Source organism: Budorcas taxicolor, chromosome 1, assembly GCF_023091745.1.
Source record: "Budorcas taxicolor isolate Tak-1 chromosome 1, Takin1.1, whole genome shotgun sequence".
NCBI lineage: Eukaryota > Metazoa > Chordata > Mammalia > Artiodactyla > Bovidae > Budorcas > Budorcas taxicolor.
The window spans coordinates 152,535,526-152,607,614 of NC_068910.1; the positions used below are offsets into that span (position 1 = coordinate 152,535,526).

Consider the following 72,089-nt stretch of genomic DNA (forward strand, 5'->3'; position numbering starts at 1 on the left):
TCTGGTAGGGTCAGCCTTCTGGTATTATTTTTCCTTTCAAATTTCTCTTGAATAGTTTTTTAGTTTATTCTTTTATGAGCGGTTCAGAATTATATTGTCAAGTTCCCCCAAATTCTTTTGACTTTGATGGGATTTGGATTAAATCTATAGATTAATTTATTGAGACTTCTAATAAATCTTTTCATTCAAGAATATAGTCTCTCTTTAATAAACTATTTTATGTCTGTTGGTTAAATTTTATCATACATGCTATATGCTTATCTTTTTTGTCACTGGGAAAGGGATATTTTTCTATATGTTTTATCACTAGATATTGTTGGTGTAAATAAGAACCATGGCTTTTTTACATTATTTGGTAATGGCCACCTACCAAACTTGATTATTGTTTCTTGTATGTGAGCCCACTGTTGGTGTTTCAAAGAGGAAAACAGGTAGCCTGGGAGCCAGGCAGGGTGGCAGCTAACTGGCTGACCACCTTGGAGGTCTCTTAGGTTGTGAACCTCAGTCTTATATACTTCACAAATACCCCCACAGACGGATAAACATCACACTAGCAGGGGCACAATGAATAAAACAGAATGGAAACTTATTAATAGTCTATGAAGCTTCATCCCTTTGTATGAATGGAAATGACCTTATATCTCAATCCAATCCAAGAATCCAAGGCACTCACATTCTTTATTTTGGGGTAGCTGGGAAATAAAATGAACAATGAAAAATTTTCAGGGGAAGCAGGCTGATCAGTGGTCTTGGAGTTCATTTCAGTTGAGTCATATTGGAACTGAATTTTCTCACATCCTAAACAGATAGCAAACATTTCTTCAAGGTACAGAATGTTCTGCCTGAGCAGTTTTCTTTTTCCTGGCTAGTATTAAACACAGGCTTCCAGGTTTGCCTTCTGGAACCAGCATTTTTCTGCTCACCACTGACTTCTATTAGTGTCTTCTTTGTTTAGATACATTCTTACTACCAAAACTTTTACATAACTGTTTTTAGAAGAACAACTCTCTTTATAGGAATATAGATTTTCTGTCTCCTCCCATTATATGTTGATTTAACTAGATGAACTTTCAGAAAGTGACCTGAAGTTTTTGATTTCCAAGTTTATGGTGTGTGTGGGAAAATTACCTATGATCACATTTACCCATGGTACCCACATCTACAGGGAAAAAACAAAACAAAACAGAATTGGTGGCCATGTTGGTTTCTACATTTCTTTTTCCACAATTTAAGGTTATCAAATACACAAAAGTAAAGTTAAATATTATAATTTCATCTGGTTATCAAAGGGGACATTGCCAAAGTTTGGAAAGGATAGGACAGATAAAGCTTAATTAAATATGCATTCCTGTGACTTTCTTCACTTGGTTCTTTTTGGTGGCCAACACTGGCACCACAGCTGTGAGAATCCCAGTGACAGCTGAAGGAGGCTCTTGGGAACAAAAGCCCTGATAATTTTGAGAATATTGTTGGATAATGTGCTGAGGATTGTGTTTCTGTCCATGGCTCAGGAGGGTATGTTTCTTTTCTCCTGAACCAGAGCAGGAGAATGTAAGTCCTTTAATAAAAAATGAGCAGATAAAACTACTCACCAACTTAATAGACATCACTTTATTACAGTTTTGTTGTTGTTCAGTTGCTAAGCTGTGTCCTACTCTACAACCCCATGGACTGCAGCATGCCAGGCTTCCCTGTCCTTCACAATCTCCTGGATTATTACAGTTTGGCTTAATATAAAATTGGGAGAGGAGTATGTCAAGGCTGTATATTGTCACCTTGCTTATTTAACTTATATGCAGAGTACATCATGTGAAATGCTGGGCTGGATGAATCACAAGCTGGAATCAAGACAGCCGGGAGAAATATCAACAACCTCAGATATGCAGATGATACCACTCTAATAGCAGAAAGTGTAGAGAAACTGAAGAGCCTCTTGATGAGTGTGAAAGAGCAGAGTGAAAACGCTGACTTGAAACTCAACATTCAAAAAACTAAGATCGTGGCATTCAGTCCCGTCACTTCATGACAAATAGGAGGAGAAAAAGTAGAAACAGTGGCAGATTTTCTTTTCTTGGGCTCCAAAATCACTGTGGACAGTGACTGCAGCCGTGAAATTAAAAGATGGTTGCTCCTTGGAAGAAAAGCTATGACAAATCTAAACAGAGACATCACTTTGCCAACAAAGATGCTTTGCCAGTCGAAGCTGTGGTTTTCCAGTAGTCATATATGGATGTGAGAGTTAGACCGTATAGAAAGCTGAGTGCCGAAGAATCGGTGCTTTCTAATTGTGGTGCTGGAAAAGACTCTTGAGAGTTGCTTGAACTGCACAGAGATCAAACCAGCCAATCCTAAAGGAAATCAACCCTGACTATTCATTGATGCTGAAGCTGAAGCTCCTATACTTGGGCCACTCAATGCAAACAGCCGACTCGGTGGAAAAGGCCCTGATGGCTGGGAAAGATTGATGGCAAAAGGAGATGGGGAGGCAGAGGGTGAGATGATTAGATAACATCATTGACTCAATGGACATGAATTTGAGCAAACTCCAGGAGATGGTGGAAGACAGAGGAGCCTGGCGTGCTGCAGTCCATAGGACTGCAAAGAATCAGACACGACTTAGTGACCGAACAAAAGCAACAATTTGCTGAGGTCAGTCCATTGGTTGTTATCTGAGACATGGGGCAGGAAAACAGTTTTAACTAGGCTTGCTTAAGGTGAGAGCAAAGAAAATATCTGCCACATTCAACATAAATATGAACTTGGAGAAGAACCAGACAGAAATTTACATTGTACAAGTAGTTTTGTCAGTAACAAGGGCTGATTAGTTTGAGTAGGTGCATTATCCTTGGTGCTGGCTGTTTGAACATTTGTTTCTCTTATGTTTTACGTATTTGTTGTGCATAGGTCATACTCCAGACTTCTCACATGCTGCTGAAGTGGGCTGAAAAGAGGAAGGGCAGTCAGACGAAGAGGCTCTGCGTGGTTCAGCACAGGCATTTTCAGTTAGCTTGCTCTTGTTCAAATCCACATTCCCTGTTTACTAGTTTTGTGTTTCTGATGAACTAAACTTTCCAAGACAGTTTTCCTGTTTGTACAGATGAACTAAAAGCAGTACCAACCTCAGAATGAATAAATGTGAAAATGCATATTAATCCTTAGCAGAGTACTGCTATGCTCACAAGAAGCATTCACAAATATTAAGTGTTAAAAGTAGACAGTAAGTTTTTGGAGGAGGAAATGGCAACCCACTCCAGTATTCTTGCTTGGGAAATCCCATGGACAGAGGAGCCTGGCGGGCTATAGTCTGTGGGGTTGCAAAGAGTCAGACATGACTGAGAAACTAAACAACTGAGATTCTTCAGGTAATTTCATTGTTAATAACCCGATATTAGAATGTTTTCCATATTACTCACTTTTTATCCCAGTTGAGACAGAATCTCATCCAATCCCAACATCTCTCCTTAAGGGAAAATGTCACCGGCCATGGGGGTGGATAGGACTTGAGGTGAGAGCTGTTGTTAAATGGAACTCTCTTCTGTGTTCATTCTCGTTGTATTGAAGAGGCAAGATGAATGGTGGCAGGATTCCTTTTCAGGATCATGTTTGCTGCCACACTAGTTAATACCAGAGCACCTTAAGCTGAAGGATGATACTGTAACTTGATTGAATGAATTCATTCTTAATTATTGAAAGTTGTTTTATTTAATACCCTCCTACAGTATGGGGGACCACCTTAAATCTCTCAGATGATGTATTTTTGTAGTGCTACATGATTTATTTCAGTTCAGTTCAGTTGCTCGGTCATGTCAGATTCTTTGCGACCCCATGGACTGTAGCACACCAGGCTTCCCTGTCCATCACCAACTCCCAGAGCTTACTCAAACTCATGTCCATTGAGTCAGTGATGCCATCCAACCATCTCATCCCTGTCATCCCCTTCTCCCACCTTCAATATTTCCTAGCATCAGGGTCTTTTCCTATGAGTCAGTTTTTCCCATCAGGTGGCCAAAGTATTAGAGTTTCAGCTTCAGCATCAGTCCTTCCAATGAATATTCAGGACTGATTTCCTTTAGGATGGACTGGTTGGATCTCCTTGCATCCCTGTAAAAAGAACCGGTTGTTCACTTGAACTCTGGAAAAAAATAGTAAATTTGGATATTTTTGAGAAGGAAAGGAAAGGTGATCGAAGAATAGGAAACACTTGAGAATATTTATTTGCCAAATAAAACAGTAACTGAAAATGAAAATATTGGTGCTGGAATAAAGGATGACTAATGGAGATGTTAGAGGAGAGTGAAGACAAAATTGTGAAAGGAAAAGGCCCTTGATCAAGCATGCCTTTTCAGGCATGAAAAATCTAGCAACTAGATTACTGTAATCTGTATAAGCAGAATAAGCCTCAGAGGTGAATTTGTCTTCTGAGAGAATGAAGTGTTGAGTGTTAACTGCTTAGTAGAGGGAAATAGACTCGGAGCAGTTGCCATGGCACATGCTATGGAAGATGAGCACAAGACAAGATAAACAGCTGAGCCCCACAGACCAGGCTGAGGACCAAGCATCCAAAAGGCCAGTTAGGAGACTGTTGGGTTGCACCGCTCAGTCCTGCAAGCCTTGTAGTTGCCCAGTCTGGAGATTAAAAAAAGAGCCTAGAGACATGACAGAGATGTCAGCAGTTTATTGGATGGGGGAGTCTTACTCTGAAGGGCCTGGAGTGACACCCCTGTTTATACCTAAGAGGATTGGGTAGTCATGTGAGTGAAGCAGGGGCTGGTCAAGCAGGGGATGAAGAGAGAACAAGAGGACAGCCATCCTGAAGGGCCTGAACCTGCAGAGAATGACACTGGCAAAGCTCCTGGGCAAAGAGAAGGAACAGAGAGAGAAGGTGGGGGAATTTATCCAGAGTTTGGACTGGTAATAAAGTGTGGCAGAGGGTCTAGAGAAGAGGGGTTCTGGAGGGAAATCAGAGCTCAGTTGATGACTGATACATCGGGTACAGGAGCGAAATAAGCCACAGAATGTTAGAAATATACTGATGGCTAAAGAGACTAGGGAACAGAAGGTTAAGTGTAGGTGGAAGTCAGATGGATATTTTACTGCATCTCTCTAGAATATACATTTATTTGCGTGAAACTTGAGAGATAATGGCTTCTTGAACAAAATGAAGATAATTTTTACATTCAAAGAAAACTTGGCAAACCTTCAGAAAAAAAAAGAAGCTCTGGGTCTGTCTCCTTTTGATAAAAACTAAAATATGCACAGAGGTCATTCAATTTTCTTGGCCAAAGGTCTTCCTTTAATATGGACTTCAAGGTCAGGAAGCCAGGAAATTAAAGAAAATATTTTTTTGGTACTATATCTAACCCTCTGGAGACACATGGAAAGGATATCTACTCTACATATGGAGAATTGAATACACAAAAATGAACTCTGTGCTTTTGACTTTTTGAAAATCTAAACAGTTGAATAGAAGTATGTTTTGGTTTACAGAGACAGTTTATGTATAGATAAGTTACTTCCCAAAATTATTTTTAAAAATAATATTACCATAATTAAAAGAACATTTTTAATCCTTATAACTCTGATAGAGAGGCACATTATTTCCCCATATCTCCTGTAACAAATACCACACACACATTTGCAGTTTAAAACAAAATGGATAGCTTACAGCTTTGGTGGTCAGAAGTCTGAACAGGGTTTCACCAGGCTAAAAATCAAGGCATCGCCAGAGCTTAATTTCTTCTGGACACTCCAGGGCAGAACCCCACTTCCCTGCCTTTTCCTACTTCCAAAGACTGCTGGCATTCCTTGTCTGGAGGCCTGTCCCTCCAGTTTTAAAGCCGGCAACTTTTAACACAGCAACTTCAAATCTCAGTCTCTCTGACCTATTTCCATTGTCGTAATTCTCTGACTCTGACTCTTCTGCCTCTCTCTTTTAAGGAAACTTGTGATTACCCTGGGCCCACCAGGAAAATCTAGGGACATCTTTCCATTTCATAATCCTTTACTTAATCTCATTTGCAAAGTCCCCATTGCATGTACTATAGCATACTCACAGGTTACAGGTTTAAGAAATAGACATCTTGGGAGCCATTGCTTTGCCTACCACAGTAGGAATTATTACCCCATTTCATAGATGAGAAAACTGAGACTCAGCATTTAAGTGATTTTTCTGAAGTCATGTAGCTAGTGATGAGCATGAATTAGAGCTCAAGTTGGCCTGAATTCAAAGATCCCACTGTTTCTGTGAGCCCATGGCCAATTCTCTAACCCTAAAATAATTTCTTTGAGTTTTATCTTTTTTTATATACCTGATGTGAAGAGCTGACTCACTGGAAAAGACTCTGATGCTGGGAAAGATGGAAGGCAAAAGGAGAGGGGGCAGCAGAGGATAAGATGGATAGATAGCATCACTGACTCAATGGACACGAATCTGAGCACACTCTGGGAGACAGCAAAGGAGAGGGAAGCCTGGTGTGGGGTAGTCCATGAGGTTGCAAAGAGTCAGACACAGCTTAGCAACTGAAAAACAACGAATACAAGTGCTGTGTGAATATGTGCATGTGTGTTAGAGTCCTTGGCCACTATAACAAATCACCAAAAGCTTGATGGCTCAAAACAACAAAAATGTATTCCCTCACAATTCTAGAGGCCAGAAGTTCAAAATCAGTATCACTGGAATGAAATCCAAGTGTTGGCAGGGTTGTACTCCTCTGGAGACTCAGGGAGAATCTGGTTTTTTTTTGTGTGCGTGCCTCTTCTTGTTTCTAGTGGCTGCTGGCAGCTCTTGATTTGTCGCGCCGCTCTAATCTCTGCTTCTGTCTCACATCAGCCTAACCATGCAGAGACTAACACCGGCAAAGCTCCTGGGCAACGAGAAGGTACAGAGGGGAAAGTTGAGGGAATTTATTAGGTGATGGGACTGGTAAGAGTTCTTCACTATTTCTCAGAGTGTCCCTGTAGGATAAGATGTAAACCCTGCACCGAGGTAGCTGGTTTGATAGCATTCCCTTTATTAAGGAGATCTGTTTTCCTTTTCTCACCTCCTCACTCCCCTACTGGTATTTTCTGAACCTCCAAATAAATTGCTGGCTCTTTGTCTCTGAGTCTGCTTCTGGCTGAACCCCAAGTAAGACAAGTATCATGCCCAGGGCAGAGATAGGGTATGAATTCAGGCATTCAGTTTCCAGAGTCCATGCTATTACCAATCCCTCTGCTGACACTAGGAGGAAGGCTAGGCAGAGAGCAAGGAAAACGGCACAGAGGCTTGAGAAAATTTGGTGGGTTTGAAGAAATAGCTCAATATGGCTAGAACAGGATGGCCAGGGGAATGGGATGTGGGTAGGGGAAGATGAGGCTGGAAATGCAACCTGGGATGAATTCATGAACCACTTGGAGGTCAAGTTATGGTATTTGACCTTTATCACAAAGGTGGCGGGAAGTCATCACACGGTTCTACTCAGGCTGGGATATAACCAGATACCCTCTTGTAAAAGTTCCTTCTGGTGTAAAGAAGGTAAGGTGGGGGCCGTGGAGAGACTGGTGGTAGGAAGCCTGATTCTGAGGCTACAACTACCAGGAGAGTGTCAATGTGGACAGAAAAGAAGGGGCTGACCTGACAAATGCTTAGCACGTAGGGTCAGCACAACATGGTAACCGTGTGGTGAGGTCATGTGCCAAAAAGACCAAGAGGTACAGTGTGAATGGCAGGGAGGACTGGGGCACACTGAGCAGGAGTGTTTTGGAGGTTTAGAAAGAGGGCCATTTCCACTGGACATACTGAATTGTAAATGCTTGAAGACTCCCCAGGTGGAGATATCCAGAGCCAAATAAAGACAGAGCTTTGACAGTTAGGAAAGAGCCCACAACTAAGTATGCAAATTTTGAAATATTAATTCATGTTTGAAGATTGTAAAGTCATCTGCATGGGTGGAATTCCTTGGGAAAAGGGGGAAAAAAGGCCGTGTCAAGTATATGAAATGTTTTCACACTCATTATCTCCTTCGATCTTCATAATAACCATCTGAGGTGAAGAGCAAAGGTATTTTTTTTTTCATTAACACCTTGTAAGGAAGCAAATCAAGACACAGAGAGAGGCTAGGTGGCTTGTCTCTTAGCTGGAAAGGGGAAGAACTGAGGCAAGGAACAGGTCCTTTGGCTCCACGTCCAGCGCTTCACTTATCACACCACACTGTCCCTCCCAAATGTATCTGTATGTCTCCATCAAGTGATACAGGACCTCTCCACAAATGGCTTTTTAAAGAGGGCATCGTATCGTCTTCCTGTTATAAATATCTCAGTTACAATGTGGAAATCTGACATGTCAAATCATGATGTATAATGTTCTTTTCTGTATTTTGTACTGCTTTACTGATAATTGGACAAATATTTAACATAGTGATTGGACACAGGCATAGATGACATCAGGTCCCATTTGTCAAAGCAGCGCTTGCTTTGCAGGTGAATTCTTAGGCTCAACTACTGCATGGTCATTTTTCTTGGTCCGTTCATTCCTGTGCCACCTGTCATGATGGTTGTCTCCTTTTTCATTAATTTTGACCATGTGCTAAGCATCCAACCTCTGTAAAGTTAAGTTTTAGGCAGTCATAATTCACATTTATTCACTGGACATCTTCAATGCCCACAGCAAATCTTCCTGAGGTTTCTCTTCCAGCTTTTATGCTCTGGGGAGAGTGCTCCCCAAATAGTACAGTAAGTCATGCCAGGAAAGGATCCTGCCACAGAACAGCCTTTGAATACAGAGAGCACAACCATTCCTTTTTTCTTCTGGCCATGCTGCGCAGTATGTAGGATCTTAGGTTCCTGACCAGGGATTGAGCCCACACCCCCTGCAGTACAAGCATGGAGTCTTAACCACTGGACCACCGGGGAAGTCCCAGAGAACACACCCATCCTTGGCTAGATTTGAAAAAACACACTTCCCTCTCTTATTTGTGAGGGAGATGACGCTGTTTGGAAATGTTGCAAATGTGGAAGATTGTGGCATATTTTATTACATGACTTGTACTATATTTTACCTGTCTGGGGGAAAACCCTGACAATGTGACACACGGATAAATGAGTCAAGCCCTTGTAAAATCCCTGGGGCTGCTGCAGCCAGAACTTAGCTGAACAGACTGAAGGAGCAGCTCATGGAGAGAGAGCATAAGGGGGCTTGTTGTGTTCTGCTGTGGTTGGCAATTTGCTTTCCCAGCTTTTAAAACATGATAAGGGATGGGGGAAGAATGATCCCAGACAATAGCAGGACACCCTGTGTTTTTTTTTTTTTTCAGTTTTTTGCTATTTTAACTAATTTTCGGTCAGTTTCGCTGATGTCTGAGTATATTAGTGATTTTATTTTAGGCAGAGAAACCATCACCTTTTCTTTGAATATCAGAGTTTGCTATTCTGGTTTAATTGTGATAGAATCAGTTGATGACTTATTTGTAAGAAGATACAGTTTCTGGAACTTCTGTCCTCTACCTTCTTGATTTTCTCCCTTTAAAATGCCTAAAACAGGTGACTTCTCTGGTGGTTCAGTGGTTAAGACTCTACGCTTCTACTGCAGGGGGCATGGGTTTGATCCCTGGGCAGGAACTAAGATCCCACATGCCCAGTGGCCAATATATAAATAGTCTAGATTAGAGTCACTACATGATAATGACTTATTAGGAAGCAGATGAGCCCTAACTGGTAATACGTGAATAAGCTATTTCTTTCAGAAGGGTGAAATGTGTATCTGTACATAGACATCTTAAGCACTATGGTTCTTGCCTGACACACCAGACCTCCTGAATATACAATCTGAAAATAATTTAATTAATTTATTTACTTTTTGGCCCTGATGCATAAGGAATCTTAGTTCCTGGACCAGGGATCAAACCTATACCCCCTGCAGTGGAAACATGGAGTTTCAATTGCTGGATCATCAGGGATATCCATAAATTATTTCTTATGAGGGCAGAAAGTATTCTACTTATAAACATCGTTTTTTTTTTTTGTGGAGTTGGGGGGAGGGATAAGAATGTTTCCAGTGTGATGCTATTAGCCACATATTATGTCATTTTCTTCTCATTCTTTCCAGTTTGCTGGAAATTGGAGACAGAAAGTAAGGAATAAACAATATTTTCATTTTCTGAGTTGATGTTTCATGTTTTTGTCTTTAGTCTAAAGTTAAAGTAAGCGCCTGGTAATCTTTTGTGCAAAAATATCAATATACTTGGGTAAGTGTGTGGTTAATTAGAGCCAAGTTCTCCATTCTTTTCTAGGAAGAGACAGGAACTGGGATTCAGCTCCTTGAATATGGTCTCGTTACTAGTGCCTCTAGTTTAAGTGTATACATTCAAAGTCACCTCCTCCTCTGTATCTTTCCCTGAACCCCTCGTTTTCTTTATGGGTTGTTCTCTGGAGCCCTTAAACTCATGCTTGTTTGCTCAGCCACTTATGCCCGTATTTCAGTGACATTTTCCAGAATTTCACACACTACCTAGATGAGGTTCAATATGAGGACTGAATTCCTTTTCTTACCACTTAGGGAGAGTGAACAGGAATCTTCTACGGAGATTTATCCTCCAAAGAAGATGAGGAGCATGTGATATAACATCTCAAATCAATCTCTGACTCCCCATCCACATTCCTCTGTTGACAGGAAAGCTTTCAATCTCCCAGGAACTGCCCTTAGTTATGAGGTTTCACTTGGGAGGGGTGAGGAAAAATTATAGTCCTGGGAGAACTGTAAGAGAGATGAAGCTTGTCTTAATCTTCATTACTTAACTTGCATCCATATTTTGATCCTTTGCCTCAAAATTTCCAGTGCCCGGTCATAAAAATGATAATAGTCTGTATCTTTTATTAGTAATCATCATAAAACAATTGCTGTCATTTTATGAATGTTTATTATGTGCTAGACATTTTGATAAGCATTTTATATATATCTCATTTAATCTTATGATTTGATTACGCTACTATCTTATGTTACTATTGCTATTTTCCAGATGAAGAAACTGATGCACGAGTAAGATAAATACATTTCCCCAAATATCATAGAACCAGGAATCAGACTCAGGTCTGAATGTTCTCAAAGCCTGAGTGCTAATCATTTATTTAGACCTTCTCCCTCTTGGGTATTATTCCATTCTGTAAATTTAAAACTAATTATCTCTTATCGGAACTTACCTTTTATGTTCTTCCATAGCCCTGCTCTTAGGTTTCTGGGGTGATGGATGATTCTAGGGTACTTTGGTGTGATGAGGAATTTTTGAGAAAGACAGCATTGTTCAGGGCCATCTGCAATTTTATTGCCAGGTCACAAGAATCTGCAGTTAAACATACTGATTTCTAGTAGTGGCTCTTCAGGGTTTTTTTTTTTTTTTGATGGGAAGATTTTCAAGTCACAATACAGAGAAATCTGCTTAATTTGCCTACTTTTTATTATTCAATAATAATTCAATTAATTGTTTATTCATTTAAGTGACATTTATTGTGCCCTCCTATATGCCAGGAATTATATTAGACTAGAGGCTGAGAATATAAACTCAAAATAAAATGAAGAAGAGTAAAATAAATCCATGTCTTTAAGAATCTTTTAGGGGTAATAGAAAAATAAACTATGACTATCATGTGGTATGATAATTACTTTTATAGAGGGGTGCAGTGGGATGTTATTGAAGCATTGAAGATAAGCACCTACCCTGGGCTTGAATCACCTGGTACAGACGAAGTTTGAGATAAATCTTGAAGAGTGATTATTAGTTAGCCAGATGGATAGAAAGAAGAGAGATCAGAGAGGGGAGTCTCAGACAGAGGAGACAGTAAATGCAAAAGCCCAGAGGTGTGAAAGAATTTGGAAACTTAGGGATGAACACTGATTAGATGGCTGAAGCATAAGAGGTGTGGGGATGACAGTGGGAAACAGGCTTAAAAGGTCATTTCACTCCATGATCCCAGTCATTTACAGCCGCAAGCTGTCTGTAACATCCCTATGTCTTGGGATGTAAATTTTCCTAAGTAAAGGCAGAACATCACGCTGGTCTATATGCTATTGTTGAATGAAAACCCCTTCCTTTTAGTAGGCCTTGATGCATGTTAGTGCCAGGGCTGGTCTGGGTTTAATTTCTTACTTTCCACAAAATGGAAGTGGAAATGGAAGGAATGCTCATGTGAAGGTAGGTTGTAGTTTGCCTGGTGGCTGCTCTTCAGGGATCACAAACTACACTGATATCAGAGGTAAAGTAAATTGCCGGCTCTGCCTGATCTTTCAGAGGTCCCCTTTGTTCCAATCTCCATGGGTTTTTTTTTTTTTTTTTTTTAAATTGAGTTTGGTGGTAAATGCTGGCAGTTTCTGAGGCTACTCAACTATTAAAATACTTCATTTTTAAAAGCGGAGAGAGTTGCTGATTTCCACTGTTGGATGATTTGGACATGGGACTTCTCACAAATACCACGTAGAATCTTCTAAATAGTTTTGGATGTTTGCCAGGATAACTTGAGTGTTGTTAGTATTCAAAGTGTTATTTATTCAGTCACATATCATGACATTTTCAAAGAAATTGAGAATTGGAAGGCTTTTTTTTGTTGGTGTTAACCCAAAACCCAGGTGGCTTCCCAGGTAGTGCTAATGGTAAAGAACTCACCTGGCAAGAGATGTGCGAGATGTGGTTTTAACCCCTGGATTGGGAAGATTCCTTGGAGAAGGGCATGGCAACACACTCCAGTATTCCTACCTGGGAAATCCCATGGACAAAGGAGCCTGGTGGGCTACAGTCCATCGGGTTGCAAAGAGTCGGACCTGACTGAAGTGACTGCGCATGCACAGAACACAAAACCGGTTTGCTCTGAGCGGCCTTGACTGGCTGAGCTGGACCTGGCTCCTGAGATTTCCATCAACAGTTGCCCAAGCTGTATTTAGGGTGCTCTCTTTTTCTAGGAGGTTGAAATTTCCCAGCTGATTATGACTTTCTAGAAATGGACCTAACTGTAGCAATTGCACCAAATTCTGTGTCTGTCACAACTGTTGGAAAGGAAAGAGTATATTTTACATGTAAGTCTGAGCCCCTAATCTGAACGTGGATTTCTTCTCAGCATTGTTAGATGTTGGCCACAGCAGCTGAGTGCTTTTGGTTGGAGACAGACACTGTTAATTGCTTTGTAATGATGCCTCTGTCATGCGCAAGGATGGCAGCAGGACAGTCTATTTGTTTGCTCACCATGGGAAGGAGCTAAGTGTCAGGGCTTGCAGCTGCCTCACAAATGGCTGGGTTTTTAGCACAGCAAATAAAACAGCTGAGCTTTGATGATACTGTAATGGAGGAGGTAGATGAATTGGGGCAGACCTAAGCTGAGGGTATTATGTGAATGTCTAGATGTTGAATTCACCATAGTATTGCAGATGGTGAGTGAAGCTTCCCGTTGATGTCTCTGTGACCAGCTCTCTCACTGCATGGTCTGAAAAGGAACTGTTTGCTTAAATGTTATGATGTGTGAGAAACCCAAGGGGTAGGGAGAACCTGTCTCTGTGTCTGTTCATATGCTCCTTGAATGAATGTATTCCAAAACAAGTGATAAATGGGGCAACAGAATCTGTGCTAGTCTAAATGGGTTTTCATCAGCCCCGAAGCATAAGGCCCTTAAGAGAAACACAGAGAAATTCTTTAGTAACTGATGAATAGTGATAGTTGCTTACATTAGATTTTCTAATTCCAAATATCCTTTCTCCATATCCTTTCTTTTAAACTAGTTTCTTTTACCTGTTAATTTTTTCCTCTTAGGATGATATCAGTTGCCCCTAAGAGAACCTCTCAGAAGCCAAAATATTCTCGTATCTCTCATTGAGTGAAAATTAGAATTAAAAACAATTTATGAGAAAACTGGAAGATTCATAGAAAACTTGTGAAGTAAAATTTGAGCATGGTTCTCCTTTTTTGATTATAACAAGGGATTTTGTGAACATGTAATTGCATGGGGTCATCTTTGCTGTGTACAGAGATTTAACAAGAGAAGAAATAGGGCTAAGAGAATGGGGGAAGTGGGCAGAGAGAAAGAGAGGGAGCCAAATAGTGAGAGACAGAGGTAGTGTGAGGGAGGGATTTTTATGAAGAGACACTGTAACTTCTACCTACAAAAATTTCTGGTACTACTAATTGTGCTAATAGCTGGTGGGATTGTGCAAAGGACCTTGAAACTTCCTCTACAGTCTGATCTCATACTATGTTGGAAACATGTCATATTACAACTTGCAAGAGTTTGGGGATTAAATTTGTTTTAGAGCTTGGCTAAAGAATAGGTCTGGAAGCCCTAATTAAATGATTGTATTGTTTGAGAGAACAACTTCTTTTCCTACCTAAATGAAACACTTGCTCATCAGAAATGCAGAGATTGACATTTCCTTTCAATTCCTTGGCATTGCACTGGAGAATGACACCCTAGCCAAGATGAACCCATGGTGCAATTGTAGCAATATTTTGTTAGGAAAACATCTATTCTCCTAAGTAATCTGGTTACTTAGATAACTTAGTTTGGTTGTCACACAGTTGAATAAGGACATAATGTAAAATTTCAGATAGTGCTAATTTTCAGAAGGCCTAATCATACTTGAGAGGCACTGTAAGAATAATATTCACATGGACATTAAAGGGTTTAACTAGCTTATCAAGTTAAGTCATTTGTGATTGCTTAGGTTCTAATAATTATATTATTAACCTTTTAAAATTGATGTCATTTATGCTACTTTTATAAATTTTTATTTATGTCACAATTCTGGCTGAATTATTTTCCATGATCTTATATTCTAAGCAAATGGAAGTTGCTCTTTCCTACCCTCCCTCCATTTTTAAATAAAATAATACTAGTAGAATAAGTTAGTTATAGCAGTGTTGATCTGGTTTCGGGTGGATTTAGTGAGTAGATACAGGGAGGCAGATTTCAAAAAGTTATCAGAAGAATATTTAGCATTATCTTATTATCTGGTAACCTATCTCATTTCTGATAGGATTCAAGTAGTAACTGTCCCTATTGCCAGAGGATCCCTGCTAAGGATTAGAATCCCTGCTAAGGATTATGCATTATTGTGAGTTTTGGGCATAAAGACATTTTAAGTGAGTCTAACACCAGTCAATCCTAAAGGAAATCAACCCTGAATATTCATTGGAAGGACTGGTGCTGAAGCTGAAGCTCCAATACTTTGGTCATCTGATGCGAAGAGCCGACTCATTGGAAAAGACTCTGTTGCTGGGAAAGATTGAGGGCAAGAGGAGAAGGGGATGATAGAGGGTGAGATGGTTGAATCGTATCACTGACTCAATGGACATGAGTTTGAGCAAACTCAGGGAGATAGTGAAGGACAGGGAAGCCTGGTGGGCTGCAGTTCATGGGGTTGCAAAGAGTTGGATACAACTTAGCGACTGAACAACAACAACAACTTCAAGAGACCATATACTACTAAAGGTTATATTGTTAAATCACTTCTTCATTTTACTATTAATAGCAATAATTGCCATTTGGTAGGCATCTATTATATATTATATACAGTGCTAAGCATTTAATTTATACCTTCCTTGGTTAAGCTTCATACCAACTCTCTGTAGATATTAATATAATCCACACTGATGTGGATTAAAGAACTGTTTTCTGGTTTGTTTGTTTGTGTTTTTTTTTGTATCTATTATCTTGACTCTTCCAGTAGATTATAAATTAATTCTTAAGAGAGAAGTCAATGGTTACTTTGTAGTATTCCTTATAGTTGCTGCAAATGTGAAAGGATAGAACAGGTTCAGCTTAAAAATTGTCTGCTCAGTCCTGCTTCCCTTCCAAACCTTGTGAGTGTTCCCAAAGCCACAGGAATGATTGCCACAATGCAGAAGCCACAAGCTTGGTATTTTCTCACTTCTCATCCTAGTATCTGTTGGGGAAGTTACTTAAAACATCTCTGTGCTTCAACATTCTCATCTGTAGGATGGGATAATAATAGTGCTCCCTTAATTGGATTGTTATAAAGATTAAGTTATTTAACACATGCAAAGCGTTTAAAATATTATTAGCCTCAGTTCTTTCTCATTTAATAATGAGTATTTAGTTTTGTATATATTTAAGTTACTCCAAGAGGTTGTTTCTTTATTGGAATTCAAGAAAGCACTAGTTAACTTCTTCTGGGTGTCATTATTTTGAGATTTCTACAGTCTTATCTGATACATCAGTTGGGAATTTTTAATAAAAAACCCAGAGGGAAAGAAAAATTAACTCACCCAATAATTTTACTTCCATGTGTTTCACTCACTTGAAGGGAGCCCAAGGTACATTAAAGATTACAAAATTTTAGCCCTGTAGTCACAAAGATTTCTCTCTTATCTTCAGAATTAAGTTTTTAAGATGAACTCAGAATTGAGTTTTCCATCAAATTTTCCAAGTATTTATAATATCATGTGTATGTGTTTGAGAGTTAAAAAGGGAAAGTTCTTTATAATCTCTTTGCTCAGTCGCTCAGTTGTGTCTGACTCTTTGTGATCCCATGGATCACATGTAGCCCACCAGGCTTCTCTGACCATGGGATTTCCCAGGCAAGAATACTGGAGTGGGTTGCCATTCCTTCTCCAGGGGATCTTCCGAACCCAGGGTTTGAACCCAGGTCTTCTGCGTTGCAAGTAGATTCTTTACTGCTGAGTCATCAGGGAAGCCAAAATAACTTTAAAAATAGTGAATCATAGGTTTTTGGACTACCTTCGGCTTATCAACTTAGGATGCAAGAGGTAGTGAAATCTTTCCAATGTAATGGATTTTTTTTAAAGTTTTAGTTACACATTTGAAGTCCTGATTATACCCTATGGATTTGTTTTTGAAAATCAAACTAAGAATTACAATATCACAGAATCCTTTCTATTTCATCAGGTTCGTTTCACTATTCATTCCACACATATGATTTGTAAAATTCTGCAATATCTAGAAAACCTTGATTATAAAAGGTACTTATATATAAAAAAGTACTTAAATATAGATGAGAAAGATAGATGTTTGCTCTTCTTCTGATATTGATGCTAAATAAAAGATGGAATGTTTTTGTCGAAAACCAGTTCCTCATTTTCCTTCCCCCTCCCCACTCTAAACACAGTGTGAATGCAGTGTGAACAAAAGCTTCCTTAAATCTGTTATTCAGTCCAAGTGTGTGTTAGGGGAAAAACTGTGTATAAAACCTAACAACAAAACAAGAGAGTTGTAAATAGAAAAGTAAAGCATGTAGATGAGACAAATATTCTCTGCTATAATTTTAAAATCCCAGTGGGGTATACGTGTCAGAAAGAGGGACTACATACTCATTAATTTAAACACAAATTCTCAAAAGCAATATTCTAACATGTCAATTTGCCATGATAGATTTATCCATTGAAACCAGTCCACCAGTCTTCACCAGCATGTAAGATCTTCATTCTCACAGTTCCATTGAAATGGAGTAAAGATTTTCACACAAGTATCTTAGTAACATAGTCTTTCCTGGATTGTATGCAACATTGTCAGTTCACAGGTAATGAAACTCCTGGTAAATGTTAGCTTCTCACACAGTAGCAGGGTCTTACATGGAAAAGGGCTCTGTTCATTTTCTATTAAATCACAGGAAGAGATTATAGAATTGGTTAATGAAAACAGCTTATTTTTTGGAAATCAGTTAAAAAATCTAAAGTTATGAGTATAAAGTAATAAAAGGAAAAAATAGCTGCTGGGATTCCCCTCTTCTTTACAGTGATATGGTAGAAATACAAGGAAAACGCACAACATCCTTTAGTTAGGAAATCTGGTCCCTTCGCTTGCTACAGGGCTCAGTTTAGAGTAAGGAAAGAAAAAATATTTTTGGCTGCAGCTTTAGTAAACAATGAATGACAAAAAATATTGCAGAAATATCAAGAGATCTGACAACTCTGAGCACAGATCTTGTCACATTGATATTGCCTATATTCCTCCATGAAGCTTGGCAAATAAATAACTGAGCCCGATTTTGGTGGAAGGAGAGAAGGAAGTACTAGTTCCAGCATTGAACCAAGGTTAAGAAAAAACCCAACCAACAAAAACAGTTATTTCTTTTCCTGAATAATAAAGACATCATGTTTGCATATAGAACAGCTTTTGCATTATTGCTCTACGTATACGAATATATTAAAGAACTCATAACAGACTACACATTACAAACTTAAGGTTCTTTGGTGAAGAATGAAAGAAAACAGTATTTGAGCTTTAAAGAAAATGATTTCATCCACTTTGATTTTATCTGTTGATCCGCTGGATCCTTTCACAGAGCAGGGAAAGATACTGTGTGAGTTTCACCATGGCAACAATTGCCACGCCCCCAGCCATCATGCAGGTTGGCCAAAAGAGTGAATGGAACAGCACGTTGGAACTGTAGAGTTTGGTTAGGATGACACTCTTCTGGTTTCCTTCCGGGTCAGAGTAGCAGGAGAAGTGTTGGTACTTCCTGAAGTTTTCCATGACAACATTCACCAGGGACAGGGATTCTTCAAAATTTTTTCCACACTTGGGTATATAGGAGCACTGTGGAAAATGAGATAAACTGTCACCAGACAATACTGTGTGTGTGTGTGTGTGTGTGTGTGTGTGTGTGTATCTGGTACGAGGAGGAGTGTAGAGGCCAACTTAATGATCTGTGAAATAAGTGTGATTTTTTAAAGAATATATATTCAAACTAGTGCCTCCAGAAACTCTAAGAACTCACACACTGATTAAAACAATGCTTTTAGGTATTTGACCAAGATGTACTTTGATAGCTCATTCATATAGTTTAAATATTGATTAAAATCAAATAACTCAAGTGGATTCATTTTGCCACAGCTAAGCATGGTGTTATTCTCCATTGAATATACTTTTCCACAGAATAGGGTGTCAACCTTTCGTCATATCTGTCCACAACTGTCCATGTAATATCAAAAGCTGCCAGTTCTCTCAGGGAAAGTAGTTTTCTCCTGTCTTTTTTGGCTTGGCTTGATTATTTGCAGTCAAATCACCTTGGCCAAGAAGACAACTATACCCCTGATGAGTTGTTAAAAATGAATCTTTTAAAGTGTAGGGATATTGAATAGTTGAAGAGCTGTGATAAATGGTTCATGCCTAGTTAGCAATGACAAAGTAAATTTTTCCATAAAGCAAGGAAAAATAAAGCAGAATTAATTCAGTTTACTCTTAAACTAGTACTCATCTGAGAATTTAAAATATCTTTTCTTTGATCTTTTCACCTATTATCATTCTTGCTGTGTCTTCTATATGCCTCTCTTTTTTTCCTACGTACTTATATCCTTTGATTTCTTTCTTTGTACCTCTCTTTTCCTTTTCTGCCCTGTCCCCTCCCAATGATATTTTCCCCCTCTTTTCCCTCTTCCTGTTCTTTCTCTTTCTCCTCTCTCTCCCTCTTCTCTGGGTACAGATGGAATTAAGGAACTTTGTAGTTTTTCTTATTATTATTTATAGACATGTTTTCGCATATATTTTCCTAAATTAAAAAGCATACTGAGTGAAGTAAGTCAGACAGAGAAGGACAAATATTGTATGATATTGCTTATATGTGGAATCTAAAAAATGGTATAAATGAACTGATTGATAAAACAGAAATAAAGTTACAGATGTAGGAAACTGTCTTATGATTACCAGGGAGGAAGAACGGGGGAAATAAATTGGGAGATTGGGACTGAAATATATACACTACTATATAGAAAACAGATAACTTATAAGGACCTACTATATAGCACAAGGAACTCTACTCAGTACTCTATAAGGGTCTATATGGGAAAAGAACCTTAAAAAAGAGTAGTTATAGGTATAACTCATTCACTTTACCATTCAACAGAAAGTAATACAACAGTGTAAATCAACTATACTCCAATTAAAAGAAAGCAGTCTTTGAGGAGATCAAATCTCTGTGACCCTCTTCCTCGGTCTGTAAATGAGCAGTGAAAAAACTGATATAACAATGAATCTTTTTTTTTTTTTAAAGTTAGGAAAAAAGTGATTTGAGTCACTTCTCTGGGAGATACAAGGGCCTTGGTTAAGTCTTTACCCTCTTTATGGTAAAAAAGGGTTTTTATTGCCTCCCAATAGGAAAAGTATTCTTATTCCTTGTTATACGCATTATCAAAAGATTAATTTAATTGATTTATCTGAATTAAGATGGTTAGTGACAAGATTGCTGATACACTGGTATTTTATTGTGAATTAGAAAATTATGCTCATTAAAACACTGTTATTCTCTGTTGAAAAATTGTCATACTACACTGACTTCATGAAAAAAACCCGTATATCTTACTGATATTGCCAGTTTATAAGACGTGATTTAAACATTGACAACCATGACTTTACAGTGTCACTGGCACTCCTAGGATCGTACAGCTCTGTACACAACTCATAGGACTGTATAAAGAGACACTGGTGAGGTGAGCTGTTGGTGAACTTCGAGGGACACTGATGGGAGCTTTGGGGCAGGACTCTGGAATTCCAGACACCAATTTAGACTTGTATATTTCATGGAAAGGAAATAGAAATGGAAGGAGTTTTGCTAATAGAGTATGTTTGAATGACTCTTTCCCCTGATTTACTGAGTATTCTGGCACCTCAGTTTTTTTTTTTTTTTACTGTGCAATAATTATTGGATTATTTCTCTATAAACATCAGGAAGATTCTGCAATTAGTTAAGAAAGGAGGATGCGCATACTGATATTCATTGTAAACAAGGCTTAATGTTCTCATACAAGGGCTGGTTGATACTTTCAGATTTAGTCAGCTAGGAAAAGATGTAAGGACACTCTTCAACGTGAGTACTGCAGAGACCTGGTGCTAGCACAACATTAAGGGTCTGAAAGTGGCCCATGAGAGAAGAATTTCTCAGCGAGTTATAACTTGGTATGAAAATTGGCCTATGACTGCTGTGAAACACGGTTTCTACCAGTTGGATCAACCCTTTCTGGATCAAAAGGGTTTAAAATAATAAGGGGATACCTTTATATTTTTCCTTCTTCAGAGCTGCCCAGATCATGTCTATAATTTTTTTAATGCTTTGATTCAGGAAGCAGTAAAAAAATTTAAAGACATTTGTGGTTGAGTTAAAAATGAGCCACTTTAGAATATAAATGCATCAGGCTTCTTTATATTTTGGTGCCAAGAGAATTTATAGCAGGAGTTTTAGTGGCCGACAGTGCTAAGTTATTGAAATGATCTCAATAAAAATGGCGTTCCATTAAAAATAGAGTTTTTTCATTTCTTATGCTCTTGTGAATTGATTTGACTTTAAAATTTATTTGGATAAATGTTTATCAGCCAATGACAATCATTTTGTCACTACATAAGATTCTTCCGGATACAATGGGATATAAATTACTTTTGAGACCATTTAGCAAGGCTGTAATACAGAAGTTGCTTTATTAAAGTTTGAAGCCATCAAGGTCTCAAATGCACGTGTTTAGACTAGCAGATGAGGCGTGTCCCATATAGTTGGATGTGGGTCCTCATGGCCAGTGGCACTTAGAAATGCAGCTCCACGTTACTAGTGGGGAAAAGATTCCTCTGCTCTTGTACTTTTAGCTTTTTCTAACCATGCCACCCTCCACCTTTCAACACACATAAATTGCCTCCCACTAGACTAATATTAGGCACCCCACTCCAGTACTCTTGCCTGGAAAATCCCATGGGCTGAGGAGCCTGGTGGGCTGAGGAGCCTGGTAGCCTGCAGTCTATGGGGTTGCTAAGAGTCGGACACGACTGAGCGACTTCACTTTCACTTTTCACTTTCATGTATTGGAGAAGGAAATGGCAACCCACTCCAGTGTTCTTGCCTGCAGAATCCCAGGGATGGGGGAGCCTGGTGGGTTGCTGTCTATGGGGTCACACAGAGTCGGACACGACTGAAGTGACTTAGCAGCAGCAGACTAATATTATCCCTGGAAATTCTACCATATGTCAATAATTCATTTGCTTTTATTATTAGTGAGAACTTTTGTGCTTGTGAATATACGAGGTGGTATAACAAGCCCCTGACATGTCATTAGGAGATCTGGTTACTGTGTTACTGGTTTTCTATAACCAAGTTACTTGGCTTGTTGATTCTTCAGAATTAACTTCTTTATTTATACAATGTGGTTATATTATATATATAATATATACATTAAGCTATTAATGTTGTATAAAATTAATTAATGTTATATATAATTATTGTATATACTGATGCCAGGAGTCTTCCTGGCAGGGGTGTGTGAGGGTTAAATTATGAATATGCGTAAAGCCTCAATAAGTTTTAACTGTAAATTTTTTATTGAAATGTCCCGTTTGTCTGTATGATATATAAAGTCTTCAACTACATGCCCCATACTAAAGTACAAAAGCTTTAAGGATGGTAATATGACTAGATCTATGGTTTTCACAGGAACAGACTTGTTTGATAACTCTTATCACGTGTTCCTTGTTTTTGTGTCCAAAGAGATCTGACATTATGCTAAACCCTATATTAGGATTCTAGATTTCTGCTTCAAAGTATAGCCATATGTTTGTTTCTAAGACTGGTATGAATTTGGGGTAAGGATTTAGTGATTTTATGATTACATCATTTATGTGATTAGTTTAGAGTATGTAGAATGCATTTCAACAAATGAAAATTTGAGTAAGTGATCTATGCTTAGTTTGGAAAATGTAATGTAGATTGAAAAGATAAAAATCCTGGAGTTCTTAAATCATTCTTTTTTGATGGAAAGTGTGGTCTAGGAAAATCTTTATTTAAGAGTCCATGATATATAACACAAAGGAACATAGGAATAATAATTTTATATATAAGACACTTGCAGAATATACAGAAGAACTATACAAAAAGATCTTCATGACCCTCATGATGGTGTGATCACTCACCTAGAGCCAGACATCCTGGAATGTGAAGTCAAGTGGGCCTTAGGAAGCATCACTATGAAAAAGCTAGTTGGAAGTGATGGAATCCCAGTTGAGCTATTTCAAACCATGAAAGATGATGCTGTGAAAGTGCTGCACTCAATATGCTAGCAAATTTGGAAAACTCAGTAGTGGCCGCAGAACTAGAAAAGATCACTTTTCATTCCATCACAAAATAAGGCCTTGCAAAAGAATGCTCAAACTACCACATGAACACCTTATGGCCAAATTCAGACTTAAATTGAAGAAAGTAGGGAAAACCACTAGCCATTCAGGTATGACCTAAATCAAATCCCTTATGATTATATAGTGGAAGTGAGAAATAGATTTAAGGGACTAGATCTGATGGATAGAGTGCCTGATGAACTATGGACGGAGGTTCATGACATTGTACAGGAGAAAGGGATCAAGACCATCCCCATGGAAAAGAAATGCAAAAAAGCAAAATGGCTGTCTGGGGAGGCCTTACAAATAGCTGTGAAAAGAAGAGAGTGAAAAAACAAAGGAGAAAACAAAAGATATAAGCATCTGAATGCAGAGTTCCAAAGAATAGCAGGAAGAGATAAGAAAGCCTTCCTCAGTGATCAGTGCAAAGAAATAGAGGAAAACAAGAGAATGGGAAAGACTAGAGATCTCTTCAAGAAAATGAGAGATACCAAAGGGAACATTTCATGCAAAGATGGGCTCCATAAAGGCCAGAGATGGTATGGACCTTACAGAAGCAGAAGATATTAAGAAGAGGTGGCAAGAATACACGGAAGTACTGTACAAAAAAGATCTTGACAACCAAGATAATCACGATGATGTGATCACTCACCTAGAGCCAGACATCCTGGAATGTGAAGTCAAGTGGGCCTTAGAAAGCATCATTACAAAGCTAGTGGAAGTGATGGAATTCCAGTTGAGCTATTTCAAATCCTGAAAGATGATGCTGTGAAAGTGCTGCACTCAATAGGCCAGCAAATCTGGAAAACTCAGCAGTGGCCATAGGACTGGAAAAGGTCAGTTTTGATTCCAATCCCAAAGAAAGGCAATGCCAAAGAATGCTCAAACTACCGCACAATTGCACTCATCTCACAAGCTAGTAAAGTAATGCTCAAAATTCTCCAAGCCAGGCTTCAGCAACACGTGAACTGTGAAATTCCAGATGTTCAAGCTGGTTTTAGAAAAGGCAGACAACCAGAGATCAAATTGCTAACATCTGCTGGAAAACAAAAAAGCAAGAGAGTTCCAGAAAAATATCTACTTCTGCTTTATTGACTATGCCAAAGCCTTTGACTCTGTGGATCACAATAAACTGTGGAAAATTCTGAAAGAGTTGGGAATACCAGACCACCTGACCTGCCTCTTAAGAAACCTATATGCAGGTCAGGAAGCAACAGTTAGAACGGGACATGGAACAACAGACTGGTTCCAAATAGGAAAAGGAGTACTTCAAGGCTGTATATTGTCACCCTGCTTATTTAACTTGTCTGCAGAGTACATCATGAGACATGCTGGGCTGGAAAAAGCACAAGCTGGAATCAAGATTGCCGGGAGAAATATCAATAACCTCAGATATGCAGATGACACCACCTTTATGGCAGAAAGTGAAGAGGAACTAAAAAGCCTCTTGATGAAAGTGAAAGAGGAGAATGAAAACGTTGGCTTAAAGCTCAAAATTCAGAAAACAAAGATCACGGCATCTGGTTCCATCAGTTCAGTTCAGTCATTCAGTCGTGTCCAACTCTTTGCGACCCCATGAATTGCAGCATGCCAGGCCTCCCTGTCCTTTACCAACTCCCAGAGTTCACTCAGACTCACGTCCATCAAGTCGGTGATGCCATCCAGCCATCTCATCCTCTGTCATCCCCTTCTCCTCCTGCCCCAATCCCTCCCAGCATTAGAATCTTTTCCAATGAGTCAACTCTTCGCATGAGGTGGCCAAAGTACTGGAGTGTCAGCTTTAGCATCACTCCTTCCAAAGAACACCCAGGACTGATCTCCTTTAGAATGGACTGGTTGGATCTCCTTTCAGTCCAAGGGACTCTCAAGAGTCTTCTCCAACACTACAGTTCAAAAGCATCAAATCTGGGGCGCTCAGCTTTCTTCACAGCCAATTCTCACATCCATACATGACCACTGGAAAAACCATGGCCTTGGCTAGATGACCTTAGTCAGCAAAGTAATGTCTCTGCTTTTGAATATGCGATCTAGGTTGGTCATAACTTTCCTTCGAAGGAGTAAGCATGTTTTAATTTCATGGCTGCCATCACCATCTGTAGTGATTTTGGAGCCCCCCAAAATAAAGTCTGACACTGTTTGCACCATTTCCCCATCTATTTCCCATGAAGTGATGGGACCAGATGCCATCATCTTCATTTCTGAATGTTGAGCTTTAAGCCAACTTTTTCACTCTCCTCTTTCACTTTCATCAAGAGGCTCATTAGTTCTTCTTCACTTTCTGCCTCAAGGGTGGTGTCATCTGCATATCTGTTGTTATTGATATTTCACCTAGCAATCTTGATTCCAGCTTGTGCTTCTTCCAGCCCAGCATGTCTCATGATGTACTCTGCAGATAAGTTAAATAAGCAGGGTGACAATATACAGCCTTGACATACTCCTTTTCCTATTTGGAACCAGTCTGTTGTTCCATGTCCAGTTCTAACTGTTGCTTCCTGACCTGCATACAGGTTTCTCAAGAGGCAGGTCAGGTGGTCTGGTATTCCCATCTCTTGAAGACTTTTCCACAGTTTATTGTGATCCACACAGTCAAAGGCTTTGGCATAGACAATAAAGCAGAAATAGATGTTTTTCTGGAATTCTCTTGCTTTTTCCATGATCCAGCAGATGTTGGCAATTTGATCTCTGGTTCCTCTGCCTTTTCTAAAACGAGCTTGAACATCAGGAAGTTCACAGTTCATGTGTTGCTGAAGCCTGGCTTAGAGAATTTTGAGCATTACTTTTACTAGCATGTGAGATGAGTGCAATTGTGTGGTAGATTGAGCATTCTTTGGCATTGCCTTTCTTTGAGATTGGAATGAAAACTGACCTTTTCCTAAGAGAACGCACTGGTCATAGTGAACACCCTCTTCTAACAACACAGGAGAAGACTCTACACATGGACATCACTAGATGGTCAACACCAAAATCAGATTGATTATATTCTTTGCAGCCAAAAATGGAGAAGCTCTATACAGTCAGCAAAAACAAGACTGGGAGCTGACTGTGGCTCAGACCATGAAATCCTTATTGCCAAATTTAGATTTAAATTGAAGAATGTAGGGATAACCACTAGACCATTCAGGTATGACCTAAATCAAGTCCCTTATGATTTTATAGTTGTAGTGAAATAGATTTAAGGGACTAGATCTGATAGATAGAGTGCCTGATGAACTATGGATGCAGGTTCATGACATTGTACAGGAGACAGGGATCAAGACCATCCCCATGGAAAAGAAATGCAAAAAAAAAAAAAAAAAAAAACCAAAATGGCTGTCTGGCGAGGCCTTACAAATAGCTGTGAAAAGAAGAGAAGTGAAAAGCAAAGGAGAAAATGAAAGATATGAGCATCTGAACGCAGAGTTCCAAAGAATAGCAAGAAGACATAAGAGAGCTTTCCTCAGTGATCAGTGCAAAGAAATAGAGGAAAACAATAGAATGGGAAAGACTAGAGATCTCTTCAAGAAAATTAGAGATACCAAGGGAACATTTCATGTAAAGAAGGGCTCGATAAAGGGCAGAAATTGTATGGACCTAACAGAAGCAGAAGATATTAGGAAGAGGTGGCAAGAATACACAGAAGAACTGTACAAAAAAGATCTTCATGACCCAGATAATCACGATGGTGTGATCATTCACCTAGAGCCAGACATCCTGGAATGTGAAGTTAGGTAGGCCTTATAAAGCATCACTACAAAGAAAGCTAGTGGAGGTGATAGAATTCCAGTTGAGCTGGTCCCATCACTTCATGGGAAATAGATGGGAAAACAGTGGAAACAGTGTCAGACTTTATTTTTTTGGGCTCCAAAATCACTGCAGATGGTGATTGCAGCCACGAAATTAAAACATGCTTACTCCTTGGAAGGAAAGTTATGACCAATCTAGATAGCATATTCAAAAGCAGACATTGTTTTGCAAACAATGGTCTGTCTAGTCAAGGCTGTGGTTTTTCCAGTGCTCATGTATGGATGTGAGAGTTGGACTGTGAAGAAAGCTGAGTGCTGAAGAATTGATGCTTTTGAACTGTGGTGTTGGAGAAGACTCTTGAGAGTCCCTTGGACTACAAGGAGATCCAACCAGTCCATTCTAAAGGAGATCAGTTCTGGGTGTTTTTGAAAGGAATGACACTAAAGCCGAAACTCCAGTACTTTGGCCACTTCATGCAAAGAGTTGACTCATTGGAAAAGACCCTAATGCTGGGAGGGATTGGGGGCAGGAGGAGAAGGGGACGACAGAGAATGAAATGGCTGGATGGCATCACTGACCTGAGGGACGTGAGTTTGAGTGAACTCCGGGTGTTGGTGATGGACAGGGAGGCCTGGCATGCTGCAATTCATGGGGTCGCAAAGAGTCAGACATGACTGAGCGACTGAACTAAACTGTACTGAACCACCCAATTGCACTCATGTCACATGCTAGTAAAGTAATGGTCAGAATTCTCCAAGCTAGGCTTTAACAGTACATGAACTGTGAACTTCCAGATGTTCAAGTTGGGTTTAAAAAGGCAGAGGAAGGAGAGATCAATTGCCAACATTGTTGGATCTTCAAAAAAGCAAGAAATTTCCAGAAAAACATCTATTTCTGCTTTATTGACTATGCCAAAGCCTTTGGACTGTGTGGATCACAATAAACTGTGGAAAATTCTGAAAGAGATGGGAATACCAGACCACCGACCTGCCCCTTGAGAAATCTGTATGCAGGTCAGGAAGCAACAATTAGAACTGGACATGGAACAGCAGACTGGTTACAAATAGGTAAAGGAGTACATCAAGGCTGTATATTGTCAACCTGGATATTTAACTTATATGCGGAGTACACCATGAGAAATGCTGAACTGGATGAAGCACAAGCTGGAATCAAGTTTGTGGGAGAAATATCAATTACCGCAGATATGTAGATGATACCACCCTTATGGCAGAAAGTGAAGAAGAACCAAAGAGCCTCTTGATGAAAGTGAAAAAGGAGAGTGAAAATGGTGCCTTAAAATCCAACATTCAGAAAACGAAGATCATGGCATCTGGTCCCATCACTTCATTACAAATAGATGGGGAAACCGTGGAAACAATGACAGACTATTTTTTTGGGCTCCAAAATCACTGCAGATGTATGAATGACTGCAGCCATGAAATTAAAAGATCCTTGCTCCTTGGAAGAAAAGTTATGACCAACCTAGACAGCATATTAAAAAGCAGAGACATTTCTTTTCCAACAAAGGTCTGTCTAGTCAAACTATGGTTTTTCCAGTAGTCATGTATGGATGTGAGAATTGGACTATAAAGAAAGCTGAGCGCCAAAGAGTTGATGCTTTTGAACTGTGGTGTTGGAGAAGACTCTTGAGAGTTTTTTGAACTGCAAGGCGGTCCAACCAGTCAATCCTAAAGGAATTCAGTCCTGAATATTCATTGGAAGGACTGATGTTGAAGGTGAAACTCCAATACTTTGGCCACCTGATGTAAAGAACTGACTCATTTGAAAAGACCCTGATGCTAGGAAAGATTGAAGGTGGGAGGAGAAGGGGATGACAGAGGGTGAGATGCTTGGATGGCATCACCAACTCAGTGGGCATCAGTTGAGTAAACTCTGGGAGTTGGTGATTTACAGAGAGGCCTGGCATGCTGCAGTCCATGGGGTTGCAAAGAGTTGGACATGACTAAGCAACTGAACTGTACTGAAGACACTTGCATACCACTTAAAATTTGTTTATATATATATATATATGTATTTCTTTCTTTTTTTTTTTTTTTCTTTTTTCTTTAACATGGCTATAGGCCCTTCTTTTGTGCCTAACATATGATTACAGAGGGACTTCCCTGGTGGCTCACATAGTAAAGAAGTTGCAAGCAATGCCAGGAGACCTGGGTTTCATCCCTGGGACGGGAAGGTCTCCTGGAGAAGGGAACGGATACCCACTCTGGTGTTCTTGCCTAGAGAATTCGATGGAAAGAGGAGCCTATTGGGCTATAGTCTATGGGATTACAAAGAGTTGGAGACAACTGAGCAACTAACACTGTGACTATAGAAACCTAGCAAAACTCTGAGGCAGCCATTCAGGGGAAGATTTAGACTCATATCTTTCTTCTCAATCCTGAATTCTGTTAATAAACTTTTTTACTTTCCCCGATCTCTTAAATTCCCTTTAGTATTGAAAATACAGGGATGGCCCCATAGCATGACCTTTCATCTTCCAGCTGAGGAAACCTGGGTCCTGTCACCCTCTTCTGACTGTCCTTTCCCTACCAACAGAGATCCAGCAACTGCATCTCCTCTCCAGTTCTTTGGAAAAGGACTGAAAATTTTTGTTTCTTAGCCTTCCTTCCAGAAACTTTCACATGGATAGAATTATTTTTATTCTTATGATGGACAGAAGTTTTGAGAGAGTACCTGTTGGGTGTTTGCTTAGACATGCTTCACTAGGCAAGTGTGAAGCAAAAAGTGACAGGCCTTCAACCCAAAACTAAAAGCCATGGGGATGAGTGTGGGCAGTAAGAGGGGGATGTTTGGCTGGATAACCTCACTGGTCAGCCTCCTTTCCCTTATGACAGGAGGAAGGAAGCTGCCAATTCTCAAGATCACCTAAGGGAAAGGGTTTGTTCTACATTTGTTCTTTTATTAAAAAGGCAGTGTCTTATTTCAGAGAGGAGTTAAGTTTAATGAAATCTAATGAATACTTTTTGAGTAACTCTAAAGTACCAGGTTGTGTGCTGGGCATAGGCATGAAAAACATAGACAATTTGAAACAGATCATTAGAGAGACATAAGACAACGCCGGGAGGAATGAAATGGGACAGCAATGAGGCTGAAGAGGCGCTCAGTAAAAACTCTACACTTCGCAGAAAGTGATGTGAAAGTGAAAGTCATTCAGTCATGTCTGACTCTTTTTGACCCCATGGACTGTAGCCCACCAGGCTCCTCTGTCCATCAAATTCTCCAGGCAAGAATACTGGAGTGGGTAGACATTCCCTTCTCCAAGGGATCTTCACGACCCAAGGATTGAACCTCAGTCTCCTGCATTGCAGGCAGATTCTTTACCCTCTGAGCTTCTAAGGGAGACTACACTTCACCGAGGTGGGCCACAGATTTGCTCTCAGAAGTCTGTGGTGTCTAGGGCATGCTAGTGCACAATGCCTATGAGATATAAACAAAAGCATTGCTCATGTGAAACATAAATATTCTTGGTTCCGAAGTCAGATAGGACTTCTTCAGTGTCCTCAAACAATGAGTGCTGTATACATGTTTATTAAGCACACATGGTGTGCCAGGCTTTGTGTTCTGTGCTGGAGAAGGGGACATAATCCCTATGGTAAAAGGATGTAGAGATGCCCAACTGTCTGTCTTGGAGCACTCTGGCCCACAGGCATATTCTGAACTTTTGAGTTCTTTGAACCCTAGTGATGGACAGAGGAGATGAGGGAGTAACTGGGATGTTATTTTCATTCCCATTTGAGACTTTTAAAAAAGCAAACTCACAAAATCTAGTGTAGAGTTTAAGTTTGCACTTGTAGTATCTGCTTGCTTTTGGCAAGTGGGACTGTTTGAAATGTTTCACAGAGGAGAGGAAAACAGTATTCACAGTCTGCTATGTGATATGGTTTCCTGCAGTACTGAGACACAGGTCCCTCAAGAGAGGTTTCCTTTTCTGTGTTTCCCAGAGCTTTCACATTTGTTATGGCATTTCTGCTTGATGTGGAGTAGAGGGGAAGCTTAAAAGACCCAGGAAATTCACTAATGAAATAGGAGCTGTGTGGAGCCTCAGGATTAGTCAGTAACCACAGTGGATTGAACTGGGGAGCGTTCAGGTCCATGATGTGTCCAATTAGGCCTTGAGAAAGTCAGCTATCAAGTCTGACCTTGCCCTTCACTCTGATCCTCTTTCTCAGCAATGGAAAGAATTAGGTTCATTTTCCAGGTTTTTCTTCTTGATGCTCAGTGCAAGCTGTTTGGGGGAACATTCTTCCCTCCATTTCTGCATAAAGATGCCCTTAGTTGTGCAACAATTCACTTTTGGTGAGTAGTGACTAAACTTTGTCAATCACAGAATCATTTCTGAATCTATGGTACACAGGCAGTTTCAGCAAATATCCAATAAATATTCCTAAGTTTAAGGTCCTAATTATGGGGATGTCATGTGTCAAATTTCCAGGCACATTTTCCCCCTCTCTTTGCAGGGTGCATGTCTGTCTAATATCCATTCTGTGTAAACTGGTGTTGCATATACAATTTTGTCCCTGTGGAACACAGATAGTTCTCTCCCTTGCTCATGGCCTTTTACTTGATCCTAAACACCTCTTGACATATGATGGGATGGCGTGGATTCTCACCTATTCACTGAAATATATCATCAGAAGGGTAAATATTCTATAGAATTTATAATTTTTAAAGCTTTTATCTTACTCTCTCAAGAGAATGTGCTGTTTTGCTTTTTAAGAGATATCATGTTGAGGTAAAGAGATTTAGTTTTAATTTAGACCTAAGTTGTGAATGTTTGACTTTGCGAAAATTATTTCATTTTCTGAGTTCAGCTACATTTTGTGAAGTGGTGGTAGTAGTGGTACCTAATATGTGGGACTGCTGCTGCATTTAACCAGTGAGTTCATATAAAATATTTAGTCTTATACAGTGCCTGGCATATTGTAAGCTCTTGATAAAATATGGCTATTGTTACTTTAGGAGTAGGGTTTTAGTCAGGATTAAATGAGATGATTTTTGTAAAGTTTTTAGCACAGTGCTGGCATATAGTATATCATAGACACTAACAAATGTGGGTCCCTCTTTTTCTCTCATTTAGATTCTCAACCTCACTTTATTTTCTTCCCTTTTATCCTTATCCTATTAAATGCTGTGCAGAGGAACTCAGTGCTTACAAGCTTTGATTAAAATTTTAGAATCTCTCAGCATTCAAGATAAAAGCTAAATGAAATTGAAAGCAGTGGTTCTGCCAGTGCTTGGAGAGTTTTAATTGTCACACATGGAGAAGGATGGTACTAGTCTTCTAGCGGGTAAAAGCCAGGAATGCTGCTGAACATCCTACAACCTACAAAACAGGTCTCCGCCCTTCTCTCACAGACACCAAAGTAATGTTCCACCCCAGATGTTAGTGGTCCTGAGGTTGAGAAATTCTGGTCCAAATATGTATCCTCTCTGCATGTGGGGAAACCAGAAAGCTTCAGAGAGGGTGACAAAATGAGGGGTGATGTTGAGTTTGGAGCTTTAAATAATTGGCTAATTCATACAAGTTATTCTCCACTCAGAATAGCTGTCTTCCTTATTATAATTCTATTATATACAAACATATGTATATGTATAAAATATGGTATTGTGCTTGTGTGTGTGCTAAGTTGCTTCAGTTGTGTCTGACTCTTTGCGACCCTATGGACCCTAAAGTAGCCCTCCAGGCTCCTCTGTCCATGGGATTTCCCAGGCAAGAATGCTGGAGTGGGTTGCCATTTCCTTCTCCAGGGGATCTTCCTGACCCAAGTATAGAATCCCCATCTCTTACGTCTCCTGCACTGGCAGGCGGATTCATTACCACTAGTGCCACCTCGGAAGACCATATAGAATTATACTACATATCAAAAATGGATATATTTTCTGGTTTTGCACAAAAATTCATTTGAAATATTCTCTTAAACCAGATGGGCACTTTGGGGGATCCCTGGTAAGTAAAGTTTTAACCTTTCAAAGGAGATCAGCATTGAGAAGTTTAACAACCACAGTGAATCAATACTCAGCCACTGTTTATGATCCCAGTGACAGCCTTGTTGCCAGGAGAGGCAGCGGCCCTTGAACCTACTTGCAGCTCCTAGAGATTGTTAGTCAGGCAGTTGCTCCACCAGAGCATGCCAGCTTATCAGCTTAAGCTGCTTCAGTTTTATTAGTGACAAGAGGTTGCTCGCTGGGTTTAAAAGCTAAAGAAAAAGAATATATAAGAGGGTGTAAAAATTTAAAAATAAAATCCTTTTGAATCTCATTCTATAAAGAAGCAGAAAGCTTGACTGATATCTCTTTGCCTCCTGTTGTCTCAAATCAAACATTTTCAGTAGTGTGCCTCATGTATCAGTAAAACCATGCCCATTCCTTGGTAACTATAGGAAAGGTTACTATTTTTGGTGAGCTTGGGGAATAGTAATAGGAAGGAGAGGTGAAGATGGAGAATATTTTAATTTTCTCCTCAGGAATATTCTGTATGTTTCTCATGCTACCTTAAGATCATGGTTTAGTGACCTTCTGACATGGTAATAACTGTATTTTCAATGTATGTATTATACTTCTAATTAAAGGCAGAGGACAGCTAACCAGAGAGTGAAGAATCACTGGGCCAAGAAGGTGAGCCTACTGTTTGGTGTTACCTTTCCCCTTGGAGTGTCTGTTGATTCTAAAAGGGGCTGAGATCCCAGAAGGCTAGATAGAATTTTTGATAGCCTTGTTGAGCTAGGGGTAGGAATGATCATTACAGCCTCTCAAATGTGGGCCCATATTCACTTTGGGTTGGGACAGTTCAAGGCTGCATCCTAGGAGTGATGGTCAACCTGAAGAAGATAGGTCCTCACAGGGACTTCAGCTCAAACTTGAATATTTCGGTTTATGTAGTCAGAATGAGGTGATCATGATTTGTAGCTAGGGGCCTTGCAAAAGCAAATGGAAATAAGTTTTGGAAAAGATGATGTCATGACATCAAACTAGGCTTAGAATTGTTTTTATAAATATGTTTCAGATATGATATCTGACATCTAATAAAAAAATAGACAGACATTACAATATAGCATGAAAACAATCAAGAAACAAAAAATAGAAGAGGCCCATAGGGTCTTCAGATTTCTTGAAGTCATCAAAATAAGCTTTAAAATAACTACAATTTTACTTTTTATGTTGAAGAATTTAAAAGACAAAAATTAGAATATTGCAGAAAGCTAGAAAGTATAAAATAAGATTGAAACGGGTATTCTAGAAATGAAAAATACGGTAAGAGAAATTAAGAGCTCAATGGATTATGGGTTTAATGATAGACTTTTCAGAGCTGAGGAAAGAATTGCAAATCAGAAGATAGGTCAATATCTAGAAAGAAGCACAGAGAGACAAAAGGAGGGAAAAATACTAAAGAGACAGGGAGCTATACAGGGGATGAAATGAGAATGCCTAACATGGTCCATTGGAGTCTTAAAAGGACAAGCAGGAAAGAATGAGAGCAGAGGAAATATTGATGAGATAATGACTGAAGACCCCCTAAAACTGCCAAAGAACATCAAGGAACAGCAGGAGCAGCAGGCCCTGGGAACACTAAGCGGGCAAGATAGAAATAAATGTTCACTTTGGCACAGAACAGTAGTTCAGCTGTGAAGAATTAAAGAAATAATCTTTAAAGCAGACCAAGATTACCTCCAAAGAAGTAGCAATTAGACTGAGAGCTGATTTCCAAATAGTTATAATTCTTACCAGAACACAAAGGAATGTTTTCAATGTACAGAAACAAAAAAACAGCCAACTTAGAATTATATACTCAATGAATAGATACTTTGAGAATGAAAAGAAAATATATTCAGACAAATGAATACTTTCAGAGATTTCTTTTTTTTTTTTTCCCTGCAAAGTCCCTAATGCCTTTTATTTCAGTCAAAAAAAACTATTTATATATTTACCTTCTTTTAAAGTTCCCCATTTGTTGTAAAATCAATTTACACAGTTTTTCTAAAGGTTACATTCAGCTAACTCAACAACCCACCGCTTACTAGTCCTGTAAAGTTCAGGAATGATGGACATAACAGGGGACTCTGAAGTCCAATGGCCTGGGTTTAAGCCTGGCTTTGCTGTTACTAGTTAGGTGAGCTTCAACAGCTTGCTGAATTTCTTCAGGCATCTGCCTCATTTATAAAGGAGGCCATAGTATTTTAGGAGAGTTATGAGAATTATGTAAGGGGCTTTGCTGGTAGCTTAGATGGTAAAGAATCTACCTACAATGCAGGAGACACAGAGATTTCTTTAGAGAAGATATTGTACTAAATATTAAAGAATGTTCTTCAGGAAGTAGAAAAAAAATAATCCAGATAGAAGACCAAAGATAAAAGAAGGAATGAATAATAAGGAAATGGAAAATGATGGGGACGCATCTAAGTAGATAACTACGACATACAAAAGCTGGAGAGGCAATGGCACCCCACTCCAGTACTCTTGGCTGGAAAATCCCATGGACGGAGGAGTCTGGTAGGGTGCAGTCCATGGCGTCATGTGGGACACGACTGAGCAACTTCACTTTCACGCATTGGAGAAGGAAATGGCAACCCAGTCCAGTGTTCTTGCCTGGAGAATCCCAGGGACGGGGGAGCCTGGTGGGCTGCCATCTATGGGGTCGCACAGAGTCAGACACAACTGAAGCGACTTAGCAGCAGCAGCATATACAAAAGCAATATAATATCTACATGGGCTTAAGGTACATGTAGAATAAAAATGATAATATGTAACCTGAAAAGAGAATAAATGAAGGTAAATGTTTTAATAGCCTTGATTAGTCAAGATTTCAAGTTGTAATGACTAGTTAAACACTAAAAGAACAGTAACAGAACAGATGACTTCCAAGAAAATAGAGGGGAAAATGGAATCATAAAAATAATCCAGTGAGGAAAGGGTGGTCTTTTCATAAATGGACTTGGGCAAATGATTGTCCATAGGAATAAAAAGAAAACCTAGAAACTTGACTCTTGTATGAAAATCAATTCCAAGCAGATTGTACTCAAAATGTGAAAGAAAAAAAATAACATTTCTAGAAGATAATTTGGGAGAATGGCTTCATGATTTCTGGATAGGTAAAGACTTTTTAAACAGACAGCAGGACAGTCAAACAATTGAAAAAAAGAAAGAAAAGGAAAGAAAGAAAGAGGAAGATAAGGAAAAAAGAAAAGAAAAATAAATATTGACAAGGACAAGATTTGGTTGCACTAAAATTAGAAACTTCTTTCATTCAAATACATCATTAAGAGAGTGAAAAGATGACATTTCATATCCAGAAGATAATTTGCAATACAACAATCAAGGAAGGTTTGCATCTAGATTTAAAGAATTCCTATATTGAATACTAAGAAGAAACAATCCAATGGAATCAATTCAATAGAAAACAAGGGGCTTAAACAGATATACAAAAAAAAAATACTCAAAATGCCAATAAATGAATGAAAAGGTACTTGATGGCGTTAGTCATCAGAACTGTAAGGTTCTAATTTCCTGCAGTGCAGGACGTGTTTTATTTCTTTGCTTTCATAGTAATTACGTAGAGGATCTCTATGGGTGCTTAAGCTGCACTTTTTCATTTCTTGCATGTCTCACAGTTAAAAACAAGGTAAATAAACTAAACAGTGACCTAGTATCATGCTGACAGCAGACAAGATACTGGTTCTAAAATTTTAGCAGAGACTTTCTATGGTAGTTTCACTCCCAGTTTATAGCTGACATATTGCATTCACAGGGCTGTACTAATAAAACATCAAGACAAGAAAATGGAACTATGTCTCAGTTTTTCATGTCTGTTCAGTTTTGGCCAATTTTCAGTTTCTTGGAGATTTGAGAGTTTTAAAAGTATCCATAATTACAGGACAGTTTTTATTTAAAAACTTGATTTGAGGGATCTCGAAAAACACACATTTTATGGGAGAACTAGCTATGTATATTTGTAGAATAGGATTAAGACTGGTATTTTTTGTATTCTTTTCCACAAATAAAAGGAAATCAGAGTTGACCTTGTGTCTTCAGAGATATTTGCAAGAATTATTTTAAGTTAGTGTGACCAAAAGGCAAGGGTTTCCTTATTTGTGTTAATATATCAGAAAGCAAATCCTATGTTCTAGTATCATGCTCCACAGCTATTGAGTTTTTTCAATACATATAATCTGTATCATTTAACTGCTGATAATTGTAGAGTTTTTACAAGAAAGACTAGAATTGTGAGAGTTGTATCCTGGTGATGAGGCCCAATTGTCCTATTAGAGAATGGCATCAGGTTGTCTTGGCATATGAAAGTACTCTGGCCATCTAAATTGTGTTTTCGTCAATCAAAAACACAATGTATTTAACTTAAAATTGATAATGGCAGGTTGATTCTGCTGACACTTTACTGGTTATCCCAGACCTTTTAAATGCAAATTTTATTTGCAGCTTTAATACAGAGATACTAAACATTTAACAAGTGCACTTGAATATATTAGTGCTGGAAAATTCAGCCTCGATGAACCTAACATAAATGAAGAAATAGGCACAGGCACACAAACTGTGACCATGGGTTGAAGGTCCTGCCTGTGCTTTGCTGGGCACTCTGTACTCTGTTCTCATTTTCACAATGACCTTGCAAGATGGTCATTGTTATTACCTTTTTAGAGAAGAAGATACTGGGGCTCAGAGAGGTTAAGTTACATCTCCAAGACCATAGAACTAAGTGACAATGACCTTGGGAAAGCAAAATACAGTTTAACCCCATGGTTCCCAGGTATATGACAAATACCTGTTGAGTTTTTTTTTTTTTTTTTTTGGGTTATATAACTGATTAAGCTGCACATTTGCTTTGAAAAACTTAATCTATTTGTGTATCAATAAGGATATGATGTTTACCCTTCTAAATGGAAGTAAAGGCTAAATCTTCACTGCTACAAAATAGGGACTGGTTTGACCATGACTTGCACAGAAAATAGTTTCTCAATTAAGAGTCAAGTAGTACAATGAACTCTGTGACTGGATGAGGCAGGGTCTACTGTGTGGTGGCATGTTGTTTGGGAACACATGTAAGAATTAAAGATTTTAAAATTAAAAAAAAAAAAAAAAAAAAAAAAAATGAAATGCTGGCACAGAGGAACTACAGACAGAGAGAGATGAACTGGTGTGGAGCTACATGAGGGCGAATGAGATGCCGTGTATGCCAAGCTCCTACCTTCTGATTGATTTTTATTGTCTCTTCTGTGTGGTAGAGGAGGAGCTTTTCACCGGAAGAAGTCAGGTTGACATACACCTGTAGGCAGGGATACTGAGAGAGTTTCCAGCAGTCCGGACCACAACTGAAGGAGCAGTTAAATGTTTCTGTGATGGACGCATTCAGCAAGGTGCACTGAGCCTCCTCGGTCCATACACTACACAGAGAGGAGAAGAGTAAGCACAGATGCCAAGGGCGCAGAAACTGTCAGTTCCTTGACCTGAAGAATCTTCCACATCTACTTGTAATGTGTATGCCTTTGCATAGAGCAGCTTTGTCAAAGTGAAAGTTGCTCGGTCATGTCCAACTCTTTGTGACCCAATGGACTATACAGTCCATAGAATTGTCCAGGTCAGAATCTGGAGTGGGTAGCCTTTCCCTTCTCCAGAGGATCTTCCCAACCCAGGGACTGAACCCAGGTCTCCCACACTGCAGGCAGATTCCTTACCAGCTGAGCCACAAGCTAACTACAATATAAACATAAACTTTGCCTGGCATCTGAGAACTTTTCCAATGATTTCTATCAAATATAGTATCATCTTTTCCAATGCTTGATTTAAATTAGATTTTTTTCCTTATAAAATTCACCAGTAAGGGTAAGGCAGCATCTTTTTACATCAGAGCCTGTACCCACCCTGCATTTCTATGTTGTAACCTGCTTCCTGTCATGCCTTGGTCCTCGTCTCACAATGTCTGCCTACTTTGTAGGCAGAGAAGATGTAAGGGAGAAGGGGAAGAGAGATGATGAAAGAGTGGAGAGGCTTAAGGTCTGGTGTGATAGGTGAAAGGACAATGATGCATTTCTTTAAGGCCTTCCTAAAAATGGAGAAAAGATAACTTCATCTTTTGATTATACCAAGAGCCATCAGTTATTGTACCCCTTTCATCCTAATTGATGCTTTACATACATTGTCTTTTTTGTCTTATATGTTGGATACGAAATTCTTTTAGAGGTGAGTGAACTGATGGTCAGAGAAGTCAAATGCATGCAAAGACACATAGCTAGTAGGTGGTGGAAATTGTGACTCCACCCAGTCCTGTATTTCTCTAAAGCCCAGGCTCATTGTGTGGTACTGCACTGCTTCCCCACAGTGGAAAAGAGGCTATTATACGAGATTAATGGATTCCTGTCCGTGTCCTGAGACCTCTCAGTTAGAAAGATTAAACAAAGAAAACCTCTTGAGCTGCCCATTGGTCAGCTTTTCATTCCGAACTATTTCTAATTTTATGATCAAGAGTAATATTTGTGATTAGGAAGTAATGTACCCAGAATTGATGTTTCACTTCTGGATATAAACTGATTACCAGAGTGATTAGAAAATAGCACGTTTCTTTGCAGATTAGTAGCTCTTCTTTTTGCTGGACGTGTGTTAATAGGGCCCCTCTTTTCATGTCCAATTTTGTACAGAGCCAGGATTCAAGCCCTGACTCCCTCTGGTGTGGCAAATTTCTGGGGACTTGAGTGGTCAGATTTTGTTTATACAAGGAAGAAAAAAAAGTCTTAGATGGTGCTAAGCATTTGTGAGTATTGGAAAATGGTTTTGGAATCAGTGAGCTCTGTGGCCTGAGGCATCCATGCTTTCACTGAGGAGTAGAGCTGAAAGCATCAGAGAAACAGAGTAGAGCAGCCATAAATGGGAAAGATGATGCCTTAATTTTAGCAAATTACTGTGTTTCAGCTAGATTTTGCTTCTAAAATGAAAGTATTAATTTAAGTGGGGAAATGAATGCCGCAAAATGGTTTGATTCTCTTGGATTGAAACCTCAGTTTTTCATTTGAAAGGGCCTCATTTCTTTAAACTGAAGCGTCATGAGACTTTCTTGATTAGTTAAAGCAATGCTGGGCTTTCCCATGCTCAGAGTGTCAATATGGACAACAGCTAGAAACACTGGGGAGTTTCGTGGGTTACTAAGGGGGAACACACTTGCCAACTCAGCGTTTGTATCTATTTGGTAAACCCAGGGCAAACACTTAAATAAGAAAAGTTCAAAATCTGTTATTTTAGAAAGTGCAAAGAACACCAGATTTGAGCTCCTTGCGATAATGTAGAGCAGTGGGATGAGGTAGGAGGTGGGAGGGAGATTTTAGAGGGAGGGGGCATACGTATACCTGTGGCTGATTCATGTTAATATATGGCAGAAAGCAACACAATATTGTAAAGCAATTATCCCCCAATTAAAACTAGATAATTCATTTTTATAAAGTGCATAGCAGTGTTTTTCAGCCTGTTAGAATCACCTGGGGAACTTTAAAAGTTACTAGTGACTGGGTCCCACTCCAGACCAATTAAATCTGACATTATGGAATGATGGTGCTTGGGGCCTGGGTGTCAATATTTTTAAAGATTCTCGGAAAGTTGAAATGTGCAGCTGAGAACTGCTAGTGTGTGGGATGACGGAACAGAGGGCTGTGGAGGAAAAGGAACGGGGGTGGAGAATGGACAGAGGTGTTAAGAGCCAAAACCAGGGATTCTGAAATTAACAGGATGTAGGTTTGAACCTTGGCTCTTCCTGCCAAATACTAAAGCTGGCTCCCTAGGAAAGAATCTGCCTGCTAATGCTAGAGACACGGGTTTGATCCCTGGGTCAGGAATATCCTCTGGAGAAGGAAATAACCGTCCATTTCACTATTCTAGCCTGAGAAAGCCCATGGACAGAGGAACCTGGCGGGCTCCAGTCCATGGGGTTGCAAGAACTGGACATGACTTAGTGACTGAACAATAATGACAGCATATTAGATCTTTCTTGAACCTCAATTTTGCTAATTTTATGAGTATATATATACTTACCTTATAGAACAGTTGTGAAAATTTAAAAAGTAATGTAAGGCAAGTCCCTGGCACATAGTAGGTGGTTTACACATAGAACTATTTTTATCGTTATTATTAGATAACGTCATTGACAGTAGTAAGTGCCAGGCACTACTCTAAGTGCTTCAAAGCAAAGAAGGTAAGAAAGAGGACCTCGGAATTGCTAAGCTGTGTGGGAGGATGGAGAAGGAAGACAAAAGACAGCATCCCAAGCCCCCAGGGGTGTTACCTCTGCATGTATGAGCGCAGGAGTGTGATTCCCAGCAGAAAGTACATCATGATGGAGCACACCATCATGGCCAGTCCCAGGAGAATGGCCCGGTCCTCTCCTGCTTTCAGTGCTGTGACAGTTTTCCTTTTGTCCAGGAGGTCGTGGTCCCTGATTTTTTGGTAAATATTTCTGAGGTTGAAAATAATACAGTTTTACATGAAGTTCACAGTTAGTCAGTACAGCCCTAAAGAATAAGTCTCTGCACAGACCTTCCCCAGGCAGAGAGATCGAGAGGGGCCCGCCAAACCTGCCTGAGTGCAGCTGGACCTCAGCACGTGACCACTGCATCCCAACACATACACACACCCGGCCCTGAGCAGAAACAAGTCTCCCATCTTTACTTGGGGTGTATGCCTAGCTGTCAATACTTTTTCTTTTTTTCTAAGTCTGAAGAAAGAAAGCAATGCCCTCAGTTGTTTAGATAATGCTTTGGGTTTGTTTCCTTTGCCAACCCCCAGCTAATCATCACTGATCTTTCTATAGCCCCTAATACCTAATGGAACATTACTTCAAAGAAATGGCAACATATATCAGGAAACTATCAACTTAATGTTTTACTTTCCCTCAGTAGTAATAGACAGAATTTATTCTGGTTAACATTCTTAAGCGTAGGGTTGCTTAGAGCTCTGTTGACTTGAGATTTGTTAGAAATGTGGAGACGTCCGGTAGTGACCCAGCCTTCTTTTCTTGTATGGTAAACATTTAAGCAAGTTTACAAAAATGTCAGTCAGATCAAGGCCAGACTCCAAAAGTTTGGATAGTTTTATTACTATCTGTAAAAGTTTTCAATCATTAAAAAAACAAAACAAAACAGATTGGAGTCACTGTCTCCTAGTTCAAAACCTGATTTCGTGGCTTACGAGCTGTGTGCGCTCTACAACTTCCTTATTCTAATTCCTAGTTCCTTGAAAAGTGGATATAATGTGTAACTACACTGTTGTGGTTAAGTGAGATGACATAAGTAGGTGGAGAATGACTGACGTGAAGTATTTAACAAATGTTCCCATTTAAAAGTGGTGTGGGGAGCTACAGCTTTATGACATGGGCATCAGAACATCCCAAATTGCTGTTCTTCTCCAAAGAATTCCTAAAAGACAGAATGGCAAAGGAGTGAATAAAGTAAAAAGCTTCTTAGTGGAGGGTTGTATTTGAAACTAGGTCTGAAGGAGAAGGCAGAAAAGAAGTGAAAAATTGCTGGAGGTGCTGGCTGGTGGGAGAGAGATGTGAAAAGTATAGGCAGGAAGGCAGGGATTCTGGGAAGGCAGGAGACCAAGGAGCCATGGGGATCTTCTCCAGTTTCTGTGTTGAGAAGGGATCTTTGGATTTTAGGGTGCCGGACTCAGTTTGGTGGGGGGAGTGGCCGGTTTTCAGGACCCGGGAACAGAGAGATAGACTTCAGATCTTCCTTTCAAATTTTCATGACAAGTCACTCTCCTTGCTTGAAAAAGAACTAGAATCCAATGTGGAACTTTGCAGAGGAGGAAAGAGATATCTGTTATTTGTATAATTGTATCTATAGTTGGGGCTTCTATTCGGCTTCATGCTCCAGGATGGATGGCCTTACTGGTGTTAACAGCAGGCATACATTCTAGTGGCATGTTCACTCTGGGCTGGTTGTGAAGATATTTGGATTCCCTACAGAAGGGTGAGAGCAGGACACATAGCATATTTCCAAAAGTTTTTAAGGAAGAGTATATATTAATCTTCTTTGGTGGCTCAGATAGTAAACAATCTGCCTGCAATGCAGGAGACCTGGGTTTGATCCCTGGGTCAGAAAGATCCCCTGGAGAAGGAAATGGCAACCCACCCAAGTATTCTTTCCTGGAGAATCCCATGGCCAGAGGAGCCTGGTTTGCTACAGTGCATGAGGTGGCAAAGAGTCAGACATGATTGAATGACTAACACACACACACATTAATCTGGTTACTGGAGTAAAAAATTAGCCGATTAGCTTATTGTCATTATCATTTAAAAGTTTTCTTCATGATATAGTTTATACAAATTTTTTCCTCGAGGAGTGGGTCCTTTGTAGTAGGAGGATCATAGCTGAACAGAGGCCTTTGTTCCTCATCTTTTCATGGCCATGCCTTCCTGGCTCCTCCCTACTCTCAGTCACTCTTGGCCATTCTTTCTCTTCATTGAGAGGATGAGGAAGAAGCTCTGAGAGCCTGACATTTTCATTAACTCTCCAGCTCCCAAGCCCAGTGCTTCTGGACAAGCTGGTTTGCCCTGCCTTTGACTTCCACAGACTGGCCACCAGCCATTCCCTAAGTTTCCCCGTTCTTTTCTGAGATTTTATTTGGAAAATATAAGATTTATATGAAAGCTCTTAGACTTTATTCTCTATGAACCTGAATAATAATTAAAAAAAAAATCAGTGCCCATTCATCTAAAGCCAGACTTTGAAACAAGAAAAGGCAGTCTGAGTGGCTTCAAAGACCTGCTGTAATAAACTGATGTTACTTCCCTGTTGTTATTTATCAACATGTATTTAATTCTAATGACTATACTGAGATTTGAATTTCCTGCAGGTGGAAGGCAGAAAGGAGGGAGCACAGTCTCAGATACAGAATAGTAGGCTGTTATACTGCCTCACTTATGGCAGTCTATACCCATTAAAAGACGCAGAGTAATCAGTCAGTTCTGTCACTAGAACAAGAAGCATATAAAAATGATTCAAATGGGTAATTTAAAAACAAATGACAATTTGGAAATAGTTAACAAATGTTCTTCACATGCTTTGGAATGTGTAGAGAAGAGGGAAAATGATTGGTTTCCACGCAGGCTAAACACATCTGGGAAATCAGGATATTACTCAGCAAAATGAAAGTGGGTGAGTGAGATGGGACATACTCATGAAATTCATCAGTAAGTGATAATTGAATTAATGGATAAGTTAAAGGATGAATGAATGATTTGAAGGAATAGAAAATACATAGTCAACAAACTTATTTTGAGTGCTAGTAATCTCTAGTTACTGGGCATGTGGCCCCTACTCAATTCCTATTGGTCTTCCTAGACCGACATGAAAAAAAAAATCAACACAGGGTAGTAAACTCAGTGCCAGAGCCATTCACAGAGTGAGTGTAGAAGAGGAATAATTTTCCCAGCCTGAGGGATGAGGACAGGGAGCAAGGATTGAGGTCAGGGAAGCCTTGCTGGGGAAGAAATGCATTAAACAGAATATTCAAGATTGAATCAGAGTTAACCCAATGAGACATGAAGTCAAGGGCATTTCAGACAGAAGAAGTCACACGAACAAAGGATGGAGATTTAAAGTTACATGCTGACTGCCAGAAACCATACCAGTTTTACTATTAGTAGGATGAGTGTGGGACAGCGAAGGTGGGGCAAGTAATTTTGGAAAGGTAGTAGGTTATGAAGAGCTTTTGTAGCCCATTTAAAGAGCTTGGCTTTTGCCCTTTAGTTAATGGGAAGCTGGTAGAGGGTGACATGACAGAGCTGAGTTTCCGAATGATCACTCTGGCTGAAGAGTGGAGATTAGATTAAAGACAGAACCAGACTTAAATCAGAAAGAAGAATTAGGGCATTGTTACTGCAGTGCTGGCAAAGGATGATGAGGGCACGATGTAGGAATCAGGTGGGAGAGATGGAGAGAAAAGGATGTATGGAGAAATATCTAGGAGATAAAACTTTAGGAGTTGGTGACTGATAAAATATAGGGGATGGTGAGGAAGTGAAAAAGGGTATAGTTTAGATTTATGCTCAAGAACTTAGCTTGAATGACTGGGGAAATGGTAGAGGGTGTTACAGCAGGGGTCCTTATTTCCCTATACTTCAGGCTTCCAAAGAGGGGACTTTTGTTGCCTTGGCTAAGAAGGGAGGGGCTGCTTGTTCATTTATAGATTTTCTCCCTGACAGACATAGTGTCCTGAGTTCAGGTAAGGAGTGACTGATCTGATTGATGAGATAGATGAGATCCTGACTGTCAGAGGCCCTGTCTACCTTTTGTTGGTTTGAAGATCACTGTTTATGTGTGGCACAATCTTTTCCCTATCCTTCTGCACTTGCCTTTGTTCAGGCCTGGTATAAGCGGCCTTCTATAAGCCCCAGGTTGGGGAGGGAGGGTCCACTGTCTGAGACTCAGTGGGTTAGTGAGATGCCAGTCCCATGCCAAGTGGTCTTCAAAGCTGGGGGAAGGAACATGATGTTATATTTTGGGTATCAGGCCTAAACATCATGCTTCATACAAGGAAGTCTTGTACATTGCGTGTTATTCTGCCACTATGGGGGCATCCCAGGAGGCTCAGCAGTAAAGACTCCGCCTGCAATGCAGGAGCTGCAGGAGACACGGGTTTGATCCCTGGGTTGGGAAGATCCCCTGGAGAAGGGAATGGCAACCTGCTCCACTACTCTTGCCTGGAGAATTCCATGGACAGAGGAGCCTGGTGGGCTACAGTCCACAGGGTTGCACAGAGTTGGACACGACTGAAGTGACTTAGCTGGAGAAGGCAATGGCACCCCACTCCAGTACTCTTGCCGGGAAACTCCCATGGACGGAGGAGCCTGGTAGGCTGCAGTCCATGGGGTCACTGAGAGTTGGACACGACTCAGTGACTTCCCTTTCACTTTTCACTTTCATGCGTTGGAGAAGGAAATGGCAACCCACTCCAGTGTTCTTGCCTGGAGAATCCCAGGGACGGCGGAGCCTGGTGGGCTGCCGTCTATGGGGTCTCACAGAGTCGGACATGACTGAAGCGACTTAGCAGCAGCAGCAGCAGCAGGAGTGACTTGGCATACATGCACACACTGCCACTACTAACAGAGTGGATAGTTCATCTCTCTTTGACCCTTTGTGTCTATTCTCTGTGAATCTACTTACAAGAGGGTGGGGGCAGAAATAAGGGAAGGTTAGTATAGTCCACTGAAGTAGACCTGTAAGGAGGAATGATGAGTATGGGGCACAACTACAAAACCAGTTTCAAACATGAGGGATATGCAGCAGTAGGTACAGAGCAGGAATTTGAATTTGTTGGTCTGAAGGAAATCTAGCCTTGGATGTCCTGGAAAGGCAGTATATTTAAGCACTATTGGAGCAGTTGTGGCTTCATGGTTCTCCGGAACCATGAATCAATATGGTGGATACAAAGCAACACTTAAACGTTTGCAACAATGAATGGCACGTATGTGCAGTCTTTTCTACATCTATATGGAGCATCCTGCCCAAATCCTTTTGGAGAATGTGAGTTATTCATAAAACTACAAGGCAAATTCAACTATAACAAAATATTTTACAGACAAATTTTGATTGTTCAATAAAGCTACTATTTTTACCCCAAGCAATAGTCAACACAATACGGTTTTATTTCAAGTTCCATATTTGACTAGACGCTTAAAGTTTGATATTATTCCTATGATTCATAAGCAAATTATTTATGAGGTTGTGCATCTACAAACATGGACATAAAATGTGAAGTGTGCAAAAATTTTTTTTCTCATTGGGCTTACCCATTTAAATTCAGATTACCTTGGTATTTAGCCTGCTGGAAGAAAACTTCAGGTTAAGGCAGGGTAAAGGTCATTTATTAATTCATTTGTTTACTCATTTGTCAACATTTTAGTCTTCATAAGATGAAACATACTCTGCCAAGTTCTGGGAATACAAAGTGAATAAGATGTTCTGAGGGAGTTGGGTGAGACACAATCATTACAATGCATCATGAGGAGACTTATTATAATGAGTACAGAAAGGAAGCAAGTCAATATGCTAGGGGCCAGTTTGATAAAGTTTCGCTTACTGAATGGCTGATATACAAGATTAGCCCATTTGCCAGTTCATTGAAGGATTACGTTGCTAAATGAATAATTTGCCCACTTAATCACAGATTTGAAAAAGACTTATTTTAACGAGCATTGTTTTAAGTATAGTAAGTTAATATGAATATATTTTCTTATGAATATTTTAAATATTTTTAAAGTACATTCAATTATATTTTTCTTATGAATATGTTCTTTTCAACAGTATTTTAAGATCTGTTTGATTTTTTTTTTAAGCTAAGTAAGTTTCCTAGGGAGGTTTAGTCTCTTTATAAACATATTCTTATGAATATATTCATAGATGTATCTTTTTGAATCTGTATATGAATATATTCTTCTAATAGATATAGCAAAAATCTAGCATTTCACTTGGAACCTTTCCATTTATAATTTTTTTTATGATTTTTTTTCAAGTCCTTTTTAGAGTCATTTGCTGTTTTGCTAACATTTTAGCATCACTGAAATTCTTGTGGCAAGTTTCACATTGACTATTTTGACAGATTTGGCAACTTTATCAATTAACAAAAATTTGTTTCTTTCAACTATTCATAAGAATACGGTCATTGATTTTGATGGGAATTTTTAATATCTTTTTGAAGTTTCTGTTGTTTTATTTGAAGTTTTATTTTGTCCTTTGGAAAAGACCCTGATGCTGGGAAAGACTGAGGGCAAGAGGAGAAGGGGGAGACAGAGGATGAGATGATTGGATGGTATCACTGACTCAATGGACATAAGTTTGAGCAAACTCTAGGAGACAGTGAAGGACTGGGAAGCCTGGTGTGCTGCAGTTCATGGGGTTGCAAAGGGTTGGACACGATGTAGCAACTGAACAACAACAGTTTTGTCCTTATAGCAAAATGTTTATTTGTCTCTGCTCTTATCCTGTTATTGAAACAGGAGGGATCTGGATAAAACAGGTGGGACCCTCTGCTGGGGGTAAAATGAAGAGCAGAATCAGCGTAACCCAGTCGAACTTGCTGATCCTAGAGAGAGGGAAACCCAAGGGCAGAGAGGAAAGGAAACAAAGAAGGCAGAGAGCAGTAGGGCATGGCTGGGGTGGGGGAAGGGGAGGAAGGCCAGAGAACAGGGAGCCTGGAGACAGAGGGTGTCTGGAACACAGACGGAAGGGCAGAGAGGCAGAGAGACCGAGGGACAATGATTGCAGAGACTGAGAGACAGAGGGTCTGAAGGCCCCAAATCTGGGTTCCTTGAAGCCTTTTTGGTCCCTACTAATCCATAGAACTGTGTTTTTAGTGCATAGCTAAATTTGATAAATTCACCAAAAAGATCAATTGGCAAATAGATTAATATTTGGCAAAATGGCTATCACTGTATTGGGCATTCCTTGAACTGGGCAGCTGGTGGATTGGTGATGGATTTATTGACTCAGGACTGTGATTTATCAGCATAAATGGTTTTAATTTATGTTTAATAAAACCAATGTGGCCATGACTTAGTTTAAGTGGTGATGGTTAAAGGGTCCAGTAAGAGACTGGATTAAGTCTCCAATGAGCAAACAATTGATAAGGTTAATAGTATCCAGACAGAATGTGAGAGAATAGGATAGCTGAATGTGGTTGGATTCCAGCATCCAGTGGGTGGAGGATGACAGGTAGTGAACTCATTATATAAGCAGGGTTCAGAGATAAAGGGTCTTATATGTCTTCTGAAGTTAGAGGAGTCACTAGAAGAATTTAAGCAAGAGAGTGATGTAATTAGGTTGCACTTTAGAACAAGGGTCCCTAACCTCTAAGCTGCAGACCTGAACTCCTGTCTGATCAGCAGTGACATTAGATTAGAAATAAAGTGTACAGTAAATGTAACGCACTTGAATCATCCCCAAACCATCCCCACCTTCCCAGTCCTTGGAGAAATTGTCTTCCAAGAAACCAGTCCCTGGTGCCAGAGAGGTTGGGATCTGCTTCTTTGGAAAGATGCCTCATATTAGTGGTGTGGTTGACCGTTTGGGATGGTTTATACCTGGAGGCTAAGAGACTGGTTCCGAAACTCTCCCAGCATTTCTGATGTTAGATAAAGAGGAGTTGAAAAAAAAAGAGGTGGCAGAGGAGATGAAAGTTTAGATCCAGACATCATTTATATAACCATGAACTGTGGATTTTAATGAGACTCTTTAGGTTGTCAGAGAAACAAAACCTAGCTAGGAAACGGCAAGAAGACAGGTCTGCCAAAGGTCACAAAGCAGTCAGAGAGGTGAGAGGCACTGGAAGGTGTAGGAAAGAGAAGGAAGGAAGGTATGAATAAAGAATTATGTGTATTTGAGGGAGGCCCTTCAGAAACATAACCATAATAACCACAATACTTAGCACACTATTTATATATATGCCTCTCTGGCCCAGTGAATATCGAGCTGCTCAAGAGTGAGAGCCAGAATGCATTCACCTTTGTAAGCTCAGTCTCTCGCATTTATTATACTCACAAAGTATTTTCCTTTTATGTGGGCTAGAAATGGCTTCAATATGCTTAGGTTGTGCAGCAGCCGGCACAGGGAGGCTCCATGGCCAAGTGAAACCAAATAAATCAGAGGACCATGGCTAGAAGAGACTACTGGCTTTTCTCTTCCTATCAGCGCCCACTGCATTTTACTGCTAATGCATTTAGTATTCCTTCTAGAAAAATGTCAAGCTTCAATGGCACTGAGAGCTTTAGTTTCCAGACTTCAAGGAAAAGAGCCTTCTGTTAGGTACTATGAAGTGAATCTGCGGGGAAATGGATTGCTTAACGCCAGCTGAGCTGAAAGAGGCAGAGTTGCTGTGTACCTCTGCCCCAGGGGCGCTCAGTCTGTCATCTCATATGGTTGAGCTGGGAGTGGCATGGGTTAAAACAGCTGTTGTTCTGCTGTGTTTTTGAGATGTATGTATAACCTCACCTTCTACTAGTTCCAGATCTCATGGTTTTTTTTTTTTTCCTTTGAACTAGTAGGTATATATTTATATGGTCCAATTTGATTAATTATTATTCTGTTTTCATTCTTTTAAAGTGTATGTTCCTTTGGGAGAAATGTGCTCATGGGAACAAATGACAGTCATGCTTAATAGAGTCATAAAAATTAACATATGGGGTTTTGTCTATGAACCTAAAGTTATTATTGTCAGCTTATTAATTCACAGGAAGTCTTATTACTTTATGGATAAGAGAATAATGATGAGAGTAAAACTATGGAAACAAAAGTAGAAGTTCTTTGTTTTTACTCCTGCCTTTAAATTACCAGATCAATTTCCCAATGATGCTTTAATATCTAATCCTCATTTCTTTTTACCTGATCCATTGACATATTACATTTGATAAAATTCTTTAGTGAAAAATATAGAAGGAATAGAAAATGATGCGACTCATTCAGATAGAAGAGGGTACCCTTGCAACGTAAAGAGCCTTCGAGAAGAGACTCTGTGTGGGCCCCAGTATTTGGCTCTAGTGCAAGAGTGGCAGAAATAGTTTTAAAAATAGCTAGGATGACTCTACATATGGAAATAAAAATAGTAAATATTTAAAATTAAAATTAAAAATACTATAAAAATATAGTTCCAAAGAACTTATGGGTCATAGAATAAAACCATGATAGAAATTAGGATTCATTTAGAATTGAATGAGAAGAAAATCTATATAGAGCAACTAGTGAGCTACAGCTAAAGCAAAACAGAACTACATAATCTTAGATGTTTGTATTAGATAAGAAGAGAGCTTGCAAATTAATGTGCTAGGCATCCAACTTAAGGATTTATTAAAAGATTAATAGAATATATTAAAAGAAAGTTTAAGGAAGACAATAAACATGAGTAAAAATAAATGGAATAAAAGATGCATTATATTAAAGAATCAATGAAATCAAAGGTTAATTTTTGAAAAGACTAATGAAATAGACACACCTCTGATGAGAATAAAAAACTAGAAAAGATTCAAATATCAGGCATTTAAAAACCAAAAATACAGGTACAGAATGAATTAGAAAGATGATAGAGGATATTAAAAACAACTTTATTACAGGATATTTTAAAACTTTGATATATAATTTACTCAAATATATAGGAAATTTTTACTCAAATATATAAAGAAATTCTTACAAACTTATGGCTTATTGACACTGCTTTGAAATAACTAGAAAATCTAGATAGTTCTAAATCATTAAAAAATTGAATCAATAAAAAATATCCTCAAAATGGAAATACGAGGCTCTAATGATTTATAGGTAAGTTCTACCTATATTGAAGTCGCTCAGTCATGTCTGACTCTTTGCAACCCCATTGACTGTAGCCTACCATGCTTCTCCATCCATGGGATTCTCCAGGCAAGAATACTGGAGTGGGTTGCCATTTCCTTCTCCAGGAGATCGTCCCAACCCAGGGATCGAACCCGGGTCTCCCGCATTGCAGGCAGACTCTTTACCATCTGAGCCACCAGGGAATCATTTGGAGAATCATATTCAGATAAAGACTTGATGACATAAAGACAGAAATTTACCACAAATTAATTAATAGCTTTCATAAAGTTTCAATAAAAAATCATAAGAGTTTTTTTGGGGAAGTAGGGTAGGAATGATTGGACAAGTTAATTCTAAAAATTTATATGGAAGTGCAAACAACTAAGGATAGCAAATACAATCCTGATTACAAAAGAACAAATTGGGTGACTTTTGGTCCAGAAATAAAGATGCATTATAATGCTAAAGTTGGTAAGCTCAGGTGTGGGGTTTGCTGAGGTAGACAGAATGACTGGTGGCACAGAATAGATTCAGAAACATATCCATGCATGTGTGGAAACCTAATACATGATATATGTGTACTTTTAGATCATTGTGGAAAGGAATAACTATTCAATGAAAGGTGCTGAGCAATTGGTTTTCCATACAGAAAAAAAGAGGTGCCTAGTTCACACCACAAACAAAAATCAACTTCAGGTGATTAAAGATTTTAGTTGTGAAAGGCAAACCTATGGCTGTACGTAAATTACCTGTACCGGAGCCTACCCTTTTGAACTTGGGATAGGAAGGGATTTCAGAATGTTCAGAAAATTGCTAACTGAGATCATACTAAAATTAAGAACTTTTGTCTATGAAAAGATATCATAAAGTAAAAATACAAGTAAACTGGAAGATACAAGTAAACTGTATTTATTTGTACACAATAAACAGACAAAATGTTAATAGAGGCTTAACAAAAGTTTTTAATAGTTTATGTATGTACATGCATGCTCAGTCACTTCAGCTGTGTCCGACTGTTTGTGAACCTGTGGACTGTAGCCCACCAGGCTCCTCTGTCCATGGGATTTTCTAGGCAAGAACACTGGAGTGGGTTGCCAGGCCCTCCTCCAGGGGATCCTCCTGACCCAGGGATCGAACCTGCATTTCCTGTGGCTCCTGCATTGCAGGCAGATTCTTTTACCACTGAGCCAAGGAAGCCTCTTTTTATAATTTATAAGCATTTAAAATTATTGCTGCAGGAGCATTGGTCTCAGTATTTGGTCTACTATACTGTCAGGAAAGGAAGTCTTATTGCTGTTTCTCTCCTCCATCTCTTTTGCTTCTCCTGGAACTCTTATTATTCACATGTAACTCTTGTCCTTTTTCTTATGATTTCCATCTCTTTATACTTTCTCTCTGGATTTTGAGATATTTCTTTCACTTTATCTTACAGTTCTCTCATTTTTTTTTTCAGCCATTCTCTATGGTTATCATTCTATTAAGTTTTTAAATTAAAGAAAATAGAGGGTTTTATAAAGAATTCCTACATAAGAAAAAGACAAAAATTCAGTAGAAAAATGGACCACATTATTGAACAGGCATTTCACAGAAAAGAACTAGGCAAGTACACATGATCTTATTAATCTGAAAAATGGGAATTGAAAGCACAGTATCCTCTGGATAAATAAAAATTAAAACTCCCAACAAACTGTGGAAAATTCTTAAAGAGATGGGAATACCAGACCACCTGACCTGCCTCCTGAGAAATTTGTATGCAGGTCAGGAAACAACAGTTAGAACTGGGCGTGGAACAACAGACTGGTTCCAAATCAGGAAAGGAGTATGTCAAGGCTGTATATTGTCACCCTGCTTATTTAACTTATATGCAGAGTACATTGTGAGAAATGCTGGGCTGGATGAAGCACAAGCTGGAGTCAAGATTTCCAGGAGAAATATCAATAACCTCAAATATGCAGATGACACCTTGCTTATGGCAGAAAGTAAAGAAGAACTAAAGAGCCTCTTGATGAAAGTGAAAGAGGAGAGTGAAAAAGTTGGCTTTAAAGCTTAGCATTCAGAAAACAGATCATGGCATCTGGTTCAATCACTTCATCACAAATAGATAGGGAAACAATGGAAACAGTGTCAGACTTTATTTTTCTGGACGGGGGGTCCTCCAAAATCACTGCAGATATATGAGTGACTGCAGCCATGAAATTAAAAGGTGCTTGCTCCCTGGAAGAAAAGTTATGACCAACCTAGATAGCATATTCAAAAGCAGAGACATTACTTTGCCAACAAAGGTCCATCTAGTCAAGGCTATGGTTTTTCCAGCGGTCATGTATGGATGTGAGAGTTGGACTAGAAAGAAAGCTGAGCGCTGAAGAATTGATGCTTTTGAACTGGGGTGGTGGAGGAGACTCCTGAGAGTCCCTTGGATTGCAAGGAGATCCAACCAGTCCATCCTAAAGGAAATCAGTCCTGAATATTCATTGGAAGAACTGATGCTGAAGCTGAAACTCCAATATTTTGGCCACCTGATGTGAAGAACTGACTCATTTGAAAAGACCCTGATGCTGGGAAAGATTGAAGGCGGGAGGAGAAGGGGATGACAGAAGATGATATGGTTGGATGGCATCACTGATTCCATGGACATGAGTTTGAGTAAACTCTGAGAGTCAGTGATGGACAGGGAAGCCTGGCGTGCTGCTGTCCATGGGTTTGCAAAGAGTTGGACATGACTTAGCGAGTGAACTGAACTGAAAACCCCCAAACTCTAGAGCAACAGAATCACATCTACAACTGCTTTGGAAAATGATGGCATTGCGTGGTGAAGTAGAAGCTGTGCATACTTTGAACCAACTATTTCTCTTAGGTGTACAGCCTAGGAAATACTTGTATATGGGTACAGAGGCAGATGCACAAGAAGTGTTACCGCAGCACTGTCAGTACAGAACTGGAAATAACACTAATATCTATGGGCAGTAGACTGGATGCATAAATGGTGGGATCTTCATATAATGGCCTACCACAAAGCAGACAAAATGAGCTACAGCTACTCACATGAGCACTGATAACTTGAAAAATCATGGGATCATGTTTGGTGAAAAAAGCCTGCTGCAGAACAATTCATATGGTATGTTTCCATTTGTATAAAGTCTTCAAACATTCAGAAGTAAACAAGGTATTGTTTCAGCATTCAGATATGATTAACTCATGAAGAAGAGCAAGGGAATAATAAACAGGAGGGTGATTATATCTGGGTGGGGGTTGGAGCAGGGAGGGGACACAATTTAGGAAGCATCCTCAGGGGCTTCAAAAATTCCAGTTTTATTTTTTAATCTTAGTGAAGGGTACTCAGATATTTATTTTGTCATCATTCTCTGTATGTTTTGCATGTGTGCTGAGTTGCTTTAATTGTGTCTGACTCTTTGCAACTCCGTAGCCTGCCAGGCCCCTCTGTTCATGGGACTCTCCAGGCAAGAATACTGGAGTGGGGAAATAGATGCAAATATCTATTTGCATACCCTCCTCCAGGGGATCTTTAGGGATTGAACCCGCGTTTCTTATGTCTCCTGCATTAGCCAACAGGTTCTGTACCGCTAGTGATAACTGGAAAGCCCTTTCTGTATGTTAACATGTGATAAATGTTACTTTACATTAATTCAACATTTAATAGAAGCAATCCAAAGAATATTTTATGAACTCAGTGGTAATATCCTTAGTCAATAACCTCTCTCTAATAGTTATTACTGCTATAACTTTATTTTGCTGTAGCTCTATTTATTTAAAGCAAAACTTTATTTTGCTTCCTGCAATTTAGAGAATAACATTGGGTCACCTAACAAAGAAATTTAATCAAAGAAGGAAAAGTATTCACATCGCTGGGCATTCCTTCACAATGGAGTACAAAGATAGAAACCAGTATTTTGCATATAGCAGATGATCACAAAAACAGGACTGGGTTTGAATTAAAATAATTCAAAAAATTTACAGTTTTGAAAAACATGTAAAGTTGACTTCAGATTCCTCTGAACCATAAAAATTAGGCTTCAAAATTTTCAGTGGACTTTTCCTTCCACTTGGTTGCTCTGCCTGCCTATAAGCTTGTTTCCTGATGTTCTATCTCTTGAGGAATCCTAGGGAAGCCAATATCCTAACAGGTTTGGCTCTGGTCTCAGAACAGGCAGTGTGGTGTGCCTGGCCTCTGGGATTGTTGGGGGAAACACAGCTGGAGAAGCTGGATGTATAGAGGCCAGGTTTGCAGGATAAGAAACTGAGGGTGGAATTATTACAAGCAATTATGGGCAGTAGTTCCAGATAACCTAGTTAATTAATTTCCAAATAATTAACTTGAGGACCTTGATTATCTAGATTTATGATCAGCCATCATTGTCTTCCTTATCACCATGACTACTGCCACCAAGAGAATTAGGCAGAGCAATAGCTGCCGTTTAAAGTCATGCTGCTTGAGTCTTGTCCTACAAGAGTCTGTGAATTAGGCAGTGAAGATGGAGATGTGGTCAAGAAAGAGGTACAGACAAACGAACCAACATCAAACTAAGGATACTGGCATAGTACCAGATTCTATTGCTGTATTCTTTGGCTGTTGTTCCATTTGTCTTTGACTTTGTAGGCCAAAGTCATTCAGATTGATTTCATAAAACTTGACATCCTCGTCCCATAAATAAAGCTTGCTGAAAATGATTTACTTATAGTCGATATTTTAATTATTTTAAATCCCATGATTATTGAAATCATGCTCTGGAAATAAAACCATGAAAGTAGTGATTTAAGAATTTTATAGAATCTTATCTGTGCAGAATATGAAGCTAATTATTCGCTCATTTTAATTCCACAAATATAGCCAATATATCATGTTAGCATATTTATTATCTCTTTTGATTCACAATTTTCAACTCTATTCTGACACCGTTTTCCCCTATGAGCTTGGCTGTTCACTGCTGCTCTGAGTCATGTTTGATAAGGGCCTAGCTAAGCCATAGGGTGAAGGGGACAGAATGCGACCTTGGGTTTAAATCTTGATTCAGTCACTGGCTAGTTGTTGGACTCTTGGAAGTTTACTTAAACTCTCTTTTCTTTCTCAATTGTAAAATGGGCATAATAATCCTTATCTTATAAATTAGAAGAGACAGTTTATGAAAACATGTAGTGCAGAGTAATTGCTTCTTAAATATTAATCCTTTTGCTTGTAAAATTTATATAGACAGCAAAATATATTTAATTAAGTTACTCAGTGAGAATAAATGAAAGGTGAAACAAATGCATCATGCTTCCACCTGCTCTGATAAAACCTTCAAAATCTGAGGACTGGCTGTGACAGTCACAGCGTTCCTATAGGGCACAGAAAACTCTGCCTTCCACACCATCACTGGTAATGACATTTTTTTTTTTAAGACATGAGGAAATTTTATACTACATATGGAATTTAAAAATAATACATAAAATTTCAGTCTTATTTAAAGGTCTTGCTGAAAGATGATTCAGCTAAGCTACCTGAAAGCAAATGAAAAATAACTTGATTAAGCATTGAGAAAAAGCGTGTGAAAACCTAGTGATGAACAAAGACAGTAAATTTTCAGTTGATCTGCTTCTCTCATGATGAGTACCAAGACTTTGATCGAACACTAGTTGCCTTCTGAGCTATAATTTTACTTAAACATCATGTCATTATTTTTTTCCATAATTAAGATAATATAACATTAAAAAGCATTTGAAAAATGGAGGAGTAGAAAACATACTTTTACTTCCAGGCTTTTTCCCACATATATTTTTTTGTGGCTGCAATTATAGTTTATATGCAATTTTTCAACTTAAATTTTCAGTTAATATTATGCTCAGACAATTTGAGCTGCTAAGTGACATATTACATTCTATGATTTGTTTAACAGATTTTCTATTGTGAATATTAAAGTTGCTTCCAAATTTTTGCTATAACACAAAATTATTGTGAGGAGCAATTTTGCTTTTAGAATTTTAAAAGGATTTTATCTGTAGGGAAATATATATTTTTAAAAGAAAAAATAGAAGTACCAGTTATTAGAATTTATACTCAAGTAAACCTCCTGCAGGTCCTTCTTCTTGTGCCCAATGCCATTTATCAGTTTTTATCAGATTCTGCAGGCAAATGAGTCTTGCTTAAGTTGCAATACTCATATAGGCAGTTGTGTTTAAAATTTAGCTTCACTAAACCCAAGAAACAGCACCAGGTCAAAAAGAAAAAGACACAGAAGAAAAAAGAGAAATCAAATATTCAAAATGGCCAGTGAAGTTTGTGAATGCATTTATTTCCAAGGCGGAAGACTGGATTGGACTGAATAATTATCATTTTGTCTTTCATTAAAACTGCCTTTGCCCTTTAATCTTTTTTGCTTACCCCCTCCCCATTACTCCCCAATGCCAGGCTACTTTTCCAAGGAGTTTGAAGGCTCCCTGGACTTGTCCATCCTTTTTTCATTCTATCTTAGTTTTTGCTTTCCTTCCCTGCCATATGTCCAGTGCCTTGAAGAGTTTTTATCATATCAGCTCAGTATTTATTGAGCATCTACTATGTGCCAGGTATGGCGGTAGGAGGTGAAAATTCAAGGGAGACTAAAACACAAATTCTGTGCTGGTCAGGAGGATATTGGGAGGTTTGATTGAATGGGTATCTGAAGACAAAGATAGAAGTATCCAAGAGACCAGTGTGTGTATAAGTACAGGGGTAAAGAGCATTTTGGGCTTCCCTCATAGCTCAGTTGGTAAAGATTCTGCCTGCATTGTAGGAAATCCGGGTTCAATTCCTGGGTCAGGAAGATCCCTTGGAGAAGGAAATGATAACCCACCCACTTGCCTGGAAAATCCCATGGACGTAGGAGCTTGAGGGTCTACAGTCCATGGGGTTGCAAGAGTCAGACATGACTTAGCGACTAAACACCACAAACCACCACCACCAAAGGGCATTTCTGATAGCCAACAGTTTTGCAAAGCTATGTAGTAGGAGTGAGCATGGCAAGTACAAGGAGGAGAAGGCCAAAGTGCCTGAAACCCTGTTCCTTCAACCCAGAGCCCATTCTACCTTAACACTTGAAGATAGAAAGCTCAGTTGCCTAATGCTTTCTCCTTGGTGGGCTTTCTGTGTATTCTGGTTAAATGATTCCAAAAAGCCCCCTGAGTCCCAGTTATTTACCTTTTCTCATCATGTCTGTAAGATGAAGAAGTCCGGCCACTGGTCCATATAAACATCTTAGAGGATGTTGGTCCAGGGGCTTCTTTCCTTAGGGTGGAAGTCCTGGAGGAGTGGCGAAAAGACCTAGAAGAGATACACACTGAAGTTAAAGCCATTACTTAAAGTTTGGGGAACTTTGTATCAATGCCTGCTCAGTTGTTTCAGTGTGTCTGACTTTTTGCAACACCCTGGACTGTAGCCTACCAGCTTCCTCTGTCCATGGCATTCTCCAGGCAAGAATACTGGAGTGGGTTGCCGTGCCTTCCTCCAAGGGATCTTCCCAACTCAGGCGCTGAACCCATGTCTCTTGTGTCTTCTACATTGACAGGCAGATTCTTTAACCACTAGTGTCACCTAGGTAACCGCTCTGTATCAATAGCACCAATAAATCTCGGTGGATTGACCATCTTAAATAAGACCAGGTTTCTCTTGCTGTAAGGCAGCAGTGCTCAATTCTGGCTGCACATTTAAGTCAAATGGGAATCTTAAAAAATATTGAAGCCTGGATCCCTCCCTCAAAAATGTGCGCCAGTTTTTTTTTTTTTTTTAAACTTCCTAGGTGTTTCTAATGTATTGCTAGGATGAAGAGGCACTGCTTTAGGGAAACATGTTTTCTAATTGATGTTATTATCATATTCCCTCCAAGATATCGCCTCCAAAAATATAATTTGGTAGAGTTTTACTTATTTATTAGCCACTCTGTGCAGCATGTGGGATCTTAGTTCCCCAACCTGGGATTGAACCTGTGTCCTCTGCAGTGGAAGTGCCAAGTCGTAACCACTGGACCACCAGGGAACTCTCTATATTTGGTCCAGTTTAGCATTCTATATTTTTCCAAAGTTCTGGTTCAGGGTTGGTTCTATTCCTCTGTTCCTCTTCAAGCTGTTTTCCTTGATGCTGACAGATGTGACATGTTAGTGACAACAGATCATTTAAATGTGTTCAGCTGTGTTCAGCCAAAGCTGAAGGTTCATCCCTTGCAGCTGAGCCTCTGAGAGAATTATGGCATCAGTGGCAGCAGATATTCACTGCTCCTAAGGGCCAGGTTTATAGGATCCGGAGTCAAGATGTTTGAAGACTGTTGTGTTCTTTTGGTTATGACATGGTTTGGGGATTAGTTCTTTCATCTTGAAGTTAGAAATATGAAATATCATAACATTCTTAGTCACATATATAAAAGTTAAAATGATATTTAATAAATAGAGAAAAGGAAGAAAGGTGATTCCTTCATGGATGTGTGGTCACTCATGGATTTCTTTTAGGTTGAGCATAATATTATTGGTAAGCATGAGACTGGAAATGATATTAAGTACTATATACTAAATCTGGGCTTCCTCAGTGGCTCAGCAGGTAAAGAACCCACCTGCAATGCAGGAGACACAGGAGGCTTGGGTTCCACCCCTGGGTTGGGAAGATCCCTTGGAGGAGGGCATGGCAACCCATCCAATACTCTTGCCTGGAGGAATCTTATGGATAGAGGAGCCTGGCAGGCTACAGTTCATAGGGTTGCAAAGAGTCAGACATAACTGAAGTGACTGAGCATGCACACACTATATTAACTACTACATGCCAGGCAATTTGCATATATTATCTATGTATGTGTCATGAAATGTGTGTGCCAGCGAACTTCCCTGGTGGTCTAGTGGTTAAGACCTTGTGCTTCCAATGCAGGAGGTGCAGGTTTGATTCATGGTCAGGGAGCAAGATCCCACATGCTGCTCGGGTGTGACCAAAACCGTAAATAAATAAATAAAGATTAAATAAAATAGTACAAGATGAAAAAAAAAAGAAATGTGTATGCCAATATCTATGTGATGCTTATATTATGAAAACCATTCAAGGTAGATAATGCTATTATTCCCAGGCGACAAACGATGCTTTTAGGAGACTGAGCTATTTGCTCACATTTAGAAAAGGTGGAGTCGTGTCTGCTTGTCTCCAATCCTTGTGCCTTCTGGAGAAAGATACGTAATAGTCTAGCCCAGAGAGTCTCAATGTTCATAGGATTTACCTGGAGATCTTGTGACCATGCAGATTCTGATTCAGTGAGTCTAGGGAGGGAGCCCAAGATTTTGCATTTCTAGCAGGCTCTTGATGATGCTGATATTGCTGGAGGAAACACGAAGCACCTAAGACTCAGAGCATGTACTCAGAATGAGTGGTTGTTATGAGCCAAGTTTTTTTTTTTTTTTTTTTTTAACTAGTTAGCTGTGTGGCCTTGAGAAAGGCACTTATCTTTGCAGGGGCTTCAGTTCAGTTCAGTTCAGTCGCTCAGTCGTGTCCGACTCTTTGCGACACCATGAATCTCAGCACGCCAGGCTTCCCTGTCCATCACCATCTCCCGGAGTTCACTCAGACTCGCGTCCATTGAGTCCATGATGCCATCTAGCCATCTCATCATGGGTCGTCCCCTTCTCCTCCTGCCCCCAATCTCTCCCAGCATCAGAGTCTTTTCCATTGAGTCAACTCTTCGCATGAGGTGTCCAAAGTACTGGAGCTTCAGCTTTAGCATCATTTCCTCCAAAGAAATCCCAGGGCTGATCTCCTTCAGAATGGACTGGTTGGACCTCCTTGCAGGCCAAGGGACCCTTAAGAGTCTTCTCCAACACTGCAGTTCCAAAGCATCAATTCTTCAGTGCTCAGCCTTCTTCACAGTCCAACTCTCACATCCATACGTGACCACAGGAAAAACCATAGCCTTGACTAGACGGACCTTAGTCGGCAAAGTAATGTCTCTGCTTTTGAATATACTGTCTAGGTTGGTCATAACTTTTCTTCCAACGAGTAAGCGTCTTTTAATGTCATGGCTGCAGTCACCATCTGCAGTGATTTTGGAGCCCCCCAAAATAAAGTCTGACACTGTTTCTACTGTTTCCCCATCTATTTCCCATGAAGTGATAGGACCAGATGCCATGATCTTCGTTTTATGAATGCTGAGCTTTAAGCCAACTTTTTCACTCTCCTCTTTCACTTTCATCTAGAGGCTTTTTAGTTCCTCTTCACTTTCTGCCATAAGGGTGGTGTCATCTGCATATCTGAGGTTATTGATATTTCTCCCAGCAGTCTTGATTCCAGCTTGTGTTTCTTCCAGTCCAGCATTTCTCATGATGTACTCTGCATATAAGTTAAATAGCAGGGTGACAATATACAGCCTTGACATACTCCTTTTCCTATTTGGAAGCAGTCTTTTGTTCCATGTCCAGTTCTAACTGTTGCTTCCTGACCTGCATACAAATTTCTCAAGAGGCAGGTTAGGTGGTCTGGTATTCCCATCTCTTTCAGAATTTTCCACAGTTTATTGTGATCCACACAGTCAAAGGCTTTGGCATAGTCAATAAAGCAGAAATAGATGCTTTTCTAGAACTCTCTTACTTTTTCCATGATCCAGTGGATGTTGGCAATTTTATCTCTGGTTCCTCTGCCTTTTCTAAAACCAGCTTGAACATAAGGGAGTTCACGGTTCATGTATTGCTGAAGTCTGGCTTGGAGAATTTTGAGCATTACTTTACTAGCAAGTGAGATGAGTGCAATTGTGCAGTAGTTTGAGCATTCTTTGGCATTGCCTTTCTTTGGGACTGGAATTAAAACTGACCTTTTCCAGTCCTGTGGCCACTGCTGAGTTTTCCAAACTTGCTGGCATATTGAGTGCAGCACTTTCACAGCATCATCTTTCCGGATTTGAAACAGCTCAACTGAAATTCCATCACCTCCCTAGCTTTGTTCATAGTGATGCTTTCTAAGGCCCACTTGACTTCACATTCCAAGATGTCTGGCTCTAGATAAGTGATCACATCATCATGATTATCTGGGTCGTGAAGATCTTTTTTGTACAGTTCTTCCATGTATTCTTGCCACCTCTTCTTAATATCTTCTGCTTCTGTTAGGTCCAGACCATTTCTGTCCTTTATGGAGCCCATCTTTGCATGAAATGTTCCCTTTGTATCTCTAATTTTCTTGAAGAGATCTCTAGTCTTTCCCATTCTGTTGTTTTCCTCTATTACTTTGCATTGATCGCTGAAGAAGGCTTTCTTGTCTCTTCTTGCTATTCTTTGGAACTCTGCATTCAGATGCTTATATCTTTCCTTTTCTCCTTTGCTTTTCGCCCCTCTGGCTTAGTTGTTTTTAATCTGTAACATGGAAAATTTGGAATTGATAACCTTTGGGATCCTTCTCAGCTCCAAAATTTTGTGACTCAGTACATTGAAGGATGAATTAAGGTGTATTTAAATTGTGTACTGATTTCCTGGAAATAGGTCTGGGAATAGATTTCCTTCTGTAACCCTTGGGTCAGCATCAGAGATGGAACAGAGGCCATGGGAAGTGCTTGGGGTTTGACAACCAATATAAATGCAAGATATAATACTTCTACCCTTGGTCTCTCAGGATGAATGACAGGAATGAAAAGATACACCTGAATGGATGCCCTGCACTGTTTCAAAAAGATTGAGAAGTTGAATCTGCTTAGCTCTGGGATCTGGGACATTTAAAATTATTTAAGTTTCCTTTTGAACATCTTTAAAACAACACATAAGATAGAATAGGAATTAAATTTGTTGTTAGAACTAGACAGTCTTTGCAAGTGAAAGTGAAAGTGTTAGTCGCTCTGTCGTGTCTGACTCTGCAACCCCATGGACTGTAGCCCATCAGGCTCCTCTGTCCATGGCATTTTCCAAGCAAGAGTACTGGAGTGGGTTGCCATTTCCTTCTCCACGAGATCTTCCCAACCCAGGGATTGAACCTGGGTCTCCCGCATTGCAGGCAGATTCTTTAACCTTTGAGCCATTAGTAAAGCCCAGACAGTCTTTAGGAAATAAGAATGATTTGTGTGTGTGTGTGTGTGTGTGTGTGTGTTAGTCGCTCAGTCACGTATGACTCTTTGTGACCTCATGGGCTATAGCCTACCAGGTTCCTCTGTCCATAGAGTTCTCCAGGCAAGAATAGTGCAATGAATTGCTATTCCCTTCTCTAGGGGATACTTCTGACCCAGGGATTGAACCCAGGTCTACTTGCATTGCAGGCAGATTCTTTATCACCTGAGCCACTGTGTAAGCTAAATGACCTACTTTATAAGAATGAAGATTGGCTTAAACCTTCAGGAAGGTATTTCAACACTGACTCTGGTGGAATCTTCTTATCTTTTTAGTCACTCCTCAAGGTGACTAAAGGGTTGGGTTGGAGCAGACAAAAAAAGGGGCACACTTTGAATTCAGGTAAAGCAATAAATTGCTGAGCTCTCACCATCCTGTTACTAGATATAAGCCAGGCTTTAATAGACACACCATCCATATTATAAATGATTTGAAATTATTCCAAGTGAAAGGGGCTGTGGTGATTTTAACATACTTAACAATGCTTTCAGACTACGTGTCGTTTCAGCATTGCACCCTTGCGCTGCTGTTTGAAGATGATACAGAAGGGAAGAGATGAAAGGTATCCTTATTCTAATTAACTGTCTAATGATTGTTGGAAAGGACTTAATGACTCCTCAGCTTATCCTAAGAAGTGGATTTGGAGTTTCTCCACTCCAGTTTTCTTTTACAAACTATTATTTAAAACCAGCTGAGTTTGTTGTTAATTAAAATTAAATGAGTAGCTTTAAGGACAACAGTATAAAGGTTCTGTGGAGGTTGAAAAAAGTTCCAGGCTTCAAAGAAACACCCAGAATATGTTAACAGGAGTTGGTTTGGTGGGTCCCTCAGCTCAAATGCATCTCTCCTGAACATCTCAAGTAATTAACTCTGTTCACTTTATAAGACAAGGAACACCTCATTTGAATTATGATTAGAAAATTGATATGGAGACAAAGAAACCACTTTATAAAATTTTGTAATTTGGAATCCTAGTATGGAAAAGAGACCTGTAATGGTGGATGCTTGGGGCTGAGGGCAGGGGGAGGAAACTTGGAATGAATTCTGTCATCCAAAGACCAGGAACTGGGGTGAACCTGGCTGAGCCTCGACAATATGATTGCAGGTAATCAATATGGTCTGAAAACCAGATGCCCTAAAAGACATAATCTCAGCTTTGAATGAAAGCAGCAATCAGGGAGCATGTAAGAATTTCTTTGCTTCAGGAATTTATAGAGGGCCTCTTTCCATTTCTCAGGCATACACCTCGGTGGGTTTCTACCTCTCTGACTCAGCTCACATTTCCTCTCTGCCTCCCTTTGCTGCTGGGTGAATGAGTTCTTCTGTTTCCAAGGCCATCTCAGGTGTCATCTCTTCTGTGAAGCTTTTTCTCACCCCCACAAACAGCTTCCTCAGCCTGGCTCCCAGCTCTTGGTACCCGCCTCTGGTAGAGCAATGCTGTGGGCCTCCAGGGCAGGGCTGCATCTTATGCCTTCTTTTGGCACAATGCAGGACCCACAGTGATGCACTAGTCATGTTCACTGCCTGCCTTGACCATCTAAGTATCTGTTTTTGGAAAGTATGACCTAAACAGCACGTGAAATACTGACCAGCTTAAACTGGTTTTGCTTCCTTAAAGCAGGTTGTTGATTAATCAAACCTGCAGTTATTTTATAGAGACAGCACTGTGCATCTGTAGGATGGAAACTTTGGTCTTCAAGATCACCCTGGCCAAGAATCTTCAGTCTCTGGAACTCAAAGAATAAAAATGTTGCCACCAGAGCCCTTTATGAAGCAAGAAATCCTTCAGTAAGGAAAACTTGGCTTCCAGCAGTACCAGTAGTTTATACAGACTGATAGGAGAATAGCCAATCAGCTTCCAAGTTTGCAATTCTCCTAACCCTTTAAAACCCACCTTGATCCCTGGATCTCAGAGACAGATTTGAGAGGCTTGCTTCCTGTTTTCTTGCTGGTCAACCTCACAACAAAGCGCTTTCTTTTCTCCAAAGCTAGTGCCACGGTATGGGCCCCTGCTTGGTAACAGGACCATAGGTTCCGACCTTGGCCTCCTGTGTTGCGGCTCCCTACTGCTGGACGCGCTGTTGTCTCATTCCAGGTCTTTTCCTGAGCTCAGGATGCGGTTCTTTTTCCCATTCCCTACCTCCTCGCTTTCCTTCTCCTGATTGTACTGCTCCTTCCGCCTCTCTCTCTCTCCTCTTATTTTTAAAAAATACATCTATTTTTGGTTTGGCTAGGTCTCCGTTGCTGTGCGTGGGCCTTCTCTGGTGGCAGTGAGCAGGGGCTGCACTAGTTGCAGTGCGTCGGTTTCTCATAGCGGTGGCTTGTTTGGTTGCAAGGCACGGACTCTGAGTGCTCAGGAGTTAGTAGTTGCAGTTCCTGGGCTCTAGAGCTCAGGCTTAGATTTGTGGCACATGGGTTTAGTTGCTCTGAGGCACGCAGAATCTTCTTGGCCCGGGGATGGAACCCATGTTTTCCGCATTGGCAGGTGGATTCTTTACCATGAGCCACCAGGGAAGCCCCTCCCTCTGTCCCTTTTGTTGACTTGGACAGAAAGTTTCTATTACTTGCTGAACTATCACTCAGTAAGGTTTTCTTTAGAAATGGCAGCATATTCTAATGAGAATGTGAGCAGGAGAGTCAGATGTTTGTTTGCCTCTTGGCATCACCACCTATCGACTGCGTGACTTTAAACAAGTCAGTTTAACATTTCTGTGTCTTAGTTTCCCCAGTTGTAAAAATGGGAATGATAATACTTATTTTTCTGGGTTGCTTGGAAGATTAGTAACTTAACAGATGCAAAAGTACCTTGAGTAAATCAAGGCACATGCTAAACATTAGTTTACTTCTTTTCCCCCTTGTTCATAATTTTAAGAGTAGTGAATTAGATTTATCTTTTTTGTAAAAAGTCTAATTAAGGAGACTTGTACTTGTACATTGAGACTATTGATTTTCTTTTTCTTACTGGTCAGAGGCAGAGAGAAAACAGTTTTCTGAGGTATTGAGATAATGAAATCTGAAGTATTATACTTCCTCATTCACCTTGATACCCATCTCAAGCCAGAGGAGCATAAATGCAGCGACTCTGAACACTGGCTGAAAAATATAATCATTGGGAGGAATTTAAAAAAAAATCTTGGTGCCTAGATCTCAAACCAGACCAGTGAGAATCTCTAGGGGTGGGTCCCTGGTGTCAGAATTTTTTAAAAAGCTTTCTGGGTGACTCTGAGGTGCAGCCAAGGTGGGAAACTCTGCTAAAAATTCTCAGGTTCTGGTTTCACCTGAGTTCTTTATGGAAACTCCCCTTGCCTCTAGAAGCTTCAGCTGGAGAGTAACAGTTCTATGAGGGATACTGCGCTGTGGCTTTTCATTTCCTGTCAGCACCGAAGCCTCAAGGTGACAGCTGCAAGGACAAGTGGCATGCAAGGCAGGGAAAGAGCAAAGTGGATGCAGTTTTTTAGTGTCCGTGGCCTTGAGCTATGCATATGGGGTGCTCTTAATGCATTCTGCTTTATTAAATAGCAAGCAGGAGCCAGCAGAACTATTTAACACCTAATTACATATCTAATCTTGTGTAAAATTGTAACACTAATGACATCACAGCAGCAACTTAAAAGGTCACTTGAAGCACAGAAATTTAGGAATGCTTCTAACATGGGACTGTATCTCTTGCAGACGGCAGATTATATGTTCTCCCCAGGAACTGAGTTGTTTTGGCTCCAGGGCCTTTGGAGGGAGAAGCCAAATGTAGGGTGATAATTTTAGACCTAGTGATTTAATTTAGAAAACACTGGTATTTCTTATTAAGAGCAGTTTTAAACATCTTTGGAATGTTTTCTTTCGAAGTGAATTACTATACCTTGTTTTAATTAAGTCATTTGAGTATCTGTTAGATAGCATTTGTAAGTGTGTTCCATGTGCAGGCACCAAGCCACCTATTTCTGCTTCTAAGGATAGTTCATGGAGGAGTCAGAATAATACATCGACATTTACGCTATACCCGAGCTGCTCTTCCTAAGGGTGCTACAGCTTCCCAGTGGGTATGTCCAATAGCTTCTTGTCTTTCCACACCTTAAATAAGGTTGCTGAATTTGTTATTTCTTTCAGTTTGCCGAATTTGATTCCTTCTAAAAATGTGTTACCACCTTGACTTAAAGAGCAAAGCTCTCTTGGTTCTCTCTTACTCCCGAGTTGCTTATTCCATTTCTTTGTTGGGTTCCTATTTCTCTGTTCACACCTTAAATGTTACCATCTGAAGGACTAGCAAGTGCTACTAAATAGCCTCTTGACAATGCCTCACAACAGGAACGTAAAGACCTTTCTCCCCCATCTGATGCCTGGAAGACTGAGTGAATAGTTCCACTTACTCTTCATCTGTAGAGGTAAAGAAGTTTATCACTGAACATTGTATCCTCTTTGAAAAGGATCAGATAGGAATGATTCTCTGAACTGTTAGTGCAGGCTGCTTCTTAATAGCTGGGTTGACCACGTATGGACTCCTCTGCCTGGAGATGGGTGTGGGAGTCACTTATGACTTTTGTCACACACGTGGACCAACTTTTGCTCATGTAGTTGAGATGTGCTTGATTTCTGTTTCAGGAGGACACAGCTCAAGTTAAATAACGTACCTGTTCTTTAACCTGCTAGTAACTTGGCTCATTGAGCTCAGCCATCTGGAGGCTCTGGGCTTCTAACATTCCATTCTATCACTAATTGCTTAAGTGCAGACAAAACACTCTGTCCTTGCACTCTCCAAACTTTAGGGTGCCACCTGTGAAAGGATGACTGTGGAGCTGCACTCTATTCTTTCAGTTAAATCAGCATTCATTTCTTCATTCAACAAATATTTATTGAAGATGTAACCGTGTGGCAGGCACTGAGCCTGGGTGTTGGAGGTATAGTGATGAGCACAACTGCATGGCCCTGATCTATGGCGCTTATGGTGTATCTAGATGAGGAGACAGACAAGTCAGACAAGTGTGGGTATGGGGTTTAGTATAAGATTGTTATGCATGTCATGCGATGAAATAAGTTTTGCATCACATTTACAGTCATAACAGCTATCAGAAATGATGATCTCAGGGCTTAATTGAAAGAAATTTGAAATTAGTTTCAGGTTGAAATCCTTCCATAATTACTACAGCTCCACAATGTACTAATTATATAATGTAAATACATTGTTAAACTTCCCTGAGCCTCATTTTTTCTCATCATGGAAATCGAAGTAGTAACGAATATCATACTGTTCTTGGGGTTCTCAAGGCTAGAATACTGAAGTGGTTTGCCATTGCCTTCTCCAGTGGACCACATTCTGTCCCAAAGAAAGGCAATGTCAAAGAATGCTCAATCTACCGCACAATTGTACTCATCTCACATGCTAGTAAAGTAATGCTCAAAATTCTCCAAGCCAGGCTTCAGCAATATGTGAACTGTGAACTTCCAGATGTTCAGGCTGGTTTTAGAAAAGGCAGAGGAACCAGAGATCAAATTGCCAACATCTGCTGGATCATCGAAAAAGCAAAAGAGTTCCAGAAAAAACATCTATTTCTGCTTTATTGACTATACCAAAGCCTTTGACTGTGTGGATCACAATAAACTGTGGAAAATTCTGAAAGAGATGAGAATACCAGACTGCCTGACCTGCCTTTTGAGAAATCTGTATGCAGGTCAGGAAGCAACAGTTAGAACTGGACATGGAACAACAGACTGGTTCCAAATAGGAAAAGGAGTGTGTCAAAGCTGTATATTGTCACCCTGCTTATTTAACTTATATGCAGAGTACATCGTGAGAAATGCTGGGCTGGAGGAAGCACAAGCTGGAATCAAGATTGCCGGGAGAAATATCAATAACCTCAGATATGCAGATGACACCACCCTATGGCAGAACGTGAAGAGGAACTGAAAAGCCTCTTGATGAAAGTGAAAGAGGAGAGTGAAAAAGCTGGCTTAAAGCTCAACATTCAGAAAACGAAGATCATGGCATCTGGTCCCATCACTTCATGAGAAATAGATGGGGAAACAGTGGAAACAGTGTCAGACTTTATTTTTTTGGTGATTGCAGCCATGAAATTAAAAGATGCTTACTCCTTGGAAGAAAGTTATGACCAACCTAGACAGCATATTCAAAAGCAGAGACGTTACTTTGCCGACTAAGGTCCGTTTAGTCAAGGCTATGGTTTTTTCAGTAGTCATGTACGGATGCAAGAGTTAGACTGTGAAGAAAGCTGAGCGCTGAAGAATTGATGCTTTTGAACTGCGATATTGGAGAACAGTCTTGAAAGTCCGTTGGACTGCAAAGAGATCCAACCAGTCCATTCTGAAGGAGATCAGCCCTGGGATTTCTTTGGAAGGAATGATGCTAAAGCTGAAACTCCAGTACTCTGGCCACCTCATGCGAAGAGTTGACTCATTGGAAAAGACTCTGATGCTGGGAGGGATTGCGGGCAGGAGGAGAAGGGGACGACAGAGGATGAGATGGCTGGATGGCATCACTGACTCGATGGACGCGAGTCCGAGTGAACTCCAGGAGTTGGTGATGGACAGCGAGGCCTGGCGTGCTGTGATTCATGGGGTTGCAAAGAGTTGGACACGACTGAGCGACTGAACTGAACTGAACTGAATGAATGTCATAAAGAATTGCCATACAGCTGACTTAAAATACGGAATGGCATTGAGTAGGCACTCAGCAAATAGTCAGTGTTTTCCATTTGGAGGAAATTGGAGAAAAAAAAAATTTTTTTTTTTTCCCAAATTGGCCATACTAATCAATGGCTCTTCCATTTAATTCATTTTTTGAAAAGTTCTATGCAGAAATGGAAAATACATTTCTCTGCGGTCTTAATTATTGCACTACACAATAATTCATTTCTTAATGAAATTTTCAAGTGGATAACCACATCTGATGTTCAGTTTGATTCTCTTCATGCTACATATTTAAAACCAGTTTGAATTGTTAAACATTCTCTCTATCGGGCATCACACATACACAGTTGGGGCGAGAAAACCTGCTCATAACTCACATGTGTCTGCTAGATTGGTACAAATGACAGATTTATGCTGAAACCGTTCATCTCCTCTTGGTGAATGTGGTTCAATTCTTGCTCTATTTCAGGCAAAAATCAAGGAGGATAAACTACAATAGGAACTTTTAATAGAGAAAAACTAGAAATGATAATAATAAACATAAAGGTATGAAGTATTTCCTTAGATCCATAAAAATAATGCATTTAAATGCATTGCTTTATTTAATTCTGACCGTAACCCTTATGAGAGCTCTTTCTATTTACCAGGAGAGGAAGTTGATATTCAGAAAAGGAAGTAAATTTCTGAGGTCACATAGCTATTAAGTGGTGGAGTCAGAATTTCAACCCAAGCCTGTCCAGCTCCAAAAGTCATGCTCTCATCTGAAAACACGGTACAAATGAACCTATTTACAAACTAGAAATAGAGTCACAGATGTAGAAGACAAACTGTGGTTACCAGGGTGTAAGTGCGGGGAGGGATAAATTGGGAGACTGAGATTGGCATATACACGCTGCTGCTGCTGCTAAGTCGCTTCAGTAGTGTCTGACTCTGTGCAACCCTGTAGACGGCAGCCCGCCAGGCTCCCCCATCCCTGGGATCCTCCAGGCAAGAACACTGGAGTGGGTTGCCTTTTCCTTCTCCAATGCAGGAAAGTGAAAAGTGAAAGTGAAGTCGCTCAGTCGTATCCGACTCTTAGCGACCCCATGGACTGAAGCCTACCAGGCTCCTCCATTCATGGGATTTTCCAGGCAAGAGTACTGGAGTGGGGTGCCATCGCTTTCTCCACTACTACATATAAAATAGATAACTAATAAGAACCCACTGTATAGCACAAGGAACTCGGTACTCTGTAATGACCTATGTGAGAAAGGAATCTTAAAAAAGAGTGAAAGTGAAGCCATTCAGTTGTGTCTGACTCTTTGAGACTCCATGGACTATAGCTGACCAGCCTTCTCTGTCCATGGGATTTTCCAGGCAAGAGTACTGGAGTGGGTTGCCATTTTCTTCTCCAGATCTTCCCACCCAGGCATTGAACCTGGGTGTCCCACATTGTAGGCAGACTCTTTACTGTGTGAGCCACCAGGGAAGTCTTCCGAATACCATCACTTTGAATGTTAGGGCTTTAACATATAAACGGGGGGACACAAATGTTCAGTCCATAATATTCTAATCCAGCAGCACAGGCTTTTCTTTCCCACTTTTCTTATATCTATGTCTCCTTCTCTCACATGATAACCTATGATTTCCAATTACATTAGTTTGTTTATTTTTCTCTGTTCTACAATATACTCAAAATAGTTTTAGGATAACTACCCTGCTCCACTACCAACAAGAAACAAATGAGTAAAATTCAGATTTCTTTACAGTTCTTTTTCTCCTTAAAACGTTTCTCCCTTAAGGGTATAGGGTCAGAATACACTGGGTTCATAAGTTAGTGATATTCTTTCTTCTTTCTCTGCACTGATATGATAGCAATCTGAGATAGAGTATTCATTGCTTTTTAAAAAATATGTGTTTAAGATTTGCTTCCAAGCTTTATTTTATGTGCTTAATATTAATAATTTGAATACTAGATTAATATAATTCTAGTACTATAATACTAATTTTAATTTGAATTAAAAGAAGGAAAATATAAAACATTTGCTTACATTTGTATAAAAATATGTGTGGAAGAATATACTGGAAATTGATCACTGATTCTGAGGAGAATTGAGTGTCTCAGATGAGAATTGTGGGCTGGGGGTACTTTTCATTGTGTACTGCTCTGTACTGATACTTTTCAAAATTTTAGGTAATAAGTGTTTTATCCATTAAAAATAATTAAAAATTCAGAAGAAAAGAGGGGTGGATATATGTATATGTGTAACT

At 39.7% G+C, this 72,089-nt stretch overlaps 1 protein-coding gene across 1 annotated transcript; it reads right to left on the bottom strand.

Moving 5' to 3' along the window:
• Window positions 1-18,240: 18,240 nt before the first annotated feature.
• On the bottom strand, window positions 18,241-58,412 carry KCNMB2 (potassium calcium-activated channel subfamily M regulatory beta subunit 2). Its single transcript, XM_052648512.1, has 4 exons — window positions 58,294-58,412; window positions 41,090-41,260; window positions 38,012-38,207; window positions 18,241-18,525 (listed from the first exon to the last, which is right to left on the bottom strand). Exons 1-4 carry the CDS (start codon window positions 58,347-58,349, stop codon window positions 18,241-18,243), a joined length of 708 nt encoding a protein of 235 aa, XP_052504472.1. The 5' UTR covers window positions 58,350-58,412.
• Between the last annotated feature and the right edge of the window lie 13,677 nt (window positions 58,413-72,089).

Excerpts from the sequence above, each read along its gene's own strand:
- KCNMB2 (XM_052648512.1), bottom strand. The coding sequence starts at position 58,349 with ATGTTTATATGGACCAGTGGCCGGACTTCTTCATCTTACAGACATGAT. Across the intron at positions 41,261-58,293 it reads TACAGACATGATGAGAAAAG|AAATATTTACCAAAAAATCA; the intron begins GTAAATAACTGG and ends TTTCAACCTCAG. Across the intron at positions 18,526-38,011 it reads CAATAAAAATCAATCAGAAG|TGCTCCTATATACCCAAGTG; the intron begins GTAGGAGCTTGG and ends CATTTTCCACAG.